The sequence below is a fragment of the Canis lupus genome, chromosome 6, assembly GCF_003254725.2.
Source record: "Canis lupus dingo isolate Sandy chromosome 6, ASM325472v2, whole genome shotgun sequence".
Classification (NCBI taxonomy): domain Eukaryota; kingdom Metazoa; phylum Chordata; class Mammalia; order Carnivora; family Canidae; genus Canis; species Canis lupus.
Window position 1 is genome coordinate 9642796 of NC_064248.1, and position 60948 is coordinate 9703743.

A 60948-nucleotide genomic window follows, 5' to 3' on the forward strand; every position below is an offset into this window, starting at 1 on the left:
CAGCCTCCAGAAATGTGACAGAATAAATTTCCATTTTTGGAGCTCCCCAGTTGGTGGTACTTTTTACAATAGGCCAACAAACTAAAACTGATCCATTCTTCTCTCGTGGGCTAGAGCAGGGGGCATGAGGCTCACTGGTTGTACAGTAATTATGTTTCAGTCTCTCGAATTAATTTATGAGATCCTCCTGTGTAGGAATCACAACTTCCTCATTTCTATATTCTTGGGGCCTAAGAGTGCTGTAACTGGCATGGTAATTTCAAAGGCAAAAGATGGAATAATCTTTTTTTGCACAATCACCTTCAAATATCAGTAAAATGGAGAGTACAGAAGTCACATACTCTGTAAACAGACCCACTAATTAACCATCAGTACCAGTTCTGGTTGCATAACAGAAAGGGTCATGAGGCTTAAAGATGTTATCCCCTTGCAAGTCACTGGAATAGGGAAGGTCAAGCTTTGGCCCATGTGGCCACAGCCTTGACAACATTGATACCTAGAGTTGATGACTTCAAGCCAGTACTTCCCTCTGGCTCTTAATTCAAGATGAGTCAATTCACCGAAACTGAAAGACATTAAGATCTAGCATACTCTATCACTCTCATTTTTCTGTTAGAGATAGAGGCATAACTCCACAGAAATGGAGAAAACACTAAAGTGGCCTTTTGGAAAAGCCTGCCAAAGCACTAATTATGCCCACAGAATGGGGGCAGCGGAGTGGGCCAAGAAAGGACAATGCAGGGGTTAGTTAGGTGTCAGGGCAGGATATAAGCCCTGATTTAAAATAGTAAAGTGCGTTTACAGAAATATCCTTCTTCATATCACAGAGGTAAGAGGTGGGGGAAGAACTGAAATACCAGAAACTATCCTCAGGAATCCAGTGACTGAGTCATTCAGCAAATGTTGATCCGTGCTAAACTGGGTGACTTCAGGGCAGCCCAGGTAGCTCAGCAGTTTAGCGCTTCCTTCAGCCCAGGGCATGATCCTGGAGACCCAGGATCGAGTCCCACGTCGGGCTCCCTGCATGGGGCCTGCGTCTCCCTCTGCCTGTGTCTCTGCCTCTCTTTCTCTCTGTGTCTCTCATGAATACATAAATAAAATTTTAAAAATAAAAATAAAAAATAAACTGGGTGACTTCATTTGCTTCTGTAACTCACAAGAGCCTGCTCAGGAAATGTGAATCTCAGGGACAACGGACAGCAGTGTTAGTAGCTTGCCTCATGCCTGGAATCCCATCAGAGCATCATCTGCATTAATACCTTCAGTCCTCACAAGTTCCCCCAATAGGTGTTATTATCATCTCTGCATCACAGATAGGGAAACTGAGGCTCCCCAGGTGGAATAACTAGATCCTCCAGCTCTTTTTGGCAGAACTGGCTAATGAATCCAAGAAGAGTCTGCCCCTCAACCAGCAGAGTCTACTGGTGGCGGGAATCTTCATCCTCCCAAGAGAATAGCTGCTTTAACCTTAACCCTTTATGTGTATATACAAAAACCCCATATATATACACACACACAAACACACCCATACACACAACACACTCCCCTGTACACACACATCTTGTACATACAAATGCACACAATCCTGTAGACAGATACACAAACCTATACACACACACACACACCTGTACATATACACTCACCTGGACACACACACATACAAACCACCACCACCACTTCTGTCCCTGCCCAGCAAGCCCAATTGACAGTCAACCCTGGACAGTCTGCAGAGTTCTTTGCTGTGGCATCCAAGAGTTCCCAATTCCTCTGTTTCTGTATCAGTCATTACGCTGAAACAAACATGTGGTGTGTGTGTGTGTGTGTGTGTGTGTATAATGAGTGCAATGACAGCTCAGAATATATTCACAATGATCTTGCTGACTTCAATGATGTTGAAAGCAGAATAAATATAAATCCAGAATAAATATATATAAATATATATTAAATAAATATAAATTGTATACACACACACACACACACACACACAATGGAATATTACCCAGCCATTAGAAAGGACGAATAACCTGCCATTTGCTTCAACGTGGATGGAACTGGAGAGTATTATGCTGAGTGAAGTAGGTCAATAGGAAAAGGACAAACATATGGTTTCACTGATATAGGGAATATAAAAAATAATGAAAAGGATTATAGGGGAAAGGAGAGAAAATGAGTGGGAAAAATCAGGGAGGATGACAGAACATGAGAGACTCCTAACTCTGGAAAATGAACAAGGGGTGGAAGGGGGGTGGGCGGGGGGATGGGGTAACTGGGTGACAGACACTGAGGAGGTCACTGGATGGGATGAGCACTGGATGTTATACTATATGTTGGCAAATTGAACTCCAATAAAAAATATACAAAAAAAATAAATTAATTTAAAAAATAAATGAGTGGAATAAATCAATGATTTTATCTCAGAATCTTTTGGTGAAGAATTCAGAAGTGACTTGGTTGAGTAGTTCTGACCAGAGTCTTTAAAGCCATAATCTGCATGCTGGACCGAGCTGGAACCCACTTCAAGGGTAACTCACTTATGGGCCTGGCAGGTCAGCACCAACCATGGCAGGATATCTCCAGTGCACGGTATGTGGTTGTGACTATCCTCACAACATGGCAGCTGGCTTTCCAGAGCAAGTGACCAAATAGGGCAAGGTGGAAGCATCTTTGTCCCTTATGAATTAGCCACAGTCACACTCTGATATGTCCACAGTATCCCCCCGATTACCAGGCCAGCCCTGTTCATGGGGTGGAGAATATACACCATGAGGAAAGAGACACTGGCATGCTCTTCAAAGCTGGCTACGCCTACAACCACAATGTTGCTCTACTGAGAGGTAAGCTGGGGGCACAAAGCCTTGATATGAAGGAGGCCCTGCACTTAACAGGTGCCCAGTAAAGTCGGCCCTCTCCCTTCTTCCTTTTGACCTGATCCATGAGACTTTAAGGGCCACCCCTGCTTAGACACCAACACTCCTTTCTCTGACCTCACCCACAACCCCACTGCTACCCCCATGACTTACAGGAAATAAAAGGTGATAACTTCCAGTTTCCCACAGTTGGCAACTCTCTTCTGGGTCCTATACATCTGGCTGCACTGAAATGAAGGAGGGCTATTCCAGTGATTTAATGTGGCATTATAACCACCCAAAGGATTGGATAATCTTTTATTTTACTTACGAATCTGGGGTTGACTGGACTCAGTGGGGCAGCCCTTACTTGGAGTCTCAGGTGTTTGCAGAAAGACTAGGGCTGAGGTCATTCTGAAGGCTCTCTTCACAAGTCTCAGTTGGATAGATTCAAACAGCTGGGCCTGGAATGCCTCAAGCTCCCCAGATATTTGTCTTACTAGATACATACAAAGATGATAGGTGGGTAGATAGATAGACAGATAGTTAGAGATAGACATGACAGATAAAAGGGTGAATATGGATAGATGATAAAGAGATAGAGATAGGTAACTAGATGATAGATATGGAATCCTATATACTTACATAGAGACTTCCACTAAAACACTTACAAAAAAGGATTTGCATCTTCAAACAAGATTCTATAGAGAGGACAATTATTGACTCTCTTCTTCTGCTGGATGTAGGAACTTTTTTTAAAAATAAATTTGTTTTTTATTGGTGTTCAATTTACCAACATACAGAATAACACCCAGTGCTCATCCCGTCAAGTGCCCCCCTCAGTGCCCGTCACCCATTCACCCCCACCCCCGCCCTCCTCCCCTTCCATCACCCCTAGTTCCTTTCCCAGAGTTAGCAGTCTTTATGTTCTGTCTCCCTTTCTGATATTTCCCACACATTTCTTCTCCCTTCCCTTATATTCCCTTTCACTATTATTTATATTCCCCAAATGAATGAGAACATACACTGTTTGTCCTCCGATTGACTGACTTCACTCAGCATAATACCCTCCAGTTCCATCCACGTTGAAGAAAATGGTGGGTATTTGTCGTTTCTAATGGCTGAGGAATATTCCGTTGTATACATAAACCACATCTTCTTTATCCACTCATCTTTCGATGGACACCGAGGCTCCTTCAATAGTTTGGCTATTGTGGACATTGCTGCTAGAAACATCGGGGTGCAGGTAACCCGGCATTTCATTGCATCTGAATCTTTGGGGTAAATCCCCAACAGTGCAATTGCCTGGTCATAGGGAAGGTCTATTTTTAACTCTTTGAGGAACCTCCACACAGTTTTCCAGAGTGGCTGAACCAGTTCACATCCCCACCAACAGTGCAAGAGGGTTCCCCTTTCTCTGCATCCTCTCCAACATTTGTGGTTTCCTGCCTTGTTAATGTTCCCCATTCTCACTGGTGTGAGGTGGTATCTCATTGTGGTTTTGATTTGTATTTCCTTGATGGCCAGTGATGCAGAGCATTTTCTCATGTGCATGTTGGCCATGTCTATGTCTTCCTCTGTGAGATTTCTCTTCATGTCTCTTGCCCATTTCATGATTGGATTGTTTCTTTCGTGTTGAGTTTAAGAAGTTCTTTATAGATCTTGGAAACTAGCCCTTTCTCTGATACGTCATTTGCAAATATCTTCTCCCATTCTGTAGGTTGTCTTTTTGTTTTGTTGACTGTATCCTTTGCTGTGCAGAAGCTTATTAATCTTGATGAAGTCCCAATAGTTCATTTTTGCTTTTGTATCTTACAAGAAGTTACTGTGGCTGCATTCAAAAAGGGTGTTGCCTGTGTTCTCCTCTAGGATTTTGATGGAATCTTGTCTCACATTTAGATCTTTCATCCATTTTGAGTTTATCTTTGTGTATGGTGAAAGAGAGTGGTCTAGTTTCATTCTTCTGCATGTGGATGTCCAATTTTCCCAGCACCATTTATTGAAGAGACTGTCTTTCTTCCAATGGATAGTCTTTCCTCCTTTATTGAATTTATCTGTTTATCTGTTTTTGTGCCAGTACCTTTATCGAATTTATCTCCTTTATCTGTTTTTGTGTCAGTACCACACTGTCTTGATGACCACATCTTTGTAGTACACCCTGAAATCCGACATTGTGATGCCCCCAGCTACGGTTTTCTTTTTTAATATTCCTCTAGCTATTCAGGGTCTTTTCTGATTCCACACAAATCTTTAGATGATCTGTTCCAACTCTCTGAAGAAAGTCCATGGTATTTTGATAGGGATTGCATTAAATGTGTAAATTGCCCTGGGTAGCATTGACATTTTCACAATATTAATTCTGCCAATCCACGAGCTTGGAATATTTTTCCATCTCTTTGTGTCTTCCTCAATTTCTTTCAGAAGTGTTCTGTAGTTTTTAGGGTATAGATCCTTTACCTCTTTGGTTAGGTTTATTCCTAGGTATCTTATGCTTTTGGGTGCAATTGTAAATGGGATTGACTCCTTAATTTCTCTTTCTTCAGTCTCATTGTTAGTGTAGAGAAATGCCACTGACTTCTGGGCATTGATTTTGTATCCTGCCACACTGCTGAATTGCTGTATGAGTTCTAGCAATCTTGGGGTGGAAGCTTTTGGGTTTTCTGTGGACAGTGTCATGTCATCTGTGAAGAGGGAGAGTTTGACTTCTTCTTTGCCAATTTCAATGCCTTATATTTCTTTTTGTTGTCTGACTGCTGAGGCTAGGACTTCTAATACTATGTTGAAGAACAGTGGTGAGAGTGGACATCCCTGTCTTGTTCATGATCTTAGGGGAAAGGCTCCCAGTGTTTCCCCATTGAGAATGATATTTGCTGTGGGCTTTTTGTAGTTGTCTTTTAAGATGCTGAGGAATGTTCCCTCTATCCCTACACTCTGAAGAGTTTTGATCAGAAATGGATGCTGTATTTTGTCAAATGCTTTCTCTGCATCTATTGAGAGGATCATATGGTTCTTGTTTTTTCTCTTGATGATATGATGAATCACACTGATTGTTTTACAAGTGTTGAACCAGCCTTGCATCCCAGGGATAACCCTACTTGGTCATGGTGAATAATCTTCTTAATGTATTGTTGTATCCTATTGGCTAGTATCTTGTTGAGAATTTTTGCATCCGTATTCATCAGGGATATTGGTCTATAATTCTCCTTTTTGGTGGGGTCTTTGTCTGGTTTGGGAATTAAGGTGATGCTGGCCTCATAGAAGGAGTTTGGAAGTATTCCATCTCTCTCTCTCTTTCTTTCTTTCTTTCTTTCTTTCTTTCTTTCTTTCTTTCTTCTTTCTTCTTTCTTCTTTCTCTCTATCTTTCCAAACACCTTTAGTAGATTGGTATGGTTTCTTTAAACGTTTGCTAGAATTCCCCTGGGAAGCCATCTGGCCCTGGAATTTTGTGTCTTGGGAGGTTTTTGATGACTGCCTCAATTTCCTCCCTGGTTATTGGCCTTTTCAGGTTTTCTATTTCTTCCTGTTCCAGTCTTGGTAGTTTGTGGTTTTCCAGAAATGCATCCATTTCTTCTAGGTTGCCTAATTTATTGACATATAGCTGCTCATAATATGTTTTTAAAATCGTTTGTATTTCCATGGTGTTGGTGGTGATCTCTCCTTTCTCATTCATGATTTTATTAGAGTCTTTTCTCTCTTCTTTTTAAGAAGGCTGGTTAATGGTTTATCTATCTTCTAATTCTTTCAAAGAACCAACTACTGGTTTTGTAGATCTGTTCCACAGTTCTTCTGGTCTCTAGTTCATTGAGTTCTGCTCAAATCTTTACTAATTCTCTTCTTCTGCTGGGTGCAGGATCTATTTGCTGTTTTTTTCTCCAGCTCCTTTAGGTGCAAGGTTAGCTTTTGTATTTGAGTTCCTTCCAGTTTTTGGATGGATGCTTGTATTGTGATATATTTCCCCCTCAGGACTGCTTTTTGCTGTATTTTGAATGGTTGTATCTTCATTCTCATTAGTTTCTATGAATCTTTTTAATTCTTCCTTAATTTCCTGGTTGAAATTTTCATCTTTTAGTAGGGTGGTCCTTAACCTCCACGTGCTTGAAATCCTTCCAAACTTCTTCTTGTGATTTAGTTCTAATTTCAAAGCATTATGGTCTGAGAATATGCAGGGGACGATCTCAATCTTTTGGTATCGGTTAAGACCTGATTTGTGACCCAGTATGTGGTCTATTCTGGAGAAAGTTCCATGTGCACTGGAGAAGAATGTGTATTCAGTTGCGTTTGGATGTAAAGTTCTATAAATATCTGTGAAATCCATCTGGTCCAGTGTATCATTTAAAGCTCTTGTTTCTTTGGAGATGTTATGCTTAGAAGACCTGTCGATTGTAGAAAGCGCTAGATTGAAGTCACCAGGTATAAGTGTATTATTATCTAAGTATGTCTTAACTTTGGTTATTAATTGATTGATATACTTGGCAGCTCCCACGTTCAGGGCATAAATATTCATGATTGTTAGGTCCTCTTGTTGGATAGATCCTTTAAGTATGATATAGTGTCCCTCTTCATCTCTTACTACAGTCTTCGGGATAAACTTTAGTTTATCTGATATAAGGATGGCTACCCCTGCTTCTTTTGAGGGCCATTTGAATGGTAAATGGTTCTCCAACCTTTATTTTCAGGCTGTAAGTGTCCTTCTGTCTAAAATGAGTCTCTTGTAGACAGCAAATAGATGGGTCTTGTTTTTTTATCCAGTCTGAAACCCTGCACCTTTTGATGGGGTCATTAAGCCCATTCATGTTCAGAGTTACTATTGAAAGATATGAATTTAGCGTCATCATGATACCGATTCAGTCCCTGTTCTTGAGGATTGATCCCTTGGACTTCTTTCTTTTACGGAGTCCCCCTTAATATTTCTTGGAGAACTGGTTTGGTGGTCACATATTCTTTCTGTTTCTGCCTATCTTGGAAGCTCTTCTATTCTAAATGAGAGCCTTGCTGGATGAAGTATTCTTGGCTGCATGTTCTTCTCATTTAGATGCTGAATATACCCTGCCAGCTCTTTCTGGCCTGCCAGGTCTCTGTGGAAAGGTCTGCTATTAATCTATTATTTCTCCCCATAAAAGTTAGAGATTTCTTGTCTCTTGCTGCTTTAAGGATTTTCTCTTTATCTTTGGAATTTGCAAGCTTCACTATTAAATGTCGAGGTGTTGAGCGGTTTTTATTGATTTTGGGGGGGGGGGGGATCTCTCTATTTCCTGGATCTAAATGCCTGTTTCCCTTCCCAGATTAGGAAAGTTTTCAGCTATGATTTGTTCAAATACATATTCTGGACCTCTGTCCCTTTCGGCGCCCTCAGGAACCCCAATTAAAAGTAGATTTTTCCTTCTGAGGCTGTCATTTATTTCCCTTAACCTATCCTCATGATCTCTTGTTTTTCTCTTTTTCCTCAGTTTCCCTCTTTGTCATCAACTTGTCTTCTACGTCACTCACTTGTTCTTCTACCTCGTTAACCCTCGTCGTTAGGACCTCTAGTTTAGATTGCATCTCATTTAATTTATTTTTTATTTCTGCCTGATTAGATTTAAATTCTGCAGTCATGAAGTCTCTTGAGTCCTTTATGCTTTTTTCTAGAGCCACCAGTAGCTTTATAATTGTGCTTCTAAATTGGCTTTCTTACATTAAATTGTAATCCAAATTTTGTAACTCTGTGGGAAAGAGGACTGTTTCTGATTCTCTCTTTTGAGGTGAGTTTTTCCTTCTAGTCATTTTGTTCAGTGCAGAGTGGCCAAAAACAAGTTGTACTGGAAAAAGGAGAAAAGGAGAGAAAGAAAAAAAAGAAAAACAAAGGCGGAGGGGGGGCAAACAGAAAACAAAAAACAAGGGGGAGTATCCTCTGATTCTATATACTGTAAATCCCTCGACTCCCCTGGAACTTTCCAGTACTGCTTGGTCAATAACTTGCTTTTCCCCTGTCCTTCCAGCTGGTCTTCTGAGGGAGGGGCCTGCTGTGCTGATTCTCAGGTGTGAGCACTTGGGGGAGCTGCTCAGCCCCCTGCCTGGTGCAGGGCTCAGTGGGAGTTGTTTATCCTGTGAGGCCCCAGGAGGAACAACAACAGTGGCAGCGGCCAGCTCTCCAGCTCTGGAGTCAGCTCCAGCAGTAACTACCGCAGCTCTCAGTGTGCAGAGGCCTGGATGCTCCACGGGTGGGGCAGGGGCGCTGATCTGCACGGCTCAGAGCCGCCCAGCGGCAGGAGCGTCCTGGCTGTTCTGTGCTCTCCCAGCCTCTGCCTGTTCCGGGGGAGCGCCGGATCCTGGGCTGTGGCCCCCCACGCCCTGGGCTCCGGCGCCTGCGCTGCTGGAATCGAGCTGCTGGGGCCCCGCAGCCCCCTCCGCGTGGAGCCACGCCTCCGGAGCTGCTCCCGGGCTCCACCTTGTACACGCTGCAGGCCTTAAGGGAGCTCGGCCGCAGTGTGTGGCGTGCTCTCCTCCCGGGGCACAGGAGCTCTCTTAGTGTCCCTGGGAGCCTGAGGGCATCTCCGCCCCTCCTGGGGTCCTGCTCCAACTCCCTGCAAGCACCTTTCCGACCGGGAAGATTGGTGAAGCTTCTGCTTCTCCGGTCGGGGCTTTCCTGTCCTGGGGACATTTGCCCCACAGCCTTAGCCTTCTCCTCGCGGGGCCCCTCCCCCTTGGATGCTTTTTATTTCTTTATTTTTTTCCCCATTTTCTTACCTTCATAGAAGCGCGAATTCTTCTCACTGTAGCATTCCAGCTGTTCTCTCTTTAAATCTCAGGCCGAATTTGTAGGTTTTCAGGATGAATTGGTGGGGACAGGTGACTTGGGGACTCTACTCCTCTGCCATCTTGCCCCTCCTCCCCACGTGTCCTCCTTAATGACTGTCACCCAGTTATCCCATTCCCCCACCCACCTCCCCTTCAGCAACCCTCAGTTTGTTTCCCAGATTTAAGAGTCTCTCAGAGTTTGTCTTCCTCTCTGACTTTGCCCTATTCAGTTCCCCCTCCTTCTCTTATGGTCCCTTGCATTATTTTTTTATATTCCATATATGAGTGAAACCATATTACATATATATAATATATATCATATATAATTATATGTTATATATTATTATATATTATATCATACTATATCATTATATGATATAATGATTATATCATTATACATTATATCATATATAATTATATATTATATCATATATAATTATCATTTTTTTAATTTTCAATTGACTTATTTCACTTATACTCTCCACTTCCATCCACATCAGTGTAAATGGTAAGTATTCATCCTTTGTAATGACTGAGTAGTATTCCATATATATAATACTATATATATAATTTTTATCCATTTATCTGTTGAAGGACATCTCAGTTCCTTCCACAGTTTGGCTATTGTGGACATTGCTTCTATGAACATTGGGGTGCAGATGCCCCTTTGTTTCACTACATCTGTATCTTTGGTTTAAATACCCAGTGGTGCAATTGCTGGGTCATAAGGTAACTGTATTTTTAACTTCTTGAGGAAGCTCCATAATGTTTTCCAAAGTGGCTATACCAGCTTGCGTTCTCAGAGTGAGAGGGTGCCCCTTTCTCCACATCCTTGCTAACATTTGCTGTTTCCTCTCTTGTTAATTTCAGCCATTTGACTGGTGTAAAGTGGTATCTCATTGTGGTTTTGATTTGTATTTCCCTGATGACAAATGTTATGGAGTATTTTTTCATGTGCTTATTGGCCATTTGTATGTCTTCTTTGGAGAAATGTCTGTTCATGTCTTCTGTTCATTTCTTGACTGGATCGTTTGTTTTTTAGGTGTTGAATTTGATAAGTTCTTTATAGATATTGGATAATAGCCCTTTATCTAATATATCATTTGCAAATATCTTCTCCCATCCCATGGATTGCCTTTTAATTTTGTTGACTGTTTCCTTAGCTGTGCAAAAGCTTTTGATCTTGATGAAGTCCCAATAGTTCGTTTTTGTTTTTGTTTCCTTTGTCTTTGAAGACATATCTAACAAGAAGTTGCTGTAGTCGAGGTCAAAGAGGTTGCTGCCTATGTTCTCTTCTAGGATTTTTATGAATTCCTGGCTCACATGTAGGTCTTTCATCCATTTTGAGTTTATCTTTGTGTATGGTGTAAAAGAATGGTATAGTTTCATTCTTCTCATGTGCCTGTCCAATTTTCCCAACACCATTTATTGAAGAGACTGCCTTTTTTTCCTTTGGACATTCCTTTCCGCTTTGTCAAAGATTAGTTGATCATAGAGATGAAAGTCCATTTCCGGGTTCTCTATTCTGTTCCATTGATCTATGTATCTGTTTTGTGCCAGTATCATGCTGTCTTGATGTTCACAGCTTTGTAATATAGCTTGAAATCAGGCATTGTGATGCCCCCAGTTTTGGTTTTCTTTTTCAACATTCTGGTTCCGTATACATTTTAGGATTATTTATTCCAGCTCTGTGAAAAATGTCAGTGGTATTTTGATAGGGATTGCATTAAATATGTAGAATGTACTGGGTAGCATAGACATTTTCACAATATTTATTCTTCCAATCCATGAATATGGAATGTTTATCAATCTCTTTGTGTCTTCCTCAATTTCTTTCATAAGTGTTCTGTAGTTTTAGAGTACCAATTCTTTGCCTCTTTGGTTAGGTTATCTATCATAGTTATCTTATGGTTATTGGCTATAGTTATCTTATGGTTTTTGGTACAGTTGTAATTGGGATCAATTCCTTAATTTCTCTTTCTTCTCTCTCATTGTTAATGTATAGAAATGCAACTGATTTCTGTGCATTGATTTTATATCCTGCCACATTGCTGAATTGCTGTATGAGAACTAGCCATTTTGGGATGGAGTCTTATGGGTTTTCCACATTAAGTATCATGCCAGATGCACTCTGAGAAGGTCACCTTCCAGGGATAGCTTGAACCTAATAATTAGGTGTTGTTTGCTGTGAGGTAGGTTTGGGGGTAAGTGACTCCAATCCTGACTTGTTTTTTCTTTTTTATAACTTTAAGAACCTTGACTTTGTAGAAGAATACACACCAGCTACAGATTAGGAGTAGGTATTCCTCAACTTCAGTTTGTCTGACTTTTTTCAGGATTTCTTTCAGGTTTGCCTCCTTGGCAAGCATATCCCAGAGGTGCCACTGAGTTTTTCTCACTGCATCTTATAGGGTGATTTGCCATCATTTCCTCCTGTTCCTGATGATGCTTACTGGTCAACTAGGGCTCCACTGTATGAGTTGCTCTTTCCTTTTGGTAACTCGTGAGTGTTTCAGCATTAGTACTCTGAAACTGTGTGAGTGTCCTCATCAATTGTAATCTATCTCTGTATTTATCTCCACCTTTGTGTATTTGTTTTCCTATTTTATTCAAGGGGTTATAATCTCTTCTTATTGTTAGTTATCATGATACCCAAATCATGCTTTATGGGTGGGTGAAGCCCCTCAAGCTGGCTCTGCATTCCTTGGACATGTCCCTATCACTGTGTAGCACAACCTGCTCCAAGTTCATCATGTGCTGTCTCAGAGTGGAATCAGCCATGTATCTGAGAAGCTCTAGTTCTTTTTAGTGGAAAATGACATTTATAAGCCAAGATTTGGATACAAGGTGTTCTTAAGGCTCTTACAAAGTCACCGTTTCTAAGAACTATCTGTGGAGAGAGGTAGGGGAAATGTGTTTTTACACACAGAGACAAACATTTCTACCAATCTATCATCTATCTATAGAAAAGCAGGACTTTACATTGACACCCTCACTTTCAATCTCTGACTATATAGGCTTCTTTTGGTTTTCTCCCTTTCCAAATCAATGACTCCCTACTCTTACGGTAAGAAACTCCTGAAACAATTTATCATTAATATATTTACTTATTTGATAAATCCCCCTCCATGTAACTAATCCCTACTCCATCCCTCAACACTCATGAATACCCCCACAATTTTACTTGGGTTCTATACACTGTATTTAGGCTCTGGGGGCTCTTACCAGCCACGCCTCCATATGGACACCCTTCTCACCTAGCTTGGGCTCCCACAGCCATGCCAGAATGCTCCATGTGGACACACTCCATGTGGACCCCCTCCCCACCCTACTCAGTCTCTAACTTGGAGTCAGGTCACTGTGACTCGCTTCTCTGTCCCTGACCTCCAATGTGAGGCTACCCTCTCGCCTGTGCCCCACCTATGGCTTAAGGACTGAATTATCTAGGAAGGAAAACAAAGGAAAAGGAGAGGAGAAGCGAAAGAAGGGGCTGGAAGGGAGAGTTGGAAAGGAAGAATCCTATTCATCTTCTGATACCAGCTGAAACAGACAAATGCTTTTAGCCTTTCTTCCCAAACAACTGGACAACCAACCGTCTCTTATTTGATGTTCATTGTGTCAGGACAGTTGGGAGCTGAGGCTGGAACACAAAGACAAATATGTTCGCTGCCTACCAGAACAGCAGGGAAGAGGACACAAAAATATTAAATCAAAACTAATAATATAATACCAAGTGCCTCAATCAAGAGATATAAAAAAAACATGTGATCCAAAACCTGTAGAATTAAACTAGAAATATACATTCTGAGCAATAGGCAAAGTCACAGTAGATTAACTCTCACCTATCTTAACTGAGCACATCGGAGTTCTGAACAAGCTCCATTCACCCAGGGACTGTAATGGTCAAAGCATTCATTCACTGGCTCTTACTCATCAGTTCTATAGATTCCCCCTTAATGTGGATGAAGCCATGTTAATACTTTTGTAAAGAGATGTTGATTGACTTGCTAAGTGTAATATTCAATGTAGAATATTCCAAATAAGACATGTGATATAAATGTCATTACCACCACCACCACAATAATTCCTGTTTCCATTAAAGTTTGTTGATAAAGTTATTGAGAAAGTTTTATTCTAGATCAACACTCAGGGTAGTAGATGGTACAAACTGGGGGTAGTCTGTGTGAAACAGATAAACTGTGTCTACATGTCTGGCACTTATGAGCTACTTCCTTTATTCCCCATAATATATAATGCTCTACACAGATACCAGAGAAAGCTAAATGAATGTGTGGAATCCCTAGTCATCTGTCACAGGTTGTACATGAAGCCCACCTTCATTTCTGTTCTGGTTTTTTTTTTTTATGATAGTCACAGAGAGAGAGAGAGAGAGAGAGAGAGAGAGAGAGGCAGACACAGGCAGAGGGAGAAGCAGGCTCCGAGCACCAGGAGCCTGACATGGGATTCGATCCCGGGTCTCTAGGATCGCGCCCTGGGCCAAAGGCAGGCGCCAAACCGCTGCGCCACCCAGGGATCATTTCTGGGGTTTTTAATATATTTTTTATTGAAGTTTGATTTGCCAACATACATTGTAACACCCAGTGCTCATCCCGTCAAGTGCCCTCCTCAGTGCCCGTCAGTCACCCCATCCCCCCACCTGCCTCCCCTTCCACTATCCCTTGTACATTTCCCAGAGTTAAGAGTTTCTCATTCTGTGTCACCCTCTCTAATTTTTCCCACTCGTTTTCCCTTCTTTCCCCTACAACCCCTTTCACTATTTCTTATATTCCCTACATGAGTGAAACCACATAATCAAAGGAAATTGAGGTCTCTGGTGTTCTGGGATAGTTTCTTGAAGAACAAAAGGAAGTCCTTAGGGAAAGTCAGGCTCCATTTACACTCCCATCTCTTGGCTCAACCTTGAGAACAATGGGCTTTTCAGGTTGAATAATCCCTTGAGCATTTAATTTCAGGGGGATCTGCAACAGTTAAACAAGTATATGAGAAACGACCATGAAAATCCAGCTAACAACAGAAGCAAAGCAGGCAAGATATATGAAGGACAATAATGCATTACAAATATATAAATACTACTTATAGATTCATATATCTCTGATTCTTTAAAATTATTCTGTAAGTTGTCAAGACTGGAGTATGTAAGCATTCATCCATCACTCATTCAACAGAGTATCTACTGACCACCCACTCAGTACCAGGCTGGAGACAAACTCATATTGGTTTATATACTTTTATATTTAAATTTTAAGTAAAAAGGATGAGTATTTAAATTTAAGACAGATTCTTACCTATTATGGCAAACAATTTTGAAAAGTGAGAGAGATAATTTTGTATACGTTGAAGCTTGTAGGCCATCCTGAGTGTTTATTACACATTTTATCATATGAACATCTACACTGATAAACATCCTGTACTCTCTCCCATGGAAACATCCATCCATGATAACAGACTAGCATGGAAAGGGAGCACAGCCTGACTGGAGAAGGTGGAGCCAAGTAGCTAGGATGGCCTGGACCATGGGACTCCTTCACATCAGTCAGGCATGTTTCACACCAGTGACTCTCAACCTTGCTTGCACTTGAGAATCAGTGGGGACACATTTAAAGCCATTCTCTGGGTGAATTATGTTAGAATATAGGATTTTTAATGAACCCACTGACTTCAGAGTAAAACCAAGGTTGAGAACCATGGTCACAATAGTGTCTATAAATTGTAGTGGAGAAGAGCATCATTCAAAAGTCACATCATGGTTATCACCACATTGCACATCATGATTGTGCACAATGTGTTCCTTTCCTTTCAGTGGACTTGAAAGAGATTTAAAACACTACTCAAGATCAAAGGACTGTGCATAATAATTTCATGTGAACTATACTGACAGATGACCCTTATGGTTGGGCGGTTATGAATCACAGATGTGGCACTCAAGAGCTAAAGGACCCTTCAAGGCCACAGATGACTCTAATAGATTACTGGGCTGATAGAACAAATTACTAAGGATAAAGTGAGCACATTCGCTCACAAACACACACACACACACACACACATCTATTTCATATCTCTTAGTTAAAAAAAAACCAATAAAACACTATTTATGCAGAACGTTATCTCTCTGACCTGTGTTTCTTTACAAGGTTTGAAGGAGAAGTTCTGCAGGACCCTAACAAGGGCAAGTTTCATGTTCATGATCGCAAACCTCATTCCAATGCAGTTTCGGGGTCCAGTTCCAAAAGGCAGGTATGTATAAGGATTTATGCTGTCCTTGTTCTTCCTACTGAACCTGGCTCCACAATGGAAGTGGAAAACAAGTTTAGTTAATCATAAAGACCACAAGAAGTACATGTTTGGGGTTCTCAACCAGGAGTATATAGGAAACTTTGATGGGTTGTTTACTGTAATCCTGCTATGCTTATTCTGCTATGACAATTGTAAGCTACAGGTCGTTGGATTCCCCTTGCCCTATGGGAGCATTCAGTCTTGCTGAGGACATGACATAAAGCTGTTGAAAAGATTTACCTTAGACACTAGAATTATATTGAGGGTGGTGTGATGTTCACACTTTGAAAGGCAAGCAGGAAATGAGCCTGACTGGAGGAAAGGTAGGTTGATGCCTCCATTCCCACTTATGTTGGTCACATGCTCATAGAAAAAGGAAGTAGAGAAATGCCTCCTATGTTTTACCATTGTTATTTTTCCCTTCACATCCCTACACTCCCTGCAAGGACCACTCCCAACCACTTACACGGAAAAGATTTTCACATGATTTACATGGGCACGTGACGCTACTCCACTATAATGATACTTAGATCTATGTATAATCATTATAATCATTGAGTTTTTGTCTATCTGTTCTAAGACACTATAAATTCCTTTTGGGTTAGACCTATGCTTCATTCAAAATTCATTCCTTGGGATCCCTGGGTGGCTCAGCGGTTTAGCGCCTGCCTTTGGCCCCGGGCGTGATCCTGGAGTCCAGGGATTGAGCCCCACATCGGGCTTCTCTCTGACTGTGCTTTTCTCTCTGCCTGTGTCTCTGCCTTTCTCTCTCTCTTTACACACTTTCATGAATAAATAAATAAAATCTTTTTAAAAAACTCATTCCTTAATACTTATATTCAGGAAACATGTGGATTTGGGAAAATGATAATGGCATTTAGGTGAGGTATTATTTAAACTCCTTTTATCATGAAGAACATACTGAAATGTTTCCATGATATGCCTTAAAATAATATGGAAAACAGTAAAAGAATTATAATGGTGTGTGGATGGAGTAGCTGATATGGGTTAGTAGTTACTAGGCAGGTGGTGGGCATATATAAATTCATTAAAAGTATTTCATAGACTTGTGTCTATATAATGTTTGTGCATGTGTCAAAAATTCTCTGCAACATGGGAGACTGGGTGGCTCAGATGGTTAAGCATCTGCCTTTGGCTCAGGGAATGATCTTCACGTCCTGTAATCAAGCCCCATATTGGGGCTTCTCCTTCTCCCTCTGCTCCTCCCCCTGCTTATGCTTGCTTTCTCTCAAACAAATAAAATCTTTTTAAAAAATTATCCATAAGGGGTACCTGGGTGGCTCAGTTGGTTAAGTGTCTGCCTTTGGCTCAGGTCATGATATTAGGGTACTCCAGTGGAGCCCCACATCAAGTTCCCTGCCCAACAGGGATCCTGCTTCTCCTTCTGTCCCTCCCCCCTGCTTGTGCTCTCTCTCTCTCACTCTCTCACTCACTCTCTGCCTATCTGAAATAATAAATAAAATCTTTTTTTAATTATTCATAATTGATATTTTTAATACATGGATTTCACTACCTGGCACAGTTCCTAACACATGTAGGTAAGCACTTCCTCTCATGGCTGAATGAATCATAAACAAGTACAGAAGTGATCACTGGTTTCTGTTTGAGAAGCTATAGGAGACTGAACAGCTGAACTTGTGGGAGCCATCAGGTCTCCTGGTCCAGAAAACAGATGACTTGGTCAACTCTAAGTTCTTTCAGCAAGTACTATGTGTAGACGCATTGCTAGCACTAAGGACACCATGAGCCCAGAAAAGAGCTCTGCTAACAGGGACTTTTAGTCGGGGGCTAAACATCTAGGTCTCTAAAAACTCATCCAAATTTTGCCCACCAATACAATAAACAGGAAAGCATGGACTTTTGCAGAATTCAGGCTTACCCAAAGCCAGACTCTGCTCTGAATTCCCAGAAGAGAAAACTCAAGACCCCTCCAAGGAGGATGTCTAAATGGCTAGAGAACAGATGACCTCACTTTGGATAAATCCCAGATACTAGAGAGATGAGAGATGCTTAGAACTGCAACCACAGACAGCACAGGACCTATCAGGTCTCCAGCACACTCTGTCCTCAGGCTGCTGCTCCTCCTGCCAGGGATGTGAACTCTCAGCACCACAGCCTCTGTCCTCACACTATACCTAGCAGACATGGTGGCGCAGGGTTACAAACACAGAATGCGAAAATCTAAGGAGTAAATCCAGAGAGCTAAAGAGGACAGAAACACTAAAGTAACAAAAAGTCCCATTTTCTTAATTAAGATAATGGTTAAGTATATTATGTATATACATATAATCACAAACACAATTATGGTACGTTGTTTATACTTTACTGTTACATTAACTCAGTACCTCAAAAATATATAATGCCATCTTAACTTTTAAGCTTCTATATATGCATAGAAAAACATCCACAAGGACATACATCACATGATTAATAATCCTGATATATTGTGACTGGTGATGATGTTAATTTTCTTTATTCTCAACTAGAGTTTGTAAAATTTGGACAATAATGTTCATTTTGTAACAAGAAAAATACTTCTAAGAATAAAAAAATGTACAAATAAATCATTGTACCACCACACGATTGTCATCTATACTAAGAAAATACAGAATATCCTCCAATATGAGGGTGGGTTCCCCTTTGCAGGGTTCCCTGTACCTTTCAGGTCGGAATTCCTCAGGCTCTGGCCAGAGACTCTGGTCTCGATGAAGAGTAAAGGTTGGCACCATCACCACTGTCCCTTTGGGAATGAACACACCACTGATTTCCACATCTTTCTTACAGACCCTCTCAAGTCTACCAGCGATTGGGTATAATCGGAGAGTTTCATTCAACACCATGTCCAGATATTCCATCTGCACAAGGGCATCGTAAGTGGGCAATGCCTGGAAGGAAAGAAACAGATTTTGATAAATTGAGATTTGGGGGCAGCCCGGGTGGTTCAGCTGTTTAGCACCACCTTCAGCGTAGGGTGTGATCCTTGAGACCCGGGATCAAGTCCTGCGTCAGGCTCCCTGCATGGAGCCTGCTTCTCCCTCTGCCTGTGTCTCTACCTTCTCTCTCTCTCTCTCTCTCTCTCAAATAAATAAATAAATAAATAAATAAATAAATAAATAAAATCTTTTTAAAAATTGAGATTTGGGATCAAAGTTCAATGCACTGTATATACTACTACTGAAGTATTAGGAACACCTAAGAATCATGTATTTTGGTAAAGGGTATTTGTGGACATTTGAATGTCTAGCATGTCCTTTGATCTACTCAATGGCTCACTGACATGTGAGTCATAGACGTAAGCAGCAATAGTAATGACTGGGGGAGACGACTATGACGATCTCCTACACAGGGCCTGAAATCCTTCCCACTACCAGGTAATGGTTTTTCTTCCTTGTGTGAACAAAAGTGACTAATAGAGTGTGACCCTTGACCTTTTTTCTACATTTTTTGTTTAAATTTATTTTATTAACATATAGTGTATTATTAGTTTCAGAGGAAGAATTAGAATTAGAACTGACTGCTCAGTTCATATAATACCCAGCGCTCATTACATCAAGTGCCTTCCTGAATGCCCATTACCCTACTACCCTAACCCCTCTTCCACCTCCTCTCCAGCAACCCTCATTTGTTTCCTATACTTAAGAGTCTCTTATGGCTTGTCTCTCTCTGTTTTTTTTTTCATTTGTTTTTATTGAAGTTCTATTGGCCAACATATAGTATAACACCCAGTACTCATCTCATCAAGTGCCCTCCTCAGTGCCCATCACCCAGAATCCCAACTCTCTCTCTGTTTTAATCATATTTTCCCTTCCCTATGGCCCTTAATCTTAAATGAAATCTGTTGAAGTCTTTTGTTCCTTTCAAAACAGGGGCGACACATCTGTATCATGAAAGGAGAATGTGCCACAGAAAATTCCCCTCTTCCTCATAAACTGTCCTAGTTGAAATATCCTGCCTTCCTAGTTTTTCAATTCTATTTACAATATTTGGAGAAAAACACTAAATAATTTGGGGAGACACTACTTTCTTTCAACGCAAATGGGGCAAGAGAAGGCTACAATTGGATGCTACCAATTGTGGGCACACAATTTCAGTTCTAGGAAAAGTAATACAGGGGATCAGAACCCTGTTCTAAGCCCCACCCTCTGTTGCTGGAAGGGTCTCCTAGTTGTCACTTTGGAGTCTCACTGTTTGCCAAACAGGCCACTCCAGACCCAGGGGTCAGGTCTCTTCATAAGAAGGGAACTTCAGGATGCGCAGAAATCTGAAAACAGTGTGGGCAATATATGTCTATCACTTGCTGCTTTGTGTAAGACCCAACATTGTACAGATTAGAGGTCAATCAGGATCCAAGCACTTGGCTCCTAGCTTGAATTCTACACTACTAGTTATGTGATATATTGTCTCTCTATAGCTCAGTTTTCTGACTTGTTAAATGGAAATAATAGAGTTGACACTTCATAGGGTGTGTAGTAGAGAGTAGTAGAATCATACACTGCTCACCCAGGATCATGGAGACCCCCATATTTCCTAGCTCACATGAACTTACGGGAAACCATTTTGCAAATGAGGGGTGAACTGATGAGACTGTATGTAAGTCTGGAGCCAAACATTTGAAAATCAAGTGAGTAACACATAGTTCCTTATTACCAAGCAAACAATAAGTCCCCAGGTTCTAGATAACTGCAGGTATAAGAAAATGGAGCCTCTTTACCTGGTATCACCAATAACTGTATGGAGCAGAGACTCACTCCCAACTTCTGCTAAGGCCCATATCTGACATGCGAATGTGGAAATAGGAGTAAACCTTTTTATGAAAACCTACTAGGTTTAAGGGCTAATCTGTTACTGAGACATAACCAAACCTACACTGACTCCCTTCTTCAGGTATAACCCCCTCACCTTATTGGGGAAAGTCGCATCAATCTCCTCCTGCAGTTTCTGCTGGACATCAGGGTGAGTGGCCAATTCATACATAAGGAAGGAAAGAGAAGTGCTAGTGGTCTCATAGCCAGCAAAAATAAAGATAATAGATTGGGCCACCAGCTCCAAATCAGATAGAGCTAAAAGGACAAGAAACACATTTTAGCTATAGCAGGTGAATGTAAAAAAAAACACACAAACACACTTTAGATAATGAGAAGTCCATTTGAAACTCCCAATTCCCTTGGGGAAAATGTAAAAGCAATTCAGAATCAAACTCAGAGTGGTTTGCACTCTGATGTCTATCTTACAGAGCCAGAAAAGCCAGAAGTTATCTTGATCTGGTTCTTCCTATGGTCTATACTATTCTTGGCCATCTGCTCCTGCTAGTGCCACCCTCCGCACCAACACAGATAGGTAATTTCAGGAGATGGCATTTCTGTCTAACGTACATGGTGTTATCAGCATGACCTTTGGAGGATCCTAAAAGTACTTCAGTCGTAAGTAACATGGGATACCATTCTCCCCCAGGAAAATTTATATTCTTCTAGCTAAAAGAGAACTTAAATTTATTTAGAGAGTTTGTGATACTAAGACTCAATTGTCAGGAAAAAATGAATGATCTTTCATCCAAACATATTTGTGGAAAGTGAAGAGAACAATATTGTCTACTGATAAATTCTTGTTGCTCAAAGAGTGATCCATGGACCATCAGCATCTGCAGCATCTGGGAGTTTATTAGAAATGCAGAATCTCAAACCTCACCCTAGAACTATCGAATCAAAGTCTGAGCTTTCATGAGATGTGGTGATTTGTGTGAACAACCTAGCTTGAGAAGCATGGATTATACCTTTCAGAGGTCTCAGCTAGTAGAAGACCTGGCACACAACTTCGCAAGTGCATGATCTCCAATATGTACAGAAACTACAACACAGACAAAAAGCTAGAAGAGTGGTGATGGAACTAGGATAAGTAATGCCACCAAATGAGCAGAAGAAAGAATGTGTCAATAGCAGGGTATAGGCCAGCATGAAATCTAGACAAACTGAATCCAGTGAATGGAATTAGCAATACTTATTCAATCATGGTCTGAATGTCACCTTCCTTAATGAATGGCCCCACTATGAAGATGTTGGCATATCCTTTGATTTTCTCCTGGCAGAAACTCAGCATGGTCATGCTCTAATCTCTTTAATCAGAACTGTATTAGGACATTTAGATACTAAGAGCACTGACCTACCACAAACACGTAACTCAAAACTAAAAATAATATAAAAAGTACAAGAAAAATATACAAAATTCTGATTTCCCAGTCATACTTTGTTATGCTGCCCTAGATAATTCAACCATCAGATTCTTGCCCTCCATTTCCATGGATCCCATGATAATAAATGTTTAGGGCTGTGATGTCCAATTGGTAGCTTCTTGCCGGATATGGCTATTTATATTTAAATTTTAATTAGATATATTAAATACAGTATAAGATTCAGATCTCAGGGTGCTTGGGTGCCTCAGTCAGTTGATCATCTGCCTTTGGCTCATGGCTCAGGTCAAGATCTCCGGGTCCTGAGAACGAGCCCCACATTGGGCTCCCTGCTCATCAGAGAGCCTGCTTCTCCCTCTCCCTCTGCCTGCCACTCCCCCTGCTTTTGCTCTCGCTTTCTGTCAAATAAATAAATGAAATCTTAAAAAAAAAGATTCAGATCTCAGTGACACTACCCACATGTCACATACTGAATAATCACATGAAGTGGTTCTGTACAGGACCAAGCATATATAAAATATTTCCTTCATCACAGAAAATAGTAGAACTACATAGATAGATAGATAGATAGATAGATAGATAGATAGATAGATAGAGACATTAGTTATACACATATATATATATTAGTGGTATGATAGAGTAAGCCCATCCTTTTTCTCTAGAATCAACTGTTATATTCAAGAATTTTGTGAGATGACTGTCAAACCATAGATAGCTTGAATTTAACCAAATGGAAATATATCTGTCATAAAAACAACTATAAATCAAGCCTCCTCTTTTCTTTCAAACAGATCATAATTAAATTACTGGTTATGGATAGATATACAAATGTTTATGTTGGTCAGTCCTGTGTAAATATATTTGATGTTCTTAACTTGGCTCACTGAGAGGAAATAGAAGCAAAGAAACCCTAGTAGCAATGAGTACTGGGGGATCCCAGATTTTGGTTTCTAAATACTATTCTCACTAAAAAAAAAATTAGAGTTTCTCGGAGAAATGGCTGATTCCAAGGCTCGTCAGGGGAAACAAAAGAGAAATCTGGAATGTCTCACACCAGAATGCAAGGAAATGCTCAGAAAATAATATGGGAAAAGGATACAGATACTCTATGTGCTATAATGGTGGTTACACATCATTATACATATGTCAAAGCCCATAAAATGTACAACTTTAGGGGTAAACTGTAATGTAAACTATGGATTTTGGGTGGTAATAATGTGTCATTGTAGGTATATCGATTACGACAAAATTACCATATTGTGTGGACTTTTGATAATGGGGGATGCTGTATGTAGATGGGGCAGGAGGAATATGGGATAAATCTCTATGTCTTTCAGTCAATTTTGCAGTGAACCTAAACTGCTATAAAAAAATAAAGTCTATTGGAAACATAAAGAAAGAAGAAAGAAAAAAGGACACAGGAACCCACTAAAAAGGGCTTCCAGAGGAAAAATCTGAGAGAATTGGAGATCTAAATAAAAAACGATGTAAGAGGGATCCCTGGGTGGCTCAGCAGTTTAGCGCCTGCCTTTGGCCCAGGGCGCAATCCTGGAGTCCCAGGATCAAGTCCCACGTCGGGCTCCCGGCATGGAGCCTACTTCTCTCTCCTCCTGTGTCTCTGCCTCTCTCTCTCTCTCTCTCTCTCTCTCTCTCTGTCTATCATAAATAAATAAATAAATAAATAAATAAATAAATAAATAAATAATAAATCTTAAAAAAAAAAAACGATGTAAGAGATTAAGTTAGTAATATAAGAGATCATACTGACATATATAAATAAACAAATACAATAAGGAATGGAAAGCTCACCCTAACAATGGACTATCACTCAGAATGTAGAAGAATGGTGGAAGTGGAAAATCATTATTTTGTGACCATCATGGTAATAATGGTTATAGTCAAAGATCATCTGTGGATGATAAAAGTAGTAGGGAACAGTTTAAGAGAAACACAATATGCACAAAGTCACAAAAGCATCCTGCACCAGTTACTACCTAATTACGAAAAGGAAAAAAAAAAAAAAAAACTTCCAGTAGACTAAGCCAGTGAACACAAATTTAACCAAGTGTGTCAAGTTAAGGTCACCAACACTGGGGCCATGTGCCTCCTGATGTAATGAATCCTGATGTGAATTTCCAGGCAGAGGTTCTGATTAACTGGATCTGGATTAGGCTGCAGGATTGACATTAAAAACAAACTCCCTGGGGATCCCTGGGTGGCTCAGCGGTTTACCGCCTGCCTTTGGCCCAGAGCGTGATCCTGGAATCCCGGGATCGAGTCCCACATCAGGCTCCCTGCATGGAGCCTGCTTCTCCCTCTGCCTGTGTCTCTGCCTCTCTCTCTCTCTCTCTCTGTCTCTCATAAATAAATAAAATCTTAAAAAAAAAAAGAAAGAAAAAAACAAGCTCCCTGTGGGAGACCACTGATTGTTTGCCTATCATTGCCCTTCAAGCTTTGAAAAAACTTGTGGACTTGTTTTCCTGGAAAATGCTCTGACTACCATTTGTATCTGAACATGTGTCTTTATTTGACAAAATTTCATCTGCTAAAAATCATCCTCCACACCTCAGAATCACACCCATCTCTCTGAGCCACCCCATCAATGGCCCTCTGAAGCTCTCCTTGCCTACCTTTATGAGTGTCTGTTTCTTTAGAATTCTGGGAGTTAATCATCAGCTGAAGAAAGTCCACTCGATGCTAGAAACAGAAAGATAAATTTCAATGACAAAAAATCACTTGTGAAGTCAGAAATAAATCAGAGGTACAATACATAACATCTTTCCTGAGAATATGGCCCTTTACCTCTAAAAATTTCCAGAAGTTTGACTAGTGTTGTCAGAGAACAAAATGTCCAGCTATAAATCTTGGAGAGCAGGATGTTTCCCTGACAGGAATCCAGCCATTATGTTCCATTGCTTTTTGGATCTTGCTTTCTCTGATCCTCAGCTTCTCTGACTTTTGAACATACCTTCTTGGCCCAAGAGTTGCCTGATCCCTCTCCTGTCACATCTACTAGCTAAGGAGAAAGTACCTGACTTCAGTCCTTTCTTCCAGCCTTAATTCTTTTTTTTTTTTCCAGCCTTAATTCTTAATGAATAGCCACATAGACCAATTCCCTGACCTCTGCAGAGTCCATAAGCAGCTTCTGTGTCAGCATCTTCCAATGTCCCACTCTCCCAGACCTCTGCACAATATTCAGTGATATCAGCCCTGTCTCCTTGTCCTACACACATCCTAGTGCTGGCCATCAGGCCTCATGAAGGCAAAGCTGGCTTAGCCAGCTTGCAGCTTCAGTGTCCAGAGAAGACTTCTACCCATTCCAGACTATGACAGGCTCAAATTTAACACAGACTATATTCCACCAGGTGCCTGATGGGACTTTCCCCTGGAGAACAGTAGGATAAAAGTGTTTGAATTGAAGGGATTCTTTGCCAATGTAAGATTTGGCAAAATTACACTACCAGGAAAATGATTTTAAAAATAATTCTTATGTTTTGCCAATTTATTGAAGGGAAGTGGTAGTTTTTCTCTCACTAAAGTTTATGCAGTGACATACTAGTTGCTATGTTTATTATTAAATTTTAAACATTGTCTCTGACTCATCTTATCTCCTTCCCTGACCTTCACCTTTTTCATTCTTCCTAAAATTGTAGTCTTCTGCTCTAAATCCTATAGTTCTCTACCTACCATAAAAATATACTTAGAAGTGTGCACATTGGATGTATACAGCTCAATAAAAGATCAAAAGTGAACACCCACACATAACCACCATGGGATTTACCTTTTGTTTATCTTTGAGGCGATTTTCCTTCATTCTTTTTACAGATTTTGTGAAAAAATCAGTAACACTTTTTGGAAAGAGCCAGATATTTAATACTTCAAAAACTGGGGTAAGGAATGGAAACAGTACTGTAAAGGGGAAAAAAAAAACAGTTGAAATTACAATGAAAATGCAAAATTTCCCTGGAAAATTATAACTTGGTCTTCCAATCAGAGGATTAAAAGACACCAGGAGTCATTCATATCAGGAGTTATTCCCTCTATGATTTTTCCTCGAATTTTCAAGCCAATGGCTGAGCCAGAGCAAGTCAGACATAGGGACCACCACTAGCGCAGTCAGATCAGTGTTTCCTGCCACATCTCTGGAGTGACCAAAGGAACAGGACTACATCCCTGAATATCTTAGCCTTTTATTTTTGGACTAGAGCCTATTTGGAAACACTAGACCATAATATGCTACTTTAATTAATCATGCTGTTTAAGAAATTGTTGTCAAAATGAAAATAATACACAGTAGCCCTTTTACCACAATGGAATATAATTAGAAATCAAGAACACAAACAACATTGGGAAACTCACAAATCTGTAGAAATTATACATGCATTCCTATACAGCCAGTGGGCAAAGAAGAAATCAAATGGGCACTTTAGAATCATTTAGAGATTATGAAAATGAAGAAATCACATACCAAAGCTCATGGGATATCATAAAAGCAATGACCAAAAAGAAATTTATCATTATATACACCTGCCTATCAAAAAGAACCAAGATCTCAAAGCAATGAGCTTTCTGTCAAAAACATGCCAAAAATACAAGAGCACACTAAAACTAAAGCAAGCAGAAGGAAGCATATAGCACAGACAAAAGGTGAAACTTATGAAATAAGAATTTTAAAAAAAGAGAAAATTCAATAAAAGCAAAGCTGAATCTTTCAAAAGACCTTTAGGTAGGCTGACCAAGAAAAAAAAGGAGAAAAGATTCAAATTACTATCATCAGAAATGAAAGAGAAGATTACTGCCAACATTACAAAAATAAAGGAATATAGGGAATACTATGAACAACTATACACCAATAAAATAGATGAAATGGAAAAATCCTAGAAAAAGACAAACTAGAAAGTGATATTAAAAAAAAAACGTACAGGCAATCTGAAAGACAAATAAAAAGACTGAATTTGTAGTGAAGATACTACTAACAAAAAGAAGCTTAGCTCCGTATGTTTCACAATTAAGTTCTAGCAAACATTTAAAGTAGAATCAATGCGAATTTTGTACAAATTCTTCCAAAAAACAGAAGAGGTAGGAATACTACCAAACTCATTTTATGAGGTCACTATTACTCTAATACTAAAACCAAACAAAAAAAATAAAATAGAATAAGACTACCGACCAACATATCTTATGACATGTCATCTTATGACATCACAAATCTGCAACAAAATACTAGCCAAGTGAACCCAGCAATGTATCAAAAGAAGGATATAACATAACCAAGAGGGGTTTACCCCAGTGATGCCAGAGTATACAATACAATACAATACAATACAATAATTTTTTTTAAAAAATCACATGGTCTTCTCAATACAGGCAGAAAAAGTATTTAACAAAAATCCAACACCATTTAACAATAAAAACACTCAACAGAAGGGAATATCCTCAACCTGACAAAGGGCATATACAAAAAACTCATAGCTGATACCACAATTAATATAAACTGGACACTTCCTGCTAAGATTAAACAAAACAAGGATGCCTTTATAGTCACTTCCCTTTTTAAATATTTATTTATTTATTCATGAGAGACACAGAGAGAGGCAGAGACATAGGCAGAGGAAGAAGTAGGCTCCCCATGGGAAGCCCACTGTGAGACTCAATCCCAGGACCCCAGGATCACGCTCTGACCCAAAGGCAGACACTCAACCACTGAGCCACCCAGTGTCCCTCTATAGCCACTTCTATTCAACATTGCCCTAGACATCCCAACCAAGAATTTGAATACATATTTATCTAAAGAAGTTATGAAATAGGCAACAAGCATATAAAAAGTTGCTCAACTTCACTAGCCACAGGAAATGCGAAACAAAATCACAATGGGATACCCTTCACACCCATTCAGATGGCCATCATCAAAAAGATAGACAAGTGTAGACCAAATGTTGGCAAGGATGGGCAGAAACTAGAACCTTCATGCTGTACTAGTGGAAATGTACAATGATATCATTATTAGTGGAAATGGTGGAAAACAGTTTGGCAGTTCCTCATTGAATTAAACATACTATATCTTAGTAACTTAGCAAGTTACAATGTAAAACGTTGTACAAATATAGCAAAGTTATTTTACAATTCCACCTCTGAGTACATACCCAAAGGAATTGAAAACAAGTATTTAAACAAAAACTTGTGCATATACGTGGATAGCAACACTATTCACAAATGCCAAGAGTTGGAAACACCCAAATGTCCATCAAATAAAGGAAGGATAAACAAAATGCAATATGTCTATTCAATGCAATATTGTTCTGCCATAAAAAGAAGATTCTGATGCATGCTGCAACATGGATGAATCTTGAAAACATTATGCTAATGAAAGAAGGCAGCCACAAAAATCAGATGTTATATGACTCTCTGTATGAAGAGTCCAGAAGAAACAAATCTGTTAAGACAAAAGTAGATTAGTGGTTGCTTAGGACTAAGGAAAGTGGGAAGTAATAGTAAAAAAAAAGTACATGATTTCTGGGTTGAAAACAATATTCCAACAATGGACAGCAGTAAAAGTTACACACATCTTTGAATGCACAAGAAGAATTTTCAGTTTCATTGAGTTATAATAGACATATTGTACTATAGAAGTTAAGGTGTACTGCATATACTTGACACACATATATAATGAAATGATACACAATAAGATTAATTAATATCTATCTTCCCCTTTAGTTATAAAAACAAAATTATCCACCATTATGATGAGAACTTCTACAAACTACTCTCTTGGCAAATTACAAATACATCATACAACAGTGTCTTTTTGTTTTGTTTTGTTTTGTTTAAGATTTTATTCATTTATTCATGAGAGAGGCAGAGGCATAGTCAGAGAGAGAAGCAGACTCCCCGTGGGAAACCTGATGGGGGACTCAATCCCAGGACCCCACGATCATGCCCTGAGCCAAAGGCAGATGCTCAACAGCTGAGCTACCTAGGCATCCCTAGCAGTGTTAACTACAGTCATCAAGTTGTATTTATCAGTTTGATACTTATCTTAGAGCTGAAAGTTTGTACCTTTGGTCACCTTCATTCAAGTACTATTCCCAGCCTCTGCCTCTGGAACCATAGATCTGATCTCCTTTTTATATTTTTTTTTATTCCACATGCAATTGAAGTCATACAGTATTTGTCTTTCCCTGTCTGACTTATTTCATTTATCATAATGCCCTCAGGATCTATCATGTTGTCCAAGTACAGGATTTTCTTCCATTTTTATGACTGAATAAGATTCCATGGTATACACATATCACATTTTCTTAATCCATTCCTTGGTTGATGAACACTCAAGACTGTAAAAATTGAATTGTACATTTTCAAAGGGGACTTCCATGTTATATGAAGTTATATCTCAATAAAATTGTTGTTGAAATTAGGAAAAGAGGAAGTGAGGGAGGAAAGAAGGGGAGAAAACAGGAAGGGAGGATAAAAAGGAAAATAGCACTGTACGTACATATTGAGAAGAAAAATGGATCAAGGAAATCAAATTTTAAGAGCTTCTTGATATTTTCCACAAAGGGATCTTGTGGGTTGTTGAGGGAATCAATGTTCACTCCAAATGATGTGCTGGTAATCACATCCATGCTGTAGGCTCCAAAGATGCTGAGTAGAAAAACAAAGACATGGATGATAAAATCAGCACCTCTTTACTATTCTCAGCCAACACATTCAGCAAGAAGTGCATGTAGATTCCAATGTTCAGGCAAGACAAGAGCCATACTTCCAGAACACCCGCTGGATCATCTGAAGAATCTATATCCCATCACACTCACTCATGAGGTGCAAGTGATGCAGCTGGCCTTGTGTTGGGGGTGATGGGGATACTAGGGCAAGTTAGACACACCTCTGAGCTCAAGGAGCTCAGTCATGGAGGGATAGAGACCCCAAATCAGACAAATTACATGAATGTGTTTTGAGTATAGGCAGTAGCAGGTGGATAATCACTGTGTCTGAGCAGGAAAAATGGTGGAATAATTAAACCTTTCTCAGGGAGTCAAGAAAGCTGAAACTGAACTGGATCTTCTCTCACCACAGTCTGTATGCTCAGAGCTGATTCCTCCTTAGCACATTACCGGACACCAACACCCTACCCTGTTCTGTGCTACCAAGAACACCATCCCTTTTCTCTACACCCTTGTTAAGTCTCCTGAAAGACCCATTTTGTCTCATCTCCATTGATCTGAGATTGCCCTGAGGACTCACTTATTTCTGGAAAATGTTCAACTAAGAATGTTCCTAGTTAAAAAATATATATTAAGTCACACCAAAATTGATTTAGGGGATGCCATAGCTAAGTGATCATATACCACTAGTTTTCCTAGGACAATCCTAATATATATCTGTTCATCCTGCATAATTAAAAAATATACCAGAATATATATATATATATATATATATATATATATATATATATATATAGTCTCTGGTATATATACCAGAATATATATATATATATAGTCTCTCCCATGAGCAGGGCCTTCTCTCTTTTGAGATTGAAAGAAGGACAAATAGTCATAAGAGTTAGTATTTAGCATTTTGCAAAAAATATATATATTTAGTATTTTGCTAATATCGGCAACAAAATCAGGAAGGGGTTTAAGTTGTTCCAAGTTCCACATGATCACTTTCTTGTCACACCCAGTGCCCAGCAATATATACCAAGTGTTCTCCCACCACCACCATTCCATACTCTCTACACTAAAAGATTTGGTACAATCATGTTTCCTTTTTTTTCAAGCACATATTTTTGTCTTCCATGATATCCAAGGTGACAATAAAGCAGATAAATTAATCCTGCCTCATGTACACAAAAGAAGACCCTCTCTCTCCTAGCTGCTCTGCCTTTTTAGATAAGCTACCTCTCCTTGGCTGGCCCACTGGGGTTGTAACACCACATGTCTACTTCAGCTTGTTCATTGGAGTAACTCAACAGTGGGAATTGGGCTTTCAACAGCTGGAAAGTGTCATGACAGAGTTGGAATCCTAGAAGCTGCACTCCTACTTACTCTTTCAAGTTGATGGATTTGCCTTTCTCTGCCTCCTTCCTCAGGTTCCTCACCAACACATCTCCATACTGGCCAATGATGGGGAACATCTACACACAAAATACAACACCATCTGAAGTTAAATCCAAGAATCAAGTCCCAGAATGACATGGCTTTCACAAACATACAGCAGGAAAGGACATTTAATAACAAATTTTATCATGTTTCTTCCAGGACATGAAAAGACCATTTCTAGGAAGCCCAAAATCAGCAGACTAGTCCTTAGAAATGGACTACGATCTTATTTCCTACCTGTCCCCAGATGTATTCCTTAACTTTCTAATTGAACCTCTTCTTTTCTTACCTCCTTGAGCTTTCCACTGGTGAAGGTTGGGGACAGCAACGTTCGTATTCTCTTCCATTCTTCATCCTCAGACAGAGAGATGGCACTTTTCATAAATCCCACTGGACCAAAAGACTGGAGTCAAAGCAAAACACATTTTGCCCTACATAAGTTTTGAAGGCCTCAAACGTTGTGGAAACTTTGTTAAACATGCAGAAATTGTTCAACAAATATTTAGTGATTACTGACTTAGTAGCAGGCTCTATGGTAGGTGCTTAATTAATATTTATCCCAAATGCTTAGCTTCCTGTAAGGCTGAAGGAGTTATCCAGCCACATGAGTGCTTTCTAGCATTTATATTCCATCTACTTTTCAGTGTAAATGTGGTATGGAAAATTTGGCAGCAAACTACTCCTCCAGGAGGATACACAGGATTAACAGCTTGTATATTCTTCTAAACTGCAGAGTAGAATTGGATTGGTGGAAGATAGCCAGATAGCCCTGTCAAATGTATGTTGCCTCAGACCAGTTCTGCCTTTACACATATCCATATCATGAGCATCTCAAACAGATGTCTTGATAAGGTGATTTAAAAAGAAAAGTAGTTAACAATAAAAAGATTAGGAATCCATTTGCTATTGTGAAGAAATGATGTAGTTACATGGAAATCTTTCCCCCTATACTTTCCCCAAAGGAACATAAAGAAAAAGAGTTAGATAATTCTATTTCTCAGCTTGGGACTTGCCTATCAAGTCAACCAGCTTGAATGTTTCTTCCATCTTTCTAAATTATATTTTGTTTAAAGTGGATATCTCCATGGTAAAATTAACAACTCAGGAAATAACATGTGTTGGCAAGGATGCAGAGAAAGGGTAGCCTCTTACACTGTTGATGGAAATGCAAACTGATGCAGTCACTCTGGAAAACAGTATGGAGGTTCCTCTAAAAGTTAAAAATAGAGCTACCCTCAACCCAGCCATTGCACTATGCACCCAATGTTTATAGCAGCAGTGTTCACAATTGCCAAAATATGAAAAGAACCCCGATATCGATTGACAGATGAATGGATAAAGAAGATTAATTATACATATATAATTAAATATTATTTAGCCACCACAAAGAAGGAAATCTTGCCATTTGCAACACCGTGGATGGAACTAGAGGGTATTATGCTAAGCAAAATAAGTCAGGTAGAGAAAGACAAATACCATATAATTTCACTCATATATGGAATTTAAGAAAAAAAAGGAGATGAACATAGGTGAAGGGAAGGAAAAATAAAATAACAGGAAAACAGAGAGGGAGGCAAACAAGACACAAGACAATCTTAACTATAGGGAACAAACTGACGGTTGCTGGTGGGGAAGTGGGGGGGATGGGGTAACTGGGTAATAGGCATTAAGGAGGGCACCTGTGCCTTAATAGGCATTAAGGAGGGACGGTTGCTGGTGGGGAAGTGGGGGGGATGGGGTAACTGGGTAATAGGCATTAAGGAGGGCACCTGAAGTAATGAGCACTGGGTATAGTATGCAACTGATAGATTACTGAATTCTACCTCTGAAACTAATAATACGGTATATGTTAATTAATTAAATTTTAATTTTAAAATTTTTAATTAAAACAAAATAAAAATAAAATGGATATCCCCAACACCATTTCATGATAAAAATCTCACAAACCAGGAAGACAGAAAACTTCCACAACTTAATAACAAACATCTAAAAACTCTAAAGCCAACATCACCTCAGTGATGAAAAATTGATGTTATATCACTAAGATGATGAAATAGGACACATCAGCCTCTGTCGTCCCACAAAGGAGCAACAATTAGATGGCTATCCATAACAAAAATAAGTCTAAGAGCTTAGGAGTCAAGTTGAAGTAAGAAACTTCAACAACACAGTAGACTAAAACTCCTGAGAATAACCATACAAAAACAAGGTAAGGGAAATAAAGTCATTTTGCTTGCATCACCCCATGACCCAGGCCAGCACTGCTCAGCACAACAGGATACTCCCTGATCTGCCACAATTCCCCTTCTTGGGTAATGAGCAGAAGGATAAGCAACCATTAGCCCCAGTCCTTCAGGGCATGGCACTAGCAACTGTTTGGTTTCAAACCTTCCAGGGACTGGCATAGCTGACACATCTAGACATAGCTAGGAACAAAGAAGGGCAGGACTACCAGTATCAGCGAAGTGGCAGGAGTAAACACAGTTCCATGTACCACTCTCAGAGGACCCTAGCAGCCTTAGCTCCTGGGGAATCTACAGCCAGCACAGCACTGTGCACCCTCTAAGATTTTGCTGCAGTTAGTTTCACAGGTTTTCTCATTTGCAGATCCAGATGCCTGAGTCTGCTGTGTCCCATCTGCATTCACTTGAGTTGCCTCAGCCAGCACCACCCCCAAAATCCTGAGCCCTAGAATCTATACCACCAACCACTCTTGGCCTCTGTAACTGGGCATACATATAAAACACCATCCCAGCCCCAGTACCTTTCAGGTACCTGAAGTCATGCCTGACTCCTGTCACTACACTGCACTGCCACTGAGACTACAGCTAACCCCTGAAGTTGTAACACCCACACCCATGCCAGTCTGAACTCTAGTCATGAGTGCCTGCTGCTGTGTATGCACTACAGGCTAGCCCTGAAGCCACGTGAGTACACACAGACAGCTCAGGCATTCAAATCTACTTGTGTGCCCATAGTTGGCATAGGCCCTACCACTGGCATTAGCTCTGTTCTGGGCATAAGACTGCTTTCAGCCCCTACAGACAAGTGTGTGTAGAGCACCAACTCTTGCCACTATTCTCTTTCCCCAGTCCTATGGCACTGGATCTGGTGGTGCTGTTGAAGACCCCAACAGACACCACAGGCACAAAGAACCCTCTACTTCACTTGCTGCTAAGGATCATGCAGTTACCAATATTGTGGCCCCCAACTGTCTGAACCAACCATGTCCTAGGGATTATTTCAAATAATTCAGTCAGAGTGGAGAAGAAAAGAAAGAATGAAAGAACGAACAAACTGCGGGGGGAAAGCCTACAGGACCATCCCTTATAGGACCATCAAGTGAAACAATATTCATGTTATGGGAGTCCTAGGAAAGAGAGAAGTGGGTAGAATACTTATTTAAAGGAACAACGGCTGAAAACTTCCCAAACCTAGGGAAATGTATGGAAATCTTGGGAAATAAGCTTGAAGTCCCCAGTAAGATTGAATCTGAAAAACACTTCTCCATGAGACATTATAGTAACAATGTCAAAAATTGAACCCCCCAAAAAATCTTGAAAGCAGCAAGAGAAAAGGAGCTCATCAAATAAAAAGGAACGCCATGGGACTATCAGTGGATTCCTCAGCAGAAATCTTGAAAAGCAAAATAGAGGGAGTGATTTCTTCAAAGTGCTGAAAAAAAAAAATACCAACTAAGAATACCTTACCCAGAAAAACAAGGCTTTCAGAAAAGAGAGAGAGATAAAGACATTTCCAGACAAGCAAAAGTAGACAGAATTCATTACCACTAAGCCTGCCTTATAAGAAATACCAAAGGGAGTCCTTCAAGTTGGCAAAAAAAAAAAAAAATACTTACTAGTAACATAAAATCACATGAAAGCATAAATGTAACTGATAAATATAAATACATAATTCACAACACAGTGAAATTGTAGTGATAATATGCAAATTACCTGTAACTCAAGAGAAAGCTGAAAGACAATTTTTTAAAAAAGGAACTACAGTGAAATAAGTCAATCAGAAAAGGACAAACATTATATGGTCTCATTCATTTGGGGAACATAAAACTTAATGAAAGGGAATAAAAAGAGAGAAAATGAGTGAAAATATCAGTGAGGGTGACAAAACATGACAGACACCTAACTCTGGGAAATGAACAAGGGGTAGTGCAAGGGGAGGTGGGTGGGGAGTTGGGGTGACTGGGTGATGGGCACTGAGGGGGGCACTCAGCGGGATGAGCACTGAGTGTTATGCTATATGTTGGCAAATTGAACTCCAATTAAAAAAATTTTTTAAATTAAAATAAATAAAAAAGGAACTACAGCTAAAATAATATGTTAGATACATGTTATAAAAATGTGTAAACTGTGATACCAAAAACATAAAATCGGTGAGGAGGATTTAAACAAATTTAAGTTCTGATCAGCTTAAAACAGACTGCTATATCTAGAGGATATTTTATGTAAGCTTCCTGATAACTCCAAAACAAAACCTAGAGTAGGCACAGAAAAGATAAAGTGAAAAAAATCAAAGCGTTTTTCCCACAGTTGTGGGAAAAAACAACATGAAATTACAATGGAAGATGGGAAGGAAGAAAAATTGATCAATTAAACAGCTGGACTAACAAAATGACAATAATAAATCATTATCAATAATTACTTTAAAATGTAAAGGGAAAGATGAATAGATACAGAAAATGAAATATTACTCAATCTTAAAAAGGAAGGAAATCTTGTCATTTCCAAGCATGGATGAGCCTGGACAACATGGACAACAGGGTAGGAGCACTAAACCAGACACAGGACAGGATTTGCACGATCTCACTTACAAGTGGAATCTAGAAAAATGAAGTCAAGCTCAGTAGTAGAGGGTAGAATGGTAGTTATCAGAGGTTGGGGAAAATGGCAGATAGAAATCACATCATACAAACTTTTGGTAATGAGATGGATAAGTTCTGGAGCCTGAATATACTGCATGGTGATTATAATTATTAATACTGTACTGTATACTTGAAATTTACTTTAAAAGTAGATCTTACGCATTCTTACCACACACACGCACATAGAGTAACTCTGGGTGGTGATAGATATGTTAATTCATTGGTCATAATCACTTCACAGTGTATATATAAATCAAAACATCACACTTAAAAAAAAAATCACACTTAAATATATACAGTTTTCATTGTAAATATATATATATATAAAATAGTTAAGTGGTGAAAAGCTGAATGTTTACCCCTAACATCAGGAACAAGGCAAAATGTTCACTCTCACCAGTCTTACCATCATACTAGAAATTTTAGCTAGTGCAGTAAGACAAAACAAAGAAATAAAGACATACAGATTGGAAAGATAAAAATAGGAGTGTCCCTATTTCAGGTGACATAATTGTCAATGTAGAAAATCTTGAGGAATATAAAAAAGAACACCTCTGCATCTTAAATAAGCTAAGCTAGGTTTTAGGAAACAAGATCAACAGAAAAATCAACCCTGTTTCTATATAATAACAAGAATATATTAAAACACACTAAAAACACAGTAAGAATTATAATCACAAAAAAGGTGAAATACTTTAAATGTATATTTAACAAAACATAAAACATATGGTTTTCCTATGCTGAGAACCAAGTGTTGGTGAAAAGAATCAAAGAAAACCTAAATAAGCTCACATTGCATCCATGCATTGAAAGATATGATTTAGTAAATATATAGATTTTCCACAAATTGATCAATACCTTTAAGTCATGTTTTACAAAATCCTGGCAAATATTATGTAAACATAGATAAGCTAATTCTAAATTTGTATCGAAAGGCAAAGAAGCTAGAATACCTAAAACAATTCCAACAAAAATAAAATGAGAGAAATCACTGTTCATGATGTTGAGACTCACTATATGGCTACAGTAATCAAGAGAGCCAGGACCCGGGGGAGGGATAGATACAGAGATCAATGAACAGAAAATGAGAAATAGACACATACACATAGGTCCAGGTAAATTTTGACACTGGTACAACAGCAATTCAATGGAGGAAGTACAGCCTTTTCACAAATGGTGCTGAACCAATTAGACATCCGTAGAACAAAAAGATCTTTGAACTAAACTCCACACCGAAGGAGCCTCGGTGTCCAACGAAAGATGAATGAATAAAGAAGATGTGGTTTATGTACACAATGGAATATTACTCAGCTATTAGAAATGACAAATACCCACCATTTGCTTCAACGTGGATGGAACTGGAGGGTATTATGCTGAGTGAAGTAAGTCAGTCGGAGAAGGACAAACATTATATGTTCTCATTCATTTGGGGAATATAAATAATAGTGAAAGGGAATATAAGGGAAGGGAGAAGAAATGTGTGGGAAATATCAGAAAGGGAGACAGAACGTAAAGACTGCTAACTCTGGGAAACGAACTAGGGGTGGTAGAAGGGGAGGAGGGCGGGGGGTGGGAGTGAATGGGTGACGGGCACTGGGTGTTATTCTGTATGTTAGTATATTGAACACCAATAAAAAAAAAATATTTGTCATAAAAAAAAATAAAATAAAATAAAATTAAGATTTAATTTAAAAAAAAAATAAATAAATAAATTTTACTCTATGTTAAAAAAAAAAAAAGAAAGGGAGACAGAACGTAAAGACTGCTAACTCTGGGAAACGAACTAGGGGTGGTAGAAGGGGAGGAGGGCGGGGGGTGGGAGTGAATGGGTGACGGCCACTGGGGGTTATTCTGTATGTTAGTAAATTGAACACCAATAAAAAATTAAAAAAAATAAAAATAAAAAAAATAAAAATAAATAAATAAACTCCACACCTCACAAGTAACACTAAAAACTAATACAAAATAAATCACAGACTTACATGTAAAATATAAAACTATATACTTATATGTAAAATATAAAATAAATATTTGGAGAACTTCCTTCAGACTCAGGGCTAAGTGAAGATTTTTCAAACTTGGTGCCAAAGTCACAATCCATAAAAGGAAAAGAAGATAAACTGGCCTTACCAAAATAAAAAATGTTTGCTCTGCTGAAGACCCTGAGACAACAAAATGACTAGTTACACACCATACCTATAAAAAAAGTAGTAAGAAGGAGACTTCTAGTAGTGGAACAGCCCTGTAACATCCTTGGGGTGGTGAATACACAAATCTACATGTAATATAAATGTTCAGAGAGCAACACACACACACACACACACATACAAGTGAGTACATATAAAACTATTGACAACTGAGTAAGCTCTGTGGCTAGAACCAATGTCAATTTTGGCTTGGACCTTGTTATGCAGGATCTTACCTTAGAGGAAACAGCTTGAAGGTTACATGACATGGGACCTCCTGTGACAACTTCCTGTGAATCTATTCTTATTTCAAAATAAAATAAAAGTTTTATAAATAACTATGTAAATTTAAAATAGGGGATCTCTGGGTGGCTCAGCGGTTTAGTGCCTGCCTTCGGCCCAGGATGTGATCCTGGAGTCCCAAGATCGAGTCCCGCGTCGGGCTCCCGGGATGGAGCCTGCTTCTCCCTCTGCCTTTGTCTCTGCTTCTCTCTCTGTATCTCTCACGAATAAATAAATAAAATCTTTAATAAAATAAAATAATAAAATAAAATAAAATAAACCCATGCCTACCCGCCGGTTTGTGAAGACAGAATAACATTCTTTCACTAGCACTGTTTTGATCATGTCCGGATCTGTGATAGCCAGCACAGGCTGTCGCCCATCATAAAACCTGTGTTGGGAAAACAGATGTGATTATACGTAACATGTTAGTTTTTGCAGCTGCAGCCATGCCTAGCAGTCCAGACTTTTATCCTCATGATACCTAATCCATTCTCTGAGATTAGGGTTAGAAATAACATTAGAACATTTATTGAGTATACATGCGTACGTGGATAGTTCCTGGACCATTCTCCACGGTTTTTTCTATGTTTAAAATATCTCAAATATTTTAGAATTATGTCAGCATTTCAAATAATTTATCAAATATTATTAAAGAGGAAGTTAGGTTGGTAAATAACTGAAGGCATGTAAATCATCTAGGAACAGAAAAAAAAAGAAGGAGAATCCACCTACCCAGTCACTAAAAATTATAATGTTAAAGATATATCAAACACATGAAAGGCATGTGATAGAATATTAGATGAAAATTGTGCACACACTAATCACACATATGGAAGATGTGTCTACAAATGAAAAGACTTGGAATGCTCAAAAAGCGATGGCAATATTATGAATTATATCCTTGCTTTATTTTCTAAAATATGCTTCCTAGTTACATTTGAAAGGAAATATAAATTTTAAAACTTAAGAGAGGTCCTTGACAGCATTGTTAGAAAAATGTAAAACAAAAAACAAAGAGAATAAAGAAATACAAGGGAATATGCACAATTCATTTTAGATACATTTCCTTTTCATTACTTATATTTATTCTTATATGTGGGTCCCAAGTGTGAGTTCTTTGGGCTTCATGTAGGTGACATCATATAGCAACAGAGCAAGTCCAATTTTGCACATTGTCATATAAAGCTGACTCTTTATATGTGATCCATTCAATTCTAGCGTGACCTCCTGAGTGTCAGTATGACCTGTTAATAAGAATCTGTCACCAGCATGAGGTTTACTCTGGCATTTTGTTTTCCATTATAAATCATCTGCATTTTCTATTAAGAACAAAATGAAAGATTTCCCACAATTCCCCTATTCTTTCTTTAATGTCACAGAGGAATCTCAAATGGTTTTGTGATCACATCTAAAAACGGATGAGGAGGGATGCCTGGGTGGCTCAACAGTTGAGCGTCTGCCTTTGGCTAAGGGCATGATCCTGGGGTCCAGGATCAAGTCCCACATCGGGCTCCCTGTGAGGGAGCCTATGTCTTTGCCTCTCTATATGTCTCTCATGAGTAAATAAATAAAATATTTAAAAAATAAATAAAAACAGATAAGGACACTATATGCCTATGTCTTTGCCTCTCTATATGTCTCTCATGAGTAAATAAATAAAATATTAAAAAAATAAATAAAAACAGATAAGGACACTATACTAAATGCTACCCATCTCCAAAAGTAATTCTAAAACTCAGAGATTTCAGTGGGATTCAGGTACATTTAGTGTTGAAGCAGTGATAGACGTTACTGAAGTGGTGCTTAGGTCAACTTTCCTAGCAGCCTGACCATAATTCTTGGATGATTCCCCTTGTCCCATCATGTTTGTTCAAAAACACCTGGGTGGACAAGAGACAATGATTTTGGGTTACCCTTTATATTCAGGATCTCACACAACCCTAATATTACTTCCACTACCAGTTAAATTCAGATTCTTGGCCCCCACCCCACATCCTTCAGATTTGGTGTTGCTGGGGGATGGGGCTCAAGAATCTGCATTTTTAACAAGCTCTTCCAGGTGGTTCTTCTCTATAGCTATGCATGAGAACCATTTGCTAAGGACAGAACTGGGCCCAGAATGTAAGGCTGGCTCCATTCTGAGCTGATAAGTACTGAATATAGGAAGGGGCAGTGAGCTGAACCAGGGTGATCCAGAGATCTGTCTTCTTTCTATTCCATCATGTTGCTTATGGGTCACACCAACACAGCAGAACCCTGCAGTTTATGAGGACTTGACCAGAGAAGATAAAGAAATGTAGGGAGAGACCACACTGGCTGTTAGCAGCCCCACACCACACTATACCACTCCAGGCTCGATTTATACTTAGACCTGTACATCTGGTGACACTTAGGATTCCAGGCAGGAGAGACTCCAGAAGCTTTACTACATTAGGCTTCATCCCAAGGGGCTCTCAACTGAGACTGTCCATACCACAGGGGCCTCATCACAACAAGCCTATCCAATAGAAAGTTCCAGAATACTCACCCCCACATTCTTCCATACTTCCTAAAACAGTTCTCATCAAAAACAGAAAAACCCTGCAAGAAGAAACAAAACATATTACTCATCTAAACATAATGAGCCCTATGTATAACAGGGACCAAAATGACTTAGATCTCATGAAATGTGGCTTACTACCCCTTACCTTATAGGAAAAAAAGAAAGGGAGAGAAAACAGAAGAGATACTAGAACAGAGAATTTCAAGTCCCTCTTGAGTTCTCTCCTAGTATTGTAGATACTGGACATCTTACCCTGTCTCTGAGGACTGTGTAACCCATGTCTATCTGATATATTTGGCTTGTGCATGTTTTTTCTTGAAATCTCAAAACCTTCTGAAATATTACCTCAGGGCCATGTGGGAAAACTGTAGCTAAGGAAAATAAGCATGGCCTGCATACTCTGAACACCCAGTTACCACCCTGTTCATTGATCTCATAAGCCCTACGAGATTTCAGAGGATTTAGGATATTAAGACACCAGTGACCTCTTTTAATCTAGCAGTTTTACATAAGTCTAACACCTTTGTTGAGTGAATAAATGAGAGATGAATGAGTGAATGACAAGGTGGACTACCCTTCTAGTCATCCACCTCAAAAAAAAAAAAAAAAAGAGGGGATAGTGCCACCACTCTGCACAAAGAACAGAGCCAATTAAAACACTTAATCTAAAAAACAAAACAAAACAAAATTTAATCTGAGTTTTCACTTCTGTCATTTAAAAAAAAAACAACTTCATGTCACTAAGTTTCAACTGTGATTTTGATGTTTTAACCATGCAAAACAAGGTTCCAGAAATGTAGGACTAGGGAAGCATGTACTAAGGAGTTGATACAGGAAAAATGGAAAAGAAATTATTGCTTTTTCAGAGGGAAAAGTCCAAGACTGTCTTAGATGATAATTGGCCACTGAGGGTCTCAGCAGGAGATAAGTGGTATCTGAGAAAAAAGTCCCAGATCTGGGAAAGGAACTTCACAGCAAAGAACAGCCTTCAGGTGAGACTGCCTGGTGGCCTTCTAGATGTAAGCTCTTAACCTTCTATCCAGGGGCTGGGCCTTGGACAAGAAATCAGAGCTGGATTAGCCATAACGTCTCCACCAACATCAATCTGTGGATCCACTAGCACACTCCATTCAGTATATTAATTTCTTAATAAATTTGTCAAAGCATTTTTTTTCTAGTGACTTTGTATAAGTGGTTCTACCTTTGTATGAAAAACAACATACATACACACAATTCATTCAAAGGTTAAACTCTGAAGTCAAGGCAAGCACCATTACCCCTCACCAGAACTCCTTCCCGGTTTAACTCATCCAGAAGGTGTCTACAATGAAGATAGAGAAGTAAAGCAGAGACCTCTGGTTCAACCTCTCAAATCCCAAGAGATGTCACCATTAGCAAAAGGAGAGTTAGGGCTTGGAAATAACTGCAGAGGTTTGGCAATTCTTGAGAGAATTCAACTATGTGCAAATTCCCCAAAGGTGAATCTTGGTCTTCCCAATAAACTAAAGTTCCAGAGCTATCCCAGAAAATGAAAAGGCTATCCAGAGCTTGTACAATGAATAGAAAAGTGTGACTCTAGCATACACAGCTTAATGGACTACTAGCATGGACTCCCTTGATGCTCTTCTACTACAAATACGATGATGCCTTCCTGGGAATCTGCACCTGCCAGAAACAAAAGCCTCTTCACAAAGCTCACAAGCTACAACATCAAGTCCTGTGCTGAATCAACCAAAGAGCTGGGCTGTATACCGAGGGAAAACCTGAGGCTCCTAATAGCAGACAGCTAAAAGCATGGCCTGGGGTAGATCTGGCCATGTGTCGGATAGAACTTTTGACATCATTTCTGGGAAGTCTGAAATCTAAACACTTCCTCCTGAGAAGGAGCATTTTTATCATGAAACTAAGCTAGGATTTACAACTGTTAGAAGCAAAAGAGGGAGCTTAGACAATACTTACCTTACGGTAGCCCAGAGCAGTTCCCACAAAAGGCAGAGGTGTTGGTCCAGGAATTCCTAGCTTCTTAAAAACCCCATGTGTGTAGGTCCCATACCTATAAAATGAAAGATAAAGCCAGGTCACAGGTGGAATAAGCACTGGGACTGCTCAGTCACTGCCGCAGAAGTGGACAGGTAAGAAGGGAGGTAACACGTAGGCAAGAAATAATAACTGCAATTCCAACAGCAATAATTACATTCACTCATCATCTGCTTTCTGACCTCCACTGTGAGACACACAAACAGTATGATGATGATTAGAGCTAAGAACAGCTGGAAACTTCACAGATGCAATGCTAAAGTGAAGATTTGATAGATGTTTCCACACTTGAGGACTTCTGAAAAGTTCATGCTGATTTCTTGAGGGAAATTCACTCATAATTATTTAGTAAATAACTCTTCCATGATTTTGGAGATTCTCATTCTGGGTGAGAAGAGGAAAAATTTTCTCTCCTCTGATGAAGAGATTTTACTTAATTGCATCCACTCAATAGCTGAGGGTTACTGACATTCTATCGTGAAAATGTTCATACAGCTTACTCAGAGACTTTTGCATTTTCCCTTCCTTGTAGAACCTGTTGCTGTGTGGGATCTGGTCCTTCTTAAATTTATCTTCATAGGGAGGCCTTGAGCAACCACAGTATTCTCATTGCTATACAATGAAAACTATGTCTAGGGCTCCAGTGGCCTCATACAGAGTGAGAAGCTTTCAACTCCACCCAACTCTGTTGTCAGACACTCTGCTTCTCTTAAGCTGTAGAGAAGGGGGATTGATCCATAGGTGCTCTATATGATTCCATATAAAAGAATCAGTAAGGAAACAATTTCCTGACCATTCTTCCCCTTATTGTTTCTGGTCCTTCAACCTGTGATACACACAGCACACTGCCTGGTACACTAATTCTCTTCTCAAGATGGTTGCTCACAAAGCAGTTAGTTTATTTGCTCTGTGCATCAACTATTTCGGAAACCCATTACAGATGGTGCTCCCTATGGTAGGTTTGCCTACAATCATCTTTCATGTGTCATGTGTGGAATCCCACAACTGGGAGTTCTGGATTCTTGCAAACCTTCCACTTAGGTGTTGCTAAAAAATGACAGCATAGAGGAAGAAAAGAGGCTGAGGGAAGGGGCTGCCAGAAACCATTTTACCCATGAACCTGATAGACCTATAAGGCTAACCCCTTAGAGGCAAATAAGGAAAGTAAGATGGGAAAGGATGCTGGGCAGAAATGGCTACATGCCCTACAGGTGCTTTCAGCTACCGATATTGGGCCTTCCAAAGTCCAGATACCTCTAATTGATAGCAGAATACATGTTATGCAACATAAAATGAGTAATGATAAAACGTTCCATAGACTGGAATGAAGACCTTGTCTCCTCATCTCTGGAGGCTAGCCTTTAAGAAAGATAGTATAGGTTCAAAATAATCTGTACAAATCTAGTAAATCTTACATAATTAAATAAAACCCCAAATTGCATAAATGGATGTGTATTGAGGGACCAGAAGAGGCCCCTAGCAAGACCTAGATGGGTGTTTGGATCCTTCCTCCAGAACAGTTGGACACAGGAGCACCAATTACCAGTATCCAGGGTAGCTTCAGTCCCACCTCCATCCCCTCTTTGCCATCACCACCACAACAAATCAAGTCCTATTTCTGAACATTCACTATGCTCCATGAACTCCCAGGTGAGGCCAAACAAGTGAGTGAAAGTATCAGCAACACTGGTCCCAAGGAAAGATCTTGTCTAGTGTCTAGACTCACATGGCTCCATATGTCATGGAGGATAGGCCAGGAAAATTTTTCTGATTCTTTCCAGCTTCCCTCTTCTTGGTAGATTAATATTGCTTTTGGTACACATGAAGGGGTTAAAATAAAGCCATTCATTTTTATTGCCTTTACGTTGCATTGCATGCAGAGGGCACTGTCTACAGCTACTGAATCTTGGCTACACCAGTGTCTTCTAAGTCTACAGTGTTGTTTACCTGGTGATGACAGTATCCAGTGACAGCCCCACTGCCAGACAGACCACACACACTGTGACTTATGACTTACATGGTAACCCTGACAACTGGCTGCAAGCAGATGAGATGCTAACCCTGCGATCCATTGATGACCACCTGTGGAACCAGGATCAAAAAAGAATCTCTGGGAGATCTGCTCTGAGGAAAGAATATTCTCCCGCTCCATCCCCAGTCCTACCTGGATGCCTCTCACAACAGTACTGGCTCAGTCTCACTACTCCCCTGTGCTGAGAGGTTAAAATAACCTCCCAGTCAATGGATTTAAAAATATATATGACCTATATCACAGAACTATGTGTGTGTACACTAATTTCATATCCTCAACATCACTCTAGAAGATGTAGGTTATTTACACACCTTTGTAGTAAAGGCTGAACCAATAGCCCTCTTGTATCCTTCAGAAAGAACATGCTGGAAAGTCTTATCTCAGAAAAAATCTATTATTAAGTAGAATGAAATTAAACCACATGAATTAATCTTAAACGTCATCACACAAAAAAATGTGTTGCCATAAACACCTGGGAATCCTAACTTTTCTCTCAGAAAATGAAAATGAGGTTTCCATGTTCTATGTTCATGTCCTCATGATTTCCTACTGTTAAAGAAAGTGAAATTGAAACATAAGTGAAACATGACATGGATGGTCCATTCCTACCCACACTGTGAAACTCAAGTCTTTCCCAACCTGCTCCATGATGCTAGTAATCCCACCACTGAAAGGAATTCCTATGCTAGATGTTCAGATTCCTCCTCCAGTACTGTAATATAAAGGCAAAAACATATTTAAAATCCAAATTGGCTTTCAGGGCTCTGTCTTTGTGACAGCTGGCAGATTTCATATTGGGGGTAAAGAAATCTCTATACTGATGTTAACCCTCCCAGAGACTGGAAGGAAAAGGTGAAATGAATAACATTTTAAGAAATCTGCCAAGTCTCCTCAGCTGTAAAGATGGTCATTTAGAGGTAAAGATTCTGCATATTACAGAGTGGGGAGATGGACAGGAGAGGGTCACAGAAAAGAGGGAAGAGCCTATTCTGAAGTGAAATGTGAGGCATCTCCTAGACCCTGGAAGTCGGGTTGCACGAGGTGCTTTAGGTACATGATGCCTGGTGGTGGAGGGAGGGGAGCAGGAACCACCTGAGTGACACAAGCCCAATCCTTCTACATGTGTACTGCAGCAGACACAGACCAGAAGGTAAAGAGAATGAGACAAAGACCCAAGGCACTCCCTCTACTTCCAGAATGAATCCCCATAGCTTGGGAAGGGGGTGAGGATGCCAGACCACCAGGGCCTGTTGACTTTTCTGCTTTTCCTGAATTCAGATTGATTAGTCTAGATCCCAAATGGTGGTCAATAGGAAGATCATCTCTAAGAGGAAGTAATGTCACTCTACCTCCTACCTACAGAAATTATAGTTGTGGTATGGGGGGTACTCCTTTAGTAGATCTGGTGAGATCAGTAATAACCTCTTATGTGTTCCTAGCATGTTTGAAGTACTCAACACTTGAGCTATTTACCCTTTGTTAACTCTTTTGATCCTCAAAATGGACAAGGGAAACAAGGTAGATGCTGATTAGTAACCCAAGTCAAGGCTCCAGAGGCAATGAGCCTGAACAGTTACTCACAGATAGAGGAGCACCAGGCTGGTAGCCAGGAGAAGCCAGGTTTCCATGGAAAAGCTTGGGATTAGGTCCATGGCCACTTTTCTTCTGCGTATTCTCTTTACTTTTGTTCAGCAGTGTGTGCTAGTCTTCACTGGCCTATATGTGCAGAGCTTCCCTTCCCACAGCAATGATTCAGTGAGGCTAGAATGTATATACTGAAAAGGGGGAGGAGCTGGAGCTACAACCAGTAGAAAGGCCACTCTTGCTCCACCTCCAGGTACTCCACCCATGAGTGTTGGCAAAGCAAGGTAGACACTTTCAATTTGATCTTCTTTGAGTTCACGCTCTGTGGGAAATTAATAAACAACTCAGTGTTATTAGTAATCTTAAAGGTTATAGACACAGGGAAAGCCACTCACCTTAAATCTCTAGCCTGTCCTTGTCACCATGGCTCCCTACACCCCTAAATACTCGAAATCCTTCAAACAAGCTAGGTTTACACATCTTTACCCATGTAATTTCCTCTGCCTATAAATCCCCCTGTGTCCCCTACAAGGATCCTACTCATCCTCCAAGCCCACTTCAGACATAATTACTATTAGAGTCTTTCCTCAACAACCTCCTTGACATATATAACCACTGCCTTCTCTGGGAAATTTCTGTACTATTATTGGCCTCTCTACACTCTAGTCCCATTGTTGGTCTTGACACCTATCTGCCTTACACATAGCTTCTTAGAGGTGCAGTCTGTGTACTCATCAACATTACATACCTAATCCCCCAGGAAAGCACTATATTCTCAGGGGAGCATCCAGAAAAGGTTGGTGGAGTTGAGTTGGCAGAGGTGAAATTTTGGGGCTTCCTGTGTGTCCTTTTTGGGTGGACTGTAGGTGACCAGGCCACATACCCTCCAGGAGAAATCTAAGAACATAGTAGTATCCAGAAATTACACCTGCTCATTATCATCACTCTGACCCATGTACTGTGTCTGCATGGCCTAAGAAACTATGGATTATGTGGCATACTTCTGGAATCTCTGGGACAACACAGCCCTACAAATAGATAATTAAGAAAGAAGTGGCTGCAAGCTTGAATAGTAACAATGGGCAGACATAGGAAGCTGGAAGATGATCCCCAGGAAAAGTAGGAGAGAAAGTCCCAGGAATTCTGAAATATTTCTGCCCCTTTTGGTGCCTTCACTGGGCACCATTCAATAGGGTCATGATATTCCCTGTTTATAGATGTGGCAACTGAGACTCAGTGACTGCAATGAGCTTTCCAACAACCCATTGATCACAAGAACAAATTGTAAATAAGCAAACATGAAGAGAGACTGGAAAGTCTCCTGGGCTCTGAAACATCAGTATTCAATGCTTGCCCTTCCCTGGTAAGGGTCACTACATAAATAGTGAGATCCAGGCTGCAACAGCAAAGTGGTTAAATTTTTGTTCCTACCTCCACGGTGACCTGAACAGCAGCTATCTTGTGGGTCTTCCAGGACAAAGGACTCCGCCTTACATCAGCAGGAAAGACAGATGCTAGTCAAGATGGTAGTAAGGGTATGGTTGGGTGGGATCTGCCTCCCTATGTTCCCCAGCAGAGTACACAGAATACATGCAAACAAGGGAAGATTCCTGTCATCTGATAATCTGGACAACTTAATTCCTTCACATAAGCACAAAGCCTTTCTTATTTTACTTGGAAACCAAGCCTCTGTGGAAACTAATATGCTCCAAAACCCATGCTCCACTATGATGATTTGTAACTAAGCCAATAAGGGCATCCACCTGCCCTATTTACCTCAGGCCCTGCTCTAGCTGGTTAGAACCTGTCCCAGTAATGATAGGCTAGTCATTGCTAGGGACTAAAATTCAGCCAGCACCAGATCAATACAGATGGCCTTGTCTGTAGGGGGAAAGAAGCACGAGCTTTGTGCTCCATCTTTCCTCAGGAGGTGACACCTGATATGATGAAACTCGGATCCTCAGAGTTGTGCAGAATGTATGAAGGAAGACACTGTGTTTTGGAACAACACCCCTCATCCCTCGTGGCTGTCATGTACTCCTTCCTGTACTAACATCATGTACTTTCCAAACTCTGCTCTAAATACGTGGGATAAAAATATAATTAAGACCCAGGCATATGTTCTCATTCATTTGGGGAATATAAATAATAGTGAAAGGGAATATAAGGGAAGGGAGAAGAAATGTGTGGGAAATATCAGAAAGGGAGACAGAACGTAAGACTGCTAACTCTGGGAAACGAACTAGGGGTGGTAGAAGGGGAGGAGGGCGGGGGGTGGGAGTGAATGGGTGACGGGCACTGGGGGTTATTCTGTATGTTAGTAAATTGAACACCAATAAAAAATAAATTTAAAAAAAAGCAAAAAAAATAAAATAAAATAAAATAAAATAAAATAAAATAAAATAAAATAAAATAAAATAAATAAAATAAAATAAAAAAAGACCCAGGCATCATTCAGTTGTAGCTAGAGAAAACGAACAAATTATAGTACAGCCAAGGAAAAGTAACTATGTGTTCTCTTCAACGGGAAATAGCTTATATGCTTTCTGTTTCTATAGACATTGGTCAAATTGAATCTCAAATAACATTCAAGAGAGCTTGAGTTTACAACCTATTCAGGTGTAATCTGAAACTGGTTCCTATATGCAGAAGCCAGGAAGAAATCCAAGTAATAGAATACCACCTCAGTTTGACAGTTTTAATATGCAAAAGGAATTTACTCACAAGTCTTGTCTTGGGTAGCTATAAGACAGTAGATCTCTACACCTGACTGCCACATCTTAAAAGTTTATACATAGACCTCAACTGTGTTCAGTCACATGTACCTTCCAGATAGTCTAAGCACCACATTACTAAATTGAGGCTGTGTCTTTGGGGCAATTTCTGGGATGGGAAAGACAGCAAAATACACATTCCAAGGACAGAGGAGAGGGTGAGTAGCCTCCAGTTGTCTGGACCAGTTCACAGGTCAGCTATCAGTTGTTCTAATTGTTGACCTCCTAGTGTGAATTGACTGACCTTGAGCAGGTAAACCTAATGCAGCAGTGATAATACACTCTGATCAAGTTGGATTTGAACCTGGAACTCAGGGGTGGTTAACAAGAAAAATAGAAATATCAATTATCACGTTAATAAATTAAGTTTTAAAAAAAGTCCTATCATCAAAATACTTTTAGAAAAAACATTTGATAATATTTGATTCCCATTTATGGGGATCCCTGGGTGGCGCAGCGGTTTGGCGCCTGCCTTTGGCCCAGGGCGCTATCCTGGAGACCCGGGATCGAGTCCCACGTTGGACTCCCGGTGCATGGAGCCTGCTTCTCCCTCTGCCTGTGTCTCTGCCTCTCTCTCTCTCTCTCTCTGTGACTATCGTAGATAAATAAAAATTTTTAAAAAAACCTACAGGAAATATTATTCTTCATAGTATAAAAGCACTTGCCTCTTTTTTTTTAAAGCACTTTCCTCTTATACCACTTTAATGTTTCACCTTATGCACATACAGCCTTTTGAAAAGTAGTGACTTTTCTTAAATAAGAAAATAAAAAAAATACCATCAATTAACTTTTTGCTGAAAATAGGAAGAACATAATTAATTGTTTTTGTCAGGAACCCAGCTTGGGGATTCCAGGGTAAAAAGTTCAAAAATCACAGAAAAAATTAAATATTTTTCTACTTTGTAAGACTTCCTAAACTGTTCAGCAAGGAGCAGAGGGGAAACAAGGCCAGAGGGTTCATTTGGCCAAGGTTTTCTAGGTTCACAAGCTGGAGTTCTTGACCTTTAGTTAGAAAACAGACTTCTTTGATAATCAGATAAAAGTAATGACATCTCTCCCTAGAAAATAATGAAACACTCCTCAAACATTTTTCCCTGCAGTTCCAAGGGATTCCCAAAGAGACATGAAACAATGATAGCTGCCAAGCCCACTGATTTTTTTCTAGACAGCCTGTCTCACCAAATAGCCTACTCCTGAGCCCCAGCAGGAGATTCCAGTTGGCAACATAGGTATTTCCAGGACTATGGGAACCCTTCCCTCAGTCTGAATCACTCTTCACTGTGCCCGGTGTTATGACACACCATGGGGGCAAACTGTGAACAAGACTATTACAAAGGGAGGGGCGTCTGGGTGGCTGAGTCAGTTAAGCATTCAACTCTTGATCTCAGCTCAGGTCTTGATCTCAGGGACATGAGTTCAAGCCCCATATTGGGTTCCATGCTGGGCATAGAGCCTACTTAAAAAAAAAAAAAAAAAAAAAACTATTATAAAGGGCACTTACACAGAGTGGGGAACTCCACTGCAATCAGACAACTCCAAAGGGATCAGGAGCTTGGGGAAGGCAGAGAAAAGTGGGATGTGGAGCCCCTCTGTGGGTCAGTGTACAGGTGTTTCCCATAGGAGATGACAGGTTGTACCATGGACAGAGGAGTATTTGGCCAGAGGACTAGAAGGAGAGAAAGCATTTTGGGCTGTAAGAGTGACCAGATTACATTCATTATCATTGCTGAGTATGTTTATAATTCCTAGGTTGCAAAGTACAGTATCTAAGTCAAGCTGATTTTTATTGCTGCTAATAAGGAAGTAATCACATCACAGTCCCAGATAAGGATCTTCCGCTTCTGGGCCAAAGCTAAAGCCAAACAGTGGTCAGGTGGGGGCTGAAGACTGGGCAGGGCCTCTAGAAAAAGCTACCTTAGTGACCTGTCTTACATTTGTCAGGGTAATTTCTGGATTTTAAAACATTTATTGAGGTAAAATTCACATAATGTAAAATTAACCATTTTATTTAAATTCAGTTAATTAACATATAGTGCACTATTAGTTTCAGAGGTAGAGTTCAGGGATTCATCAGTCTTATATAACCCAGTGCTGGGCAGCCTGGGTGGCTCAGTGGTTTAGTGCCCCCTTCAGCCCAGGGCGTGATGCTGGAGACCCAGGATCGAGTCCCACGTCGGGCTCCCTGCATGGAGCCTGCTTCTCCCTCTGCCTGTGTCTCTGCCTCTGTGTGTGTGTGTGTCTCTCATGAATAAATAAATAAAATCTTTAACAACAACAAAAAACCACCGTGCTCATTATATCACCTGCAGTCCTTAATGCCCATCACCCAGTTACCCCATCCCCAACCCATCTCTCCTCCAGCAACCCTGTTTGTTTCCTACAATTAAGAGTCTCTTATGGTTTGTCTCCCTCTGATTTCATCTTATTTTATTCTTCCCTTCCTTCTCCTATGATTCTCTGTTTTGTTTCTTAAATTCCACATACTAATGAAATCATATGACAATTGTCTTTCTCTGTCTTATTTCACAGAGCATAATTTATACTCTCTAGTTTCATCCATGTCATTGCAAATGTTAGATTCCTTTTTTGATGGCTGAGTAATATTCCATTGTGTGCATATACCACATCTTTATCCATTCATCTGTCCATGGACATCTGGGCTCTTTCCATAGTCTGGCTATTTTGGACATATAAACATTAGTGTTTATAAGCAGCAAAATTAACCATTTTAAAGTAAACAGTTCAGTGTCCCTTAGTACTGTTCAAGGGAAAAACCACAAGCCCAAGATGGGGTCATTTATGCTAGGCCAAGCCACTAAACTAGGGCTTAGTACCTAATTTAATTGCAATTTCAACCTCTCCCAGAAATGTTGTCTTAACAGGTCAGGAATCTTGTGGTTGGCACATTATTTCTGAGGTAATCTGTCACATGGGCCCTTCTCCAACCTTCAGAGGAAGAGGAGGTGATAATCCACTTAATAAGACCCCTGTCATCCAGGGAGGATGACCTTACTGAAACAAGCTTTTTTTTTTTTTTTTTTTTTTTTAATTCATGAGAGACACAGAGAGGCAGACATAGGCAGAGGGAGAAACAGGCTCCCAGTGAAGAGCCCAATGCAGGGACTCATCCTGGGACTCCAGGATCACTCCCCAAAGGCAGATGCTCAACCACTGAGCTACCCAGGCATTCCTTGCTGAAACAATCTTTTCTTTTGCTAATTAACTTCTTTGCCCCACCCTCCTGCCTATAACAACCTTCCATTTCCTACAACTCCTCAAAACATTTCTCTATTTGCTAGAGAGGATGTAACCTGAAGATTCTTGACTTGCTTTGGAAAGTCAATGAGATCTTCAAATTTACTCTGTTGAATTTCATTTTTTAACAATACATTCATGATGTTGTGCAGCCACTACCTCTATCTAGTTCCAAAACATTTCCATTTCTCCAAAATAAAATCCTGTGCCCATTAAGCAGGTTCTCCTCACTCTCTCCTTTCCTCAGCCGCTGTGAATTGTTGATGGACAGTCTTGTCTTTAGAGATTTTACCCACTCTAGATATTTCATGTAAATGGAGTCATGTAATATGTGATCTCTTGTGTCTGGCTCCTATTAATTTAAATTTAAAGAGCTAATTACCTTTTTTCAACAATTCATGAATCAGCAACATCTCATCTAGAAGTGAGCTCCCAGGAACTATACTAAATGGAAGGATTTTACAGATAAAAGGAGGTAGGACAGGAATTTAAGAGTGTATTATTTCAGGGAAAAAAAGGGGGGGGGGGTTGGAACACCTGGGTGGCTCAGTTGGTTAAGCATCTGCCTTTGTTTTTTTTTTTTAATAAATTAATTTTTTATTGGTGTTCAATTTACCAACATACAGAATAACACCCAGTGCTCATCCCGTCAAGCGTCCCCCTCAGTGCCCGTCACTCAATCACCACCTCACCCCCCACCCCACCCCCCACCCCTTCCACCACCCCTAGTTCGTTTCCCACAGTTAGGAGTCTCTATGTTCTGTCTCCCTTTCTGATATTTCCCACACATTTCTTCTCCCTTCCCTTATATTCCCTTTCACTATTATTTATATTCCCCAAATGAATGAGAACATATGTTTGTCCTTCTCCGATTGACTTACTTCACTCAGCGTAATACCCTCCAGTTCCATCCACTTTGAAGCAAATGGTGGGTATTTGTCATTTCTAATGGCTGAGTAATATTCCATTGTATACATAGACCACATCTTCTTTATCCATTCATCTTTCGATGGACACCGAGGTTCCTTCCACAGTTTGGCTATTGTGGACATTGCTGCTAGAAACATCGGGGTGCAAGCATCTGCCTTTGGCTCAGGTCATGGAACTGAGTCCTGCACGTGGCTCTGTGCTCAGCGGAAAGTCAGCTTCTCCCCCTGCCCCTCCCCCTACTCGCGCTCCCCACCCCTGCTCATGCTCCCAATCTCTCTCTCCTCCTCCCCCCACCAATTAATTAATTAATTAATTAAATCCTTTTTAAAAAGTGTGTATTATTTCAGGCAAAATTACCTTCCCTTTAGGGAAGACAAGGGGTATTACGCTGATGCCCTCACTGGTGCTGATCAGGAAATACCAGACTGACTGGCGTAAAACCGCCCTCCTGGCGGAAGCAGAAACTGCAGTTGTTAAGTATTAAGTGTTGGTGGGGCTTAACATAAGTGACCCCATTTGGGGCCTGTTTCTTTTGAACACTTCCTTTACTTAGGATAATGATTTCAAGGTTCATCCCTGCTTTGGCATGTATCACTGCTTCATTTCTTTCATGGCTGAATAATATCCTATGACATGTCCTGTCAACCTGAAAATACAAAGCCACGGTGAGAGGCAAACTATTGTTTGTCAAATAACTGCAATCCAGGGAGCAGCACAGATTCAGGTAGAAACCCAAACATGGCCCCACTTTAAGATGAAAGCATGGGGTTTTATGAGACAAGGAGAGTGTGCAATATAATGAGTTAAAGAAAAACACCACGTTTTCTATGGGGGTTTTTACAACCTGAGCTACTCTATTGGTTTTATTTTCAGAAAGTCTGTAACTATCAATCCTATGATCCCACTGACTTCTCAAGCAATTGCTTAAAGCCACCTGGTCCAAAGGTTTTGACTGGGAAGGCAGTTTCTCCACAGTGCCTATTCCAGCTCTATCTCTAGTCATGTCAATTTTTCACCATATATAACAATTTTTATCCATTTGAGACAGGGAAACTAAAGGGATCCAATTAAAAACTGCTTCTTTGCTCCTTTTCCTGCTTCTATTCTCACTAGGACCTACATTGTCTCTTACATATGCCTTATAGAACTGATAATGTACGTCCTCCTTATAAAGGTCAAGGGGGGTGTAATTGGGGACCTGGCCCAGGAGTTAATGATTTCTTTGGAGTCTTCTAGCACAATAGATAATGCCTAAGGAGTGACTGGGCAGGTTGTTACCAATGTTTGCTAAGACCACTGACTCATCAAGACCTCTGATTTCAGGGCATAAGTGATTTATGGAGAACCACCTAACATCCATCTGTGTTCCTAGATTACTAAGACTTTGTACACCAGACCATCATCCTCAATAAAATCTCCAGGTCCCAAGCAACGACAAGACTCATTTTTCTTTCCTTTCTGAGTCTCCCAGATACTCTGTCCATATCTATACTCCCTCTATATCTTTAATAAATGCTGCTCGCATTTCCTGTTGGCCTATTTCTATCCTGTTCAAAGCCAAGGGTCCTCTTGGCTGGTCTTGCGGGACCCACTTCTATGTCCTTGGACCCAACCAGCCTGAATCATATCCATTCATTAATTTCCATTATTTCTACCTTCTGGCTATTGCAAATAGCACTGCTATGAATAGGCAGGTAGATGTATTTCTTTGGGAAACTTGTCAATTTTCTTAGGTATTTAACTAGGAGAGGAACTGGTGGGTCATATGGTAGTTCTATGTTTAACTTTTTGAGGAACTGCTAAACTGTCTTCCACCATTTTACATTGCCACCAAATGTACCAAATGCACCAACAAATGGTTCCAATTTCTCCACAATCCCAATAATACTTGCTATTTTCTTTTTTTATTTTTTATAGCTATCCAAGTGCTTATGAAATAATAAGATTTCTGGGATTTTTGACTCTGTGCAACCAAAATGGTTAAGAATCTGAGAGAACATAATATCCAAAAATCTCTAAAGAACTAATAAAACTCAACACTAAGAAAACAAATAATCCAATTAAAAATGGGCAGAAGACAGGAACAGATATTTTTCCAAAGAAGACCTACAGATGGCCAGTGTGAAAAGATGCTTAACATCATTCATCACCAGGAAAATACCTCAAAACTACAAGGAGATAACACCTTACACCTGTCAGAATGGCTAAAGTTAACAACACAAGAAAAAAAAAGATGTTGGCAAGGATGTAGAGAAAGGGCATAAGTGATTTATGGAGTATCCTGTCAACCTGAAAATACAAAGCCACAGTGAGGGGCAAACTGCAATCCAGGGAGCAGCACAGATTCAGGTAGAAACCCAAACATGGCCCCACTTTAAGATGAAAGCAGGGGGTTTTATGAGACAAGGGGAGTGTCTCACCCCTCTTGCAGTGTTGGTGAGAATGCAAACTGGTGCAGCCACTCTGGAAAACAGTATGGAGTTTCCTCAAAAGTCAAAAGCCTCTAAGTATTTACCCAAAGAATACAAAAATACTAATTCAAAGGGATACATACATCCCAATATTTATAGCAGCATTATTTATAATAGCCAAATTACGGAAAGAGTACAAATGTTCATGGACTAATGAATGGATAAAAAAGTTGTGTGTGTGTGTGTGTGTTTACATATATATGTAAACACACACACACACACAATGGAATATTAGCCATAAAAAAGAAGGGAATCTTGTCATTTACAAAGACATGAATGGAGCTAGAGAATATTATGCTAAGTGGAATAAATCAATCAGGGAAAGACAAATATCCTATGATTTCATTCATATGTGGAATTCAAGAATTTAAGAAAGAAAACAAATGATCCTAAGGGAAAAAGACAGAAGCAAACCAAAAGCCAGACTCTTAACTACAGACGAGAAACTGATGATTGCTAGGGAGGATGCAGGGGTGAGGGGGAGATGGGTAAAATAGGTGATGAGGATTAAGGAGGGCACTTGTTGTGATGAGCACCTGATAATGTACGTAAATGTTGAATCATAAATTGTACACCTGAAATTAATATTACACTGTATGTTAACCAAATGAAATTAAAAAAAAAAAAAGAATCTGAGAGAACATGCCAGAGATAGAGAGGAACAAGGAAGGGTGTAATTGGGGACCTGGCCCAGGAGGCCTCTGAGCTTTCTGTAGACTCCAGGAGTATTCATGCTCTCTATTGTGTAGACAGTCAGCAAATAGGGATCCACAGGCAGGCCATGTGTGAGTTATTTAAACATCCTCAGGCCTCAGTTGCCTAACCCATTAAAAATTCTTTCCTTCCAAAATTGAGGACCAGACCAGACTCTGGGTGTGACCTGCAGGGACTCGGAGCCTGCTAGTCTGGCTCATGGTAGCTTTGACTTAAGAGATCATGTGGCCAGCCAGATACCTGACCCTTGGCAGGCCCTCTATCAATGTTCATTCAGTATGAACTCAAAAACAGTTCAGCTCATGGCTGAGAGAAGACAAGAGTTATAGAGTTACCCCAAATTAGGGACATATTTTCTTTGAGCAAGAGGAGGAAATGTGAGTTCAAGATTTAATTGACAAAATAATTAAAAGGTTGAGAGTTTACTGGATGTGGACTGTTTATCTTTTCCCTTCTTATAATGTTTAAATGGCTCTTTTTACTGCCTGCTCTATGAGGAGCCACTGAGGTTAGAGACTTCATTTCCTGAGTTCTACTAGAAGCCTGCCTTCAGCATCTGTCCAGCTATGTAAACACAGGGTAGGGAGCAAGGAAACCACACCTTACTTTTCTCCATCCCTGCAGGATCTAAAGACCCACTCGGTTGAGATCTCTCTCATCCTTCTTCTAGTCTAGGAAGAATTTGTTTCTGAACAGTTTCCTAGGTTGAATGTATAGCAGGCCAAGGAAGGTAAATCCCAAAGGAATGAACAAATAGGAGTAAGGAGAGCTTGTTCTCTCCATACCAACAAAATGTGTTTATCAAATTCAGTTGGGACTTCTAGGCAGGGCTGGGACCAGGGTAAGGAGAGTGAGGCATTCCACTTAAGCCCAAAATTGCCAAAAATATTAATAATCAGATAAGTATTTTAATGCAACCAGATTATTCTCTAAAGCAGTATTTTTTAAAAAATCAGGGGTGCCTAGGTGGCTTAGTTGGCTAAGCATCTTTCTCTTGATCTCAATTCAGGTCTTGATTTTAGGGGTGTGAGTTCAAGCCCTGCACTGGGCTCCATCCTGGTCATGGAATCTACATAAAAAAATTTTAAAAAATCAATATTAATTCAATGAGGGACAAAATATCAAAATTTTATTTTTTAAAGATTTTATTTATTTATTTATTCATGAGACACACACACAGAGGCAGAGACATAGGCACAGAGAGAAGCAAGCTCCCCTCAGGGAACCCCATGTGGGACTCTAGGATCACACCCTAAGCCAACAACAGAGCTTAACCACTGAGCCATCCAGGCATCCCAAAATATCAAAATTTTAAATAAATACAGGATCAATAGGTTAATTTTATCTATACACCAGGGTCCATCTGGCTAATGACATGCATGCTGCAGTGTTTAGAGGTGAAGTTGTCCTCATTCTGCAACTTATAGCCACCAAATGTACCAAATACACCAACAAACAGTTCCAATTTCTCCACAATCCCACTAATACTTGTTATTTTCCTTTTTTATTTTTTATAGCTATCCAAGTAGTTAGCTATAAATGTATCAAAAAGTAAAAGGCATGGACAGATGGACAGAGGGATAGATTGACAGATGATAAAGCAAATGGAACAAAATGCTAATTGTTCTACATAGGTGGTGGGGACACAAGTGCTTACTAAACAATTTTTTCCATCTTTCTGTTCAAATTTTTTATATTTGAAACTGTCATTATAAAAATAGGGAAGAAATTATGTATTTCCCCCACTCCCCTGCCCTAGTCAGACCCTCATCACTGACCCTGACAATAACTACAGCCTCTTGGCTGATCTCCTTGTAGAAGGTGAATTTTGCACATATAATCAGGGCTCCCGGTTTGATACCCCCACAGGTGCTGACTGCGCCTGATCTAGGTGAGAGGTGACTACCCAGCTGCATTCCCAGCAGCCCTCTTTAGACACTGTGCATCACGCTAGCATCTTTGTAGGTCCCTGAACACCCTGTGCTACCTCTACACTTCTATGCCTTTGATCATGCTGTGCCAACTGCTTTATTCTCCCCTAAATGCCATCTCATCTTTAAAATTCCTCCCAGAAGAACACAGGCAACACCCTTTTTGAACTCAGCCACAGTAACTTCTTGCAAGATACATCCACAAAGGCAAAAGAAACAAAAGCAAAAATGAACTATTGGGACTTCATCAAGATAAGAAGCTTTTGCACAGCAAAGGATACAGTCAACAAAACTAAAAGACAACCTACAGAATGGGAGAAGATATTTGCAAATGACATATCAGATAAAGGGCTAGTTTCCAAGATCTATAAAGAACTTCTTAAACTCAACAGCAAAGAAAAAAACAATCCAATCATGAAATGGGCAAAAGACATGAAGAGAAATCTCACAGAGGAAGACATAGACATGGCCAACATGCACATGAGAAAATGCTCTGCATCACTTGCCATCAGGGAAATACAAATCAAAACCACAATGAGATACCACCTCACACCAGTGAGAATGGGGAAAATTAACAAGGCAGGAAATAACAAATGTTGGAGAGGATGCAGAGAAAAGGGAACCCTCTTACACTGTTGGTGGGAATGTGAACTGGTGCAGCCACTCTGGAAAACTGTGTGAAGGTTCCTCAAAGAGTTAAAAATATACCTGCCCTATGACCCAGCAATTGCACTGTTGGGGATTTACCCCAAAGATTCAGATGCAATAAAACGCCGGGACACCTGCACCCCGATGTTTCTAGCAGCAATGTCCACAATAGCCAAACTGTGGAAGGAGCCTCAGTGTCCATCGAAAGAGGAATGGATAAAGAAGATGTGGTTTATGTATACAATGGAATATTACTCAGCCATTAGAAACGACAAATACCCACCATTTGCTTCAAAGTGGATAGAACTGGAGGGTATTATGCTGAGTGAAGTAAGTCAATCGGAGAAGGACAAACATTATATGTTCTCATTCATTTGGGGAATATAAATAATAGTGAAAGGGAATATAGGGGAAGGGAGAAGAAATGTGTGGGAAATATCAGAAAGGGAGACAGAACATAAAGACTCCTAACTCTGGGAAACGAACTGGGGGTGGTAGAAGGGGAGGAGGGCGGGGGGTGGGGGTGAGTGGGTGACGGGCACTGAGGGGGACGCTTGACGGGATGAGCACTGGGTGTTATTCGGTATGTTGGTAAATTGAACACCAATAAAAATTATTTTATTAAAAAAAAGAAAAAAAAAGAAATGATAAGCAAACATTCAAAAAATAAAAAAAAATAAAAAGAGCTCCTGGAAATAAAAAGTATTGATGGAAGATGTAACGTTCCCTAAAAAGGAGGAAGGTAAAGTTAGGGAAATCACTTGAAAAAAAATTAAGACAAAGAGATGGAAAATGGAGAGAAAATATAAGAAAACTAAAGAATCACTGTATAAGTTCTATCAAACAAATTGGAGTTTCAGGGCAGAGAATAGAAAAAAGGGAAAGAGGGATGCCTGGTGGCTCAGAGGTTGAGCATCTGCCTTTGGCTCAGGGCGTGATTCCAGGTCTGGGGATCGAATCCCACATCTGGCTCCCTGCGGGGAAGCCTGCTTCTCCCCCTGCCTATGTCTCTGCCTCTCTCTGTGTGTGTCTCTCATGAATAAATAAATAAAATCTTTAAAATAAGAAAAAAAGGAAAGAAATAATTCAAGACAACTCCCCAGAACCAAAGGGCAAGAGTCTCCAGATTGAAAAGCCAATACACAGTATGGTCAAATACAGTAGCCCCTGGACACATGTGGCTAGTTACATTTTAATATAAATGTATTTTTAAAAAGATGAAATCAGAAATGCGGTTCCTCAGCCATACCAGCCACATTTCAAGTGCACAACAGCCTCATGTGGCTGGAGGAAACCATATTGGACAACACAGAGAACATTTGTGTCACTGCAGAAAGGTCTCTCAGACAGCTTTGCCTCGAATAATGGATGAAGGCACACCATCAAGAATGTTCAGAACACTAGAGATAAAAGGAAGATTCCCCTAAGCTTCCAGAAATGGGGTGGGGCTGAGGTGG

The 60948-nt window shown here is 40.0% G+C and overlaps 1 protein-coding gene across 1 annotated transcript; it reads right to left on the minus strand.

The window, feature by feature from the left end:
* Positions 1 to 13738: 13738 nt before the first annotated feature.
* Positions 13739 to 47090, minus strand: LOC112646266 (cytochrome P450 3A12). Its single transcript, XM_025426105.3, has 13 exons — positions 46766 to 47090; positions 43075 to 43168; positions 41101 to 41153; positions 38862 to 38961; positions 31510 to 31623; positions 31167 to 31255; positions 29615 to 29763; positions 25904 to 26031; positions 24753 to 24819; positions 20838 to 20998; positions 18597 to 18823; positions 15759 to 15921; positions 13739 to 14602 (listed from the first exon to the last, which is right to left on the minus strand). The coding sequence occupies exons 1-13, from the start codon at positions 46834 to 46836 to the stop codon at positions 14507 to 14509; spliced, it is 1512 nt and encodes a 503-aa protein (XP_025281890.2). The 5' UTR covers positions 46837 to 47090; the 3' UTR covers positions 13739 to 14506.
* Positions 47091 to 60948: the final 13858 nt, after the last annotated feature.

Coding starts and splice junctions, on each gene's coding strand:
- LOC112646266 (XM_025426105.3), bottom strand. CDS start 46,836: ATGGACCTAATCCCAAGCTTTTCCATGGAAACCTGGCTTCTCCTGGCT. Junction 31,256..31,509: donor CCAGTGGAAAGCTCAAGGAG/GTAAGAAAAGAA, acceptor TTTTGTGTGTAG/ATGTTCCCCATCATTGGCCA. Junction 24,820..25,903: donor GCCTCAAAGATAAACAAAAG/GTAAATCCCATG, acceptor TTCTGTTTCTAG/CATCGAGTGGACTTTCTTCA.